The sequence below is a fragment of the Coffea arabica genome, chromosome 8e (assembly GCF_036785885.1).
Source record: "Coffea arabica cultivar ET-39 chromosome 8e, Coffea Arabica ET-39 HiFi, whole genome shotgun sequence".
NCBI lineage: Eukaryota > Viridiplantae > Streptophyta > Magnoliopsida > Gentianales > Rubiaceae > Coffea > Coffea arabica.
Genome location: NC_092324.1, coordinates 29,188,558 through 29,244,415, shown reverse-complemented (window position 1 = coordinate 29,244,415; position 55,858 = coordinate 29,188,558). Strand labels below are relative to the sequence as shown.

Below are 55,858 nucleotides of genomic sequence, written 5' to 3'. Positions count from 1 at the left end.
TTCTAGTTGACTTTTAACCCTCCAAAAAGCAAGCTTTCTTTTCAATTTCACATCACAACCAAAGCTTCATTTCTTCTTCCTTTTCCTCTCATTTGGCCGAACACTTGAAGCTCAAAAGAGGAGAAGAAAACTCAAAACTCCAACCACAAATCTTGTTCCAAGAATTCATCCAACACCTTCAAACTTTTGGAAGTTGATCTAGTTAGAAGAAAACTCCTGCCTTGTGGTGATTTCTTGATGGATTGGTGGTGAAAAGTTTGGCTCTAACTAGGGTTGAAGAAGCTTTGGAGACGTAACAAGCTTCAGTTTCCTTGATCTTTAGTTTATACAAGAGTTAGTATAGGTTTTGGGTTGATATGCAAGGGTATTTGAAACCCTAACCAAAGCTAGGGTAGATGACTTGAGAAAATCCTTGTTTTCTTGATTTATACTTAGGTAGATGCCTTGAGGTGGATGATTAGGTAGTGGAATTGAGAATTCTTGTTTGTTTGGTTGTTATTTTTGTGATTTCTAGTTTGATTTGGGCTTGAATGTTGGAGAGAAAATTTGAAGAGAAAGAGAGGAGGTGCTATCCAAATTTTACTGATTTATCTCCCTTGGTTTAATTTCAAAATTTGTTGTTCAAATGGCTGCAAAAATTTTTGTTATATTTTGGATTGTGTGTGTGAAAATTATCTCTCAAAAATCATTTCATTTGATTAGGTAAAAGTTGAGTTTAGAGAAGAGAAGTAAATCTGGAAAATTTTGCTCAGGACAGCCAACCAGAGCATATTCAACTACATATAATTTTTCGTCCAAGAGTCAAAATCAAGTGCCATTTATAGCATTTGAAACTAGACTCCGAGAGCTTTGCAACGGTATAAAATACCCCTGCTAATTCGTTTTCTATGAGCCGTAGTGAACCGGCAAAATTGACTGATTTGCTCCTACTGTTTTACCTAAGAGACCTGCACAGTTGCATCTTGTAGCTCATTTTCACTCCTTTTGTGAAATAAATTTGAAGATGGTTTCTTCTAATGATTTTTAGTACTTTGAATGTATTTTTCAACACCATAAACCACACTAAATTTGGACTTGTGTAGCTTTAGTTATGACATGATTTTGAAACTATGTTGATGCTCCAAGGCTGGAAATCTGTGAACTAGGTTTGAAAAATCAGCTTTCATGAAACTGTTGTATCTTGGTGTAAAAACATCCGAATTGAGTTCCGTTTATTGCATTTGAAACTAGGCTTGGAGTTCTTTCCTTTGTATAAATTTCAAGGGCTGATTCTATTTCTATAAATTTTGCCAAATTTCCAAACTTCACTGAAAATACAAGACTGTTTTGCCCTGTTTTAATGAAGCAGCAAGTTGGAGCTGAGATTTGAATGATTTCTGTTTGAATATGTGAAAAGTGTCTTCTAGAGAGTTTTAGCAAATTGAATCTAGTTTCCAACGTATAAAGTTTTCAATTTTTGGATTTACAGAACTCGAGATATAATTTTTTCAAGTGGTGTCTCACAAAGCTGAAATTTTCTGGTTTCAAACAAAAATGTTCTTTTAAGAACTTTCAACTTTCCTTTGAGATTGTTAGTCCATTTTAAGTTTGATTTCATGGATGGATACAATATCTCTTAGAACTTTAGACCTTCATTTTGAATCTTGGTTTTCAAATAATGCTGTCCAAAACTGACTTTTTCCTTATATAGAAGCGAAAATCTCAAAAGTGGTTTGGAAACATTTCCTAGGTATTAAACCTAGCTTACTTGATTATATGCACCTCATTTTATACTTGAGAAATGGATTTAACCCCTATTCTTATGCCTTTGGTTCCCATGACTAAAATATCTCTTGAGGAATTTCACTAGTTTTATATTCGAAACTTGGAACTTTTAACTTCAACATTTACTATGAAAATGAGTAGCGTTTTGATGGATTTTGACTCCATAAGATTTGAAAACATGAACGCTCCTTTATATTCCAAAACTTGGACATAAAATTAGAAGCTTTGAGATATGAAAACCATCTTCCTTTCCTCGATTTTCGTGCCAAAAATTGAGTAGGTACTTTCTTCTTGGAATCAAGATTTCTTGCCACGACTTGACTTGAAAACGACTTTTGAGTTCTCCTTGAGTGTTATTTCAATACTTAAGCGAAAAAGTCTCTTCTAACTCGACTTGAACTTGCGGCTTTGAATGTGGATTGCAAGAAATATTTTTCTCATTAGCTTTGGTCGAATACCTAGGTAATCATGATTGTACATGTCTTAGGTGATCACGTGGACGCCGAGGAGCTTGTTTGACCTCTTGCTTTTGCTCCCGTATTTGCTCTTGACTTTTGGTGAGTGTCAAATGCATGTTTCATGTACTATGATTGAAATGATATTTTTACAAATGTTATGTGAAATTGTTATGATTCATGAACTTGCCGAGGCGAGGGTGTACTTTATCGCCCTTGTCCTCTCCCTCTTGAATACTTGTTACTTGAAATATGAATTTGTGTGACTTGACCTTGTACTTGAACATGCTTGTAATCGTGAGTACTGAGCGGCAGCATGTACCATACCCTATTCGGGTGAGAGGTACCTCTCATCCTGATTCAGTACTATGACCGATTTTCAGTCGATTGGAACATTGTCTCATCGATCACTTATACTCGTAGGGACGCCCAAAACCCATTGGTTAGCCTCATAACTCGAGCCGGCAAGGGTTTGGTCAAGAAACTTGGTGAACCATGGGAAATTATAAATGTGATACCCCGACTTTTAGGATATTACGGTTTCTATATTTTATTTTTTGATTTAAGACATTGTTTTGTTTTAAAAATTAGAAACCCTAAATTCTAATCAAAAGAAAAAAAAATCTAGTTTACTTGTGACTAACCGGTTTTCTTAAATCTCTTATATTTTAATCGAAACCCTAATTGTAACCAATGAAATTGTAAAATTCCTCACATTTTTCTAAAAAATCCCCTTTTATTCGGAAATTATTACTTTATAATAGCCCTACTACTCAATCACCCCACAATAAGTGCAAATGAACCTAAAAAGTAGGGTTTCACTTTTCGTTTTTTAAGTTAACGTGAATTAGGGTTTTACGCCTATTCGTAGTACGACTATCCGGTGCGAAGTGTGGATCAAATTTGGTGATTAAAAGTGAGTTTTAGATGATATTAAGTGTGGGATTAGAGGTGATAATAATAAGTTGGTGAATTATAAGTTAAAACCCTAGTATACGCGATTTAAGGAAAATCGACTCGAACCGACGGGAATCGCTCACTACCGATTGACCACACCACTTGACTACCACTTCCTCACCATAAAATATCATTGATATTGGTGCAAAATATCTCCCTCATCCTCAGCCCTCTTAGACGAAATATTTGACCAAAAAATGCAAGGAAAAGAAAAAAATTGAGATGGATTTTGGTTGCAACAAGTGGCAACCATCCCTTAATTGTTGACCAACCAATTTTCCTCCATATTTATCATCAAAAAACACACAAATTACCCTCATTTTCTTCCTCCTAGCCGTGAATAAGAGAGAGAGAGAGAGAGAGCAAGAGAAAAACAACTTCACTTCATCTTGATTTGCACCATTTGAGAGAAAAAAAAAAGATTCTAAACCGATTAACTTGTAAATTGGAAGTTTGGGAAGCTTAGGGAACTAAAAATTTCGAGAAGTGGAGGATAACTCTAGCAAGCTTTGTTTTTGAGATAATATGGCTGACCACTCATTTCTTTTTCCCTTAATCATGTTGGAGTTGTTTAGTAACTTGTATTTGTGATTGTGATGTTTAAATCAAGAGATTTTGGATGATTGGAGTGATGCATTTGAGTTAGGGTTTGAATTATTCGCTTCTCATACTTGTTGTATGGATGGTTTATGATGTATGTAAGTTTGTATAAGAGGTTGTGGTAGTGATTTAAGCAAGAAATGAAGAGATTTCCCTTTTAAACCCCAAATTCCAGATTTCAGGAAATCTTGTTTTCAATTCTGCCCGTTTCTGTTTGCCTATGATAGAGGCCGAATTAGACTTAGTGTGAAACATGAAAGTTGTATAGAATGATGTTTTATAGTTTCTTACAAAATTTTAGCTCAATCGGAGCAACGTAACATGTGAAAAGACTGAAATACCCTGACTGCCCTAGGTGAATCCAGTGAACAATTTTGGATATTTCACCAATCTGGTCGTGCCTTTTCCCCATGATATGTACTGAAATAGTATTTATCCAAAACATGAAAGTTGTAATACTATGTCTTAGGTTTCCAACGCCCCTGAGAACGCCTTAATCGGACTTCAGTAGCTTGAGTTATGGTCATTTGAACGTAGTGCAGTTAACTAGCCTGTTGGTAGGAATCCGGTTCTGTAAATTGGGAATATGACTTGGATACACTAGAAACTGGACTGGGTGGTCTTCATCAAAATTGTAGCCCTCTGTCTTAGCTTCAAAATGGTATAAATTGCATCTCAATCCGATAAGCGTATCCTAGGTTGTGTCCGTTACGTAAAACAACGTCAAATCTGTCTTTTGTTTCTTGACTCAAACTTCATTTCCGCACATGTCCCTAGCTTGATTTTGTACTTGTATGACTTTGATCCTATGGAATGGCTATTGAAATGAGATGATTTTGTGTGTGACTTTGGGATTGATTGAGAAAAAGAATGAAGCCATAAATGGTTGGAAAATAGGTAAATACAAAAGGCGTGCTGTCCAAATTTACGATCGAAAACGAGGTAGATATTCTTACGACTTGAGTAAGGCTTGAGAGCGAATACCACGTGAACCATTTAGGATATTTGTGTCTTCTTTTATCGGGGTATATAAGTTAGAACTTGGTCGAACTTGTACCCTTGAGAAAATGGAAATAACAACTATTTGAAATATGTTTTCCTCATTCTTTCGACTTCAATGGGAGTTCTAAAGTTTTAACCGCTTCCTTACCAAAACTAAACGAGTGAGCATGAATTTTCTGGGATTTGATAAGTATCTTGAATACTACTTAAACGAGTTGCATTTACTTGATTTTCTTGAAGCGAAACTCCTATGTTTCGAATTCTAGAGAGTTTTACATTCATATATGATATTTTATTGCAAATTTGGACTCCAACCAAGGAGTTGGACCTGAACGTGACTTTTGAGAGGTACTAGACCTTTGGTGAGTGCTTCCAAATACCTGGTTGAACTGGACACTTGTTCACAATACTTGATCAATGTAAATAAATGATATGAGATTTGTTGATCGGGAGTGTACTTTATCACACTTGCCCTAACATGATATATACTTGTTTATTGTTGCAATTAACTTGATATACTTGTACTTGATTTGTAAGTGTGGAGCGGCAATATGTACCACACTCAATCCGAGTGGGAGGTGCCTCTCATTTCCGTCTCCATACTTTTATTTTAATTCCGTCGATTGGAGATGTTATCTCATCGACTTCTTGGGGACCCAAACCCCACTGACTAGTTAATCGAGTCGAGCCGGCAAGGATTTGCTCGATTAGATAACGAACCATGGGTAGTTAGTGATGTCGAGTGGAGTGTTATCTCCTCGACTAATCGGTATACTCGAGTATTACCACCAGTGTTTATCAAGGATTTTGGACCCAGTAGGGGGTGTGCATGGTGGACGGAGAGTAGTGTAAGTGGTGCTCTACTGGATTGGTTACTTACTTGAAGGTTGACGGAGTGTCAACTATTACTTGATCAAGCTCTGGTGACTTTTCCCTTTTTTTGGTAATTTGACCCTAGAATTTTAGGACTTTATAATTTGACCCCAGAACTTACATTAGGCATTTTCAATTAGGTTCCTAGAGAATATTTAGTTGACTTTTAGCTTTATTAACTTTTCAATTTGTCAATTGAGTTGTAATTAATTTCCATTTTTCTCTTTTAAATAAATAAAAAAAAACACTAACTTAAAACTGTCCAATCCGCCGAATTGCCAGGTCTATGGCTGTTGTCCAAGGTGCCTTCAAGGTCTAAACAGGCTCCTCCTCCATTAGTACCATGTCTCTGACCAATTTTTCACTTTCATTGCAAACCCACTTGCTCCATTGCATCGCTGCTCCCTTCTCCTCGTCCTACGAACCCTCCTTTTTCTTCCCCGCACCTTCTTCCTTTTAACTCTACTCTCCGCCACCACTGCTGCCGCCTTCTTATCCTCCTCCTCCTTCTCCTTTTTCTTATCCTCAAAATCTACTGGTGAGCTTCACTCAACCTTCTCTCACTGACACACTATAAAGCTGTCAATACTTTTTATTAGTTCCCGGTTCTTATTTTATATTGTTTAACATGGTTTGTCTGGCTTATGGTTTCACATTTTATTAGGCTTCTGGTTACACGTGGGGTTTTAGATTTTTTTAATTTATTGATTAATTTGATTAATCAGTATTTTCTGGAGTTTGAATTGAAGAGGTACTCGTGAAAAAATTTAAAGAGGTCTGCCATTTCCTTGATGTTGGCATTTGGGATTTTGCTATAGATTGATCTTTTGGTTCCTCTATTGTGTTTATCTACTTCTATATTATTTTGGCACTTGAATTTTTCTGTCTGTTCTTTTCAAAAGAAGCCTTTTGCACTGGAATGGCAATAGATTTGGTAGATATTACTTGATATTGTTTACTAAACTGAAACACTAATTTGATGTTCTTGATTGTATATGACAACTTCTTTTTTTTTTCTTTTTTGGTTTTGAAGATTTAGTCTTTCTAATCTGGTATTTTTGTATCTCTGTGCTTGATGACCCTTTAAATCATGAGTTTAGTATAGTATTTGTTGGTTTGTGAATCATTTGAATTCAGTTAAAAAGTTTGACCCTATTAAACATATACCTCATGCAGGGCATGAGGGCAAACACTAGCGTTTTTGTTTCCCTTAATGACACAGATTGCTTCCCAAATCCAAAAATACAATCTCTTAACAATTTAAGCTTTTGGAGGAGTTTATCAGTCATGTTGACCTCATATATTGTTGTTATTCTTGGTTCACTAGTGTAGAAGAGCTAGTCAGAGAAAAATGGGAGGAAAGAGAAAGGACTTCACCAGCACCACCGGTGTCCAGGGTACCGAGGACGGAGGCGAACAAAAGATAAAGAAGAAAAGGAGAAACTAGCGGTGGATGGATTGCTTCCGTCGACAATAAAGAATAAGGAGAAGAGGTCTGCCGTCCACGCCAAGCTTAAGCACCAGAAAAGGCTTGAGAAACGTAAGAGAGCCAAGTCTCGTGAAGCGGCCGAGCAGAGAGCTCTTGAGCTTGGCGAGGAGGTTTGCCTTTCATCTTTTTTTTAATTCATTTATTTAAAGACATTCTTTTTCCTTATCTTTCTCATCAAATGAATGCATTTGTTAATCTGGAGGCTTTAGTGTTTGGTATGTCCAATCCGATATGTCTAATATAATTTGCAATTATTAATTTTTGGTCCAATAAGTAAGCAATTGATTGAAACAAGATTTGACTATCTAATTGTATTCTGATGGACGTTTTTCTATCTACAAGCAGCCTCCTCCGAAGAAAATCCCTCGCACAATTGAAAATACCAGAGAGCTTGACGAGACTATTTGCAAGCCTGATGATGAAGAGGTATCCGGTTATCCATCTTGAATCTTCAATTTTTTCCCAAGTTGCATATTGGGAAAGAATACTTGGGAAATTTGATAAAGTGACAGATTATCCTGTATGTCTCATATGTGCTGCTCTCGCCTTCTTCATCTACAGCTATTTGCTACAAATGATGCAGATGAATTTAGTGCAATTCTGTAGCAGGACCGCCCTCCAAAGATACTCATAACAACTTGCCGCTTCAATTCAACTGTACGTGCTAATTCGAATATATGTACCTATTTGACTGTACAGTGTTGCCTTTAGTTTCAAATCATTATTATTTGTTTTTCCCTGTTGTTAAAGGCATGCTTTTTTTTGGGTAGATTTTATGTCTTATTTATTTCTTTCCCTACAGAGGGGACCTGCTTTTATATCAGATCTACTCTCTGTGATCCCAAATGCACACTATTTCAAGAGAGGAACCTATGATCTTAAAAAGGTTTTAATCTTAATTTCTGTTAATTCCTTTTTTTTTAAAAAAAAAAACTACAAAATAGTATTTATTTTGGCATACTTTTGCCTATGCAGATTGTGGAATATGCAAAAAATAAGGAATTCACTTCTGTTATTGTTGTCCACACTAATCGCCGGGAACCAGGTTAAATTATGCAGCCTTTATTGAGCATTTACACGCAACCATTGACTCTGGCTTTTTCTCTCTCCTGGTGAGTTAGTGTAGAAGACTAATGATGGAATCTTCTTTTAGATGCTCTATTGATAATTGCATTACCTGATGGACCTACTGCCCATTTCAAACTATCAAAGCTTCTTCTGCGCAAGGATATCAAGGTTTGTTGGTCCTCCGTCTTCTTTATCAGAATCTTGTCTAAGCTGCTAAGCTTTCTAATTGTAGACACCAAATTTTTAAATTTAGTTTTATTTTTTTTATTGGTTAAATGTTAATTATTGTTCATTTTTTAATTATTTTTTTTAAAGACATTTTTAGCATAAAATTTATTGGAAAAAGAAAAATCTCCACAAAAATATGTTTTAATTCTTCTAGATTCAGTTTAGAAAATTTTTTGATGTTTTGTTTACGTATTTAAAAAAAAAAAAAAAAGGGTCACGCTCGCGTGCATGGCACGCGCGCTATTTCTATGTTTGCAAATACACCAGCAGAAGCAAAGCAGATGCGTTTCTCTTAGCTTCGTATCATTTGGCTCAGTTTGATCATTTTTGTGTCAAGCCACTTGGCTTTTAACCCTACATTAAGAGGATCATGGTACCAAAGTTCATCCGATGGTTTACACTTCACCCTGGAAAAATGAATTCAGCAGCACCATTGATGCTAGGTTCTAGGGATATTCGGTGCATATAAAAGCTAAGAGAATAGAGAGAGCGAGGGGGAGGGAGGCAGAAAATAAGAGTGAGGCGGCTGGGCTAAGAGAAAAAGCGGAAGGAACCGGAAACCGAGGGAGAAGGGATGACGGCTGAGGTTGGAGGGATAGGAAAAATCAAGAGAGCATCGAGTGGCGGCTGGAAGCAAGGATAGAATGAGAAAGGGGGGTTTTAGCAGAGAGGTTTTAGAGTGATAAGGTCGGGGGCTGAGGAAAACTAGGGGCGGCTGGAAAAACCGAGCGAAAGAGGAAGGAAGCGAAGGAAAAAGCTTCGGGCAGCTAAGGAAGATCAGAATAAGAAAACCCGAAAGGGAACTGGAAAGGAGGAGGGAAGCAAGCTTCTGAAATTTCTGGGATTCATGGGTCATAGAAGCTGCTGCCGTAATGGACGTCGCGCTTGCTGATGGAGGGCGCCATAGTTCTCCTCCAGATCTGGAAGCGCCTGGCTAATGCAGTCATAACAAGCTTTTCCTCCGCCGCACAAAGCTGCCTCCACTTCATTCTGCCATCATCAGTTGTGAATCTCCAACGAAAGAGAGATCACTGTAAGCTATTCTTTCCTTTAAGCTCCAGTTTCTCTTTAGGCGTAGATCCTTTAAGCTTTCAAAGCATGTACTCCGTGACTCTGCTTGTGGAAATTTTACCGCTCTTTATTGTCCAATGCTAGTTGTGGTTCCCTTGTCCGAATTCTCACTAGTCCAATGCTAGTGAGGAAGTAGAAACATGGGCTAGTCTAATGCTAGACCCTTTAGGGACCTCCCTCGCTAGATCATGTTTGTATAATTACATTACATGTCATGCATATTTTTCTATTTTTAGGATCTTTATCATTTTTGCATAATATTTCCCCTAATGAGATATCCCTTACCCCTATGTATATGTAACATTTAGATTTGCATCTCATTTAGGGAAATTAGGGGGTAGATTAGTGCATTTTGCTTGATTAGACTAGGGAATACCCCTTTAGGTATGGGATATGGACGAGTTTGGCTTTCTAGCCTTAACACGCTCGTATTCCCTCTATTAAAGGGAAAATTGAGTCACGAACATTAGTCCCCCGTACCCGACATGATGCATTCCTTTAAGACATGTATATTTCTATAATTATTTTGTCCTTTTCTTTTTCTTAGAGTCTCATATTTTTGCATTATTCGTGACCTCTCCAAAGAGTCACAATTGGGCATCACAATTAATGTGATTGGCACCATTCAAGCTTTGAAGAGATATTTTGCCCCCCGATACCCTCCTAGGTCTAGGGTTTGCATTCATATAGTACATCCAAATGTGATAAATCTCTTGGTTAAAAAATAAGAAAATTCTTGACTAAATCACGCAACTAGCCTTGGTTAGGTCGAAGGGGTGCCTTGGATTTTTATCCTTGCCTTCCCCTTCGTCAAATGTGACTCCCGAACCTTTTTCGTTGGTTTACGTAGACAAGGAGTATTTAAAAGGGGTTTCTTCCTAGCTTTTTCCTTTAAAAAATTCATTTTTTAGGTGACTTGGTACACCTTAACTCTATACCAAGTGGCGACTCCATTTTTCATTCAATAAACCCTTTTTAAACTATATTTTTGGGTCAAATCGTCACATTTTTATGTCCCATTTAGACCCATATTTTTCTTCATTTTCTTTGTAAATCAAAAATTCATTTTCAAATCAAAATTTCACTTTTAAAACCATTTTATTCATTTTTCCTATAAAAAATGGGGCGCGACACTAATTAGGAATGATTTTCTTTTAAGAGAAGAAGCTATATTAGTTTGATAAGGGTGCTGAATGTTTTCATGGTTTTACTTTGCACTCTAGATGATTTTAGTATTGCAATTTCTGATAGTCCTTTAGTTAGACATACCTTTCCACAGACACAAAGTGTTCCTTTAACCGCTTTGTTTCAGGATCCTGCTATTCCTTCCTCAAAATTTTCCCTCGGTCTCGATAGTGTAGTTTTAATTATCATGTGCTTTCTTCTGAGTGTGTTTTCTTGAAATGGCTGTTGTTTTCATGGACATTTGGCTCTGTATACGTGTATGTGTATTCCTTACTTAGGTGTTGCTTTTCTTTATTTTGGATGTCTTGTAGTTCCAGATAGATGATGATGCTTTAATCTCCTTCACTTGCAGAATCATGGGAATCCAACTAGTCACAAACCTGAGCTAGTCTTGAATAACTTCACAACACGCTTGGGACACCGTATCGGGAGGTGACTTCTTGTTTTATATATTATTTTTTCAAGAGAATAACAGCAAATTGGATGTGTGTTTAAAACATTGATTATATTTAGTGTGGTGACACTTAGTTAATTTATGTTGTATTCTCTGAATTTGTACAGATCATCTCTCTTCACTTGTATGTGTTTGTGAATATTCAACACTGTGTACTCTTAAACCTGGAATATTGATGAAGTAGTTTGCTAGATAATTTCTATCTCTTGCACTTTAGGATTTATATTTTTTGTTTATGACTCTTTCTATGCATTGTTGTGGTTAATAGGTTGATACAATCGCTTTTCCCACAAGATCCCAATTTTCGTGGTCGTCGGGTTGTAACATTTCACAATCAACGTGATTTTGTATTCTTTCGCCATCACCGGTGTGTGTTCTTTCTTTTAAGGAGTTTGTTCTATTCCACATATTAATCTTAGACTTCTAACAAAGCTTTGTGATGGCAACCTTATTTTTTGAATGTGAAGTTACATTTTTGAAACCAAAGAAAGTAAGCAGGCTGCATCCAGTGGCGAAAAGAGCAAGGATAATAACAATGAAAAATGTGAGCAGAAAGTAATTGCGCGACTTCAGGTTTGTGTTTTTTATTTAGTTCATTCTTGTCTTGAGATATATGTTCTTTCTTTTGTAGCAAGTACTTCTAGCACATTTAGAGTTCAAGAGTAAGTTTCAGTTTTGTTAAAAATGCTATTTGTCCTAATCCCAAGATATGGGAATTAATTTCTTGCTATTTTAAGGAGACTAAGCCTTAAAATGGCAGTTAGTAATGTACTTGGATCTGCACAAATGTGCCTGCAAGGAACTCTATAGTAAGTTTGAATCTTCCCACAATGGTCTTGTCCTCATATTTGGTATCTGCAGTACCCTTAGTTTCGGTATATGAAGATGCACATCATATAGGCCATGTTTTGACTGGAATGTCTATTCTTAACTCGTAATTGAGTCAATACCAGTCATACATGTTCCTTTGGGTTAACTGGTTAAGGAATGGAGAAAACCCCTCTTGACACTTCTATAGCCCCTTATGATATTCCTGTCATATAGGTCTTTTATGCTTTAGCATTTTTCATCTCTTTTGTATTTCTGTTTATACTGATGGCCAATTCTTTTCATGCTTTACGACAGTTCTTTTTAAAGGTTTGGAATTGATTTAGTGGCCAGAAAAAAACTCACATTCATATTATCCACTTAAAAAATGTAGAGAAGGATAAGAAACAAGGGGTAAATAAATGCAACATGAGAAAGGAAATAGCTATCTAAGTCAGAATATGAATTAGAAACTTTACCTAGTAAAACTGGAATTACACCAAGAACTTGGCTTCTAGCTGGTCTGGCAAGGATACATGTTACAGTGCTCTGCAAATTTGTGAAAGATGCTTAAAATTTCCTTCCAGTTTGTTTTAACTGTTCATCAAAGAAATATTTATTACTACAAAATGACAACACATAAAAGTCTAAACAAAAGCAGAGAGAGACTAATGGACATCTGTTTGTTTGACTTTCAAAAGCTTTTTTTTTTCCACCTATTTATTTTCTTATTGCAAGCTAACACTCCTCGTGAAGTTGAATTCCTTAAAGATATGAAGTATATATAGTATGAAGATGGTAGAAAGCAATGTTTGAGTCTGTGTAATGATGCAAAACTGTCACTTCCCTTGCTGGGAGGGAGTTGACATTGAATTACATATGTGTTTTCAAATTGATCTAAGTTTCTTATGACATCAAAATGTTTTTAAGGAAATTTTCATGATTTCTTGGCTACGACTTTGAAAGCCTGTGGACAGTGATGAGTTTTTTCTTATTACCAAACAGAGAGAAACAAAAAAGTGTTGAGTTTTCCAACAAGATAAAGATGTTTGAATGATGCTAACGAAATTCTTTTAATGAGAGATAATAAGATGGAGCTACTTAAGTGATGCTATTGTCATCTTATTCAGATGTTGAACCTGCATTTGCCTCCAAATGATAGGTTTTTAGGGTAGTTAATTGGCAAACATTGCAAAAAACAAAAAGTTTGAGTTATTGTGCTTGACCATTTTAAGTTTATTATTATGTGTTTGCCATTGAAGTTTGTAGGTAAAATGTTTTACAGCTGCCAGATATTGTGTAATGTTGATAGTCCTCATCTAGTTCACTTAATATATCCTCTGCCTATGGTGCCTTTCGTAACATCAGATGGAAATCTTGCAGGAATGTGGTCCTCGTTTCACATTAAAGTTAATCAGTCTACAACATGGAACATTTGATTCAAAGGGTGGGGAATATGAGTGGGTTCACAAGGTGATTGCCCCTTATCTTTTGTTCTGCAATAATGCTTGATTTAGATATAGGTCTTCAGTACTTAAACAAATTTTTATCTTTTTTTCCTGCATCCAACTAATTCATTTTTTGTGCTCTGTTTTGTTTTTCTTTTGAATACCAGATGGAAATGGATACTAGTCGTAGAAGATTTTTCTTGTGAGAGAAATGTTGTACTACCGGGTGAATAGGTTTTAGTTTCAAGTTAAGAACAAGGTAAAGTGTAGCTTCCTGCGAGGAACTTAGGTTAGGTATGAGATGTTGAGTTTACAAATTGTGTATACACATTGGTTATTTATCAGGTTTAATGCAAGTTTTGGAGATTTCCAGTTTGGTGCTGGCAGTCCTTTTTGTCGTGTAGAAGTTTTTTTTTTATCTAATACTTCCTGAACCACCCCCCCTTCTTCCCAGCCCGCCTGCCAAACAACAAAAAAAGTCCCCCCTCTTGGGACAGATAGGGGAAGCGTTGTAAAAGGGCTTGTTTAGCCAAAACCACGAGAAGGTTGGCTATTACGACCTCGTCGATCTTTGAATGCGTCGAGTGTACTAATTGTATGTTAACTTCTATGTGTATCAGCTCCAACTCGAATGCTTGGAGGTTTTGAGTTGGTCCAGGCAGTCTTGTTTGTTTTGGGTGTCTTGTGATCTTAGGTGTAGAATTGTTTATTTATGTTTTTATATTGGACGGATAAGGGAATCTCATGCTGGGGACTTGGTACATGAAACCATGGGAAGGGTGGAGAATAGAAACGGGTAAATTGCAGTGAAAAATTTGTCGTATTTCAACGGCAAATGAATAGCTTTATGTGTTTTGAGTTGAAGTGCTGAAGATTTATCTGAAACTCTTATATGTGGTTTCTCAATTATTGGTTGAACCATCCATCATAAATTGTTGGTTTTGACTGTCTTGGTACTTTTTTTTTTCCACTTGATTAAAGGTTCTTCGCATGGAAACATAGATGGCCTTTGCAAAGAGATCCTGGATGAAAACCATACCAAATGTGGGAGGAATAAAAAGAGAAGATGCAAGCTCATATAATATTGAAAGCCACAAAATCTGCTTGAGCAATCTCAAGCAACCAAATTGGGAATTCTTGTTTCCATTCAATTACATCTTTGAGGTTTATAACAAATTTTGTTAGTTGATGGCTAACAGAGCTGTTTCCCTCTTAGTGAAGGAAGCACAACATTCATCAAATTCATACTTTACCATCCTGACATCCTTCAGAACAGTTGCAGTAAGCATATCCTCCCCCTTCTCATTCACCTTGTCAACCACTTTTTTTGCAATTTGATTCGAATTCTACTCTCTTCCAACCTCGTTGCTTTGCTCTTATCATGGCAGCTCTAAGTGCTAGTGCCTCTTCAAGCCTTGCATTTGAGCAGCTTTTAGAGGGATAAGCCCATATAGCAATCACTTTGCCTTGCCAGCTCCTTGCTGCAATACCCCAACCTGCTCTATTAACTTTGTTGTTTGAAACTGCATCTGTATTCACCTTAATCCATCCAGTTTGTGGTTCTTCCAATGCTTATCTTCTCTTTTTTCTTCTTGTTTTTGAATTCCCATCTCCATCTCCTACTACTGTGCTGCTTGATATTCATTCTATTCCAATATTGCTTTGTTCATTGCTACCATTGGATCTCTGTTAGTGTTGTTAAACTACTTTTCATTTCTTGACTCCAAATCTGCCAAAGTAAGTTTACTATTAGAATTATATGTTCGTTTCCATTTTCTCTGACTACAGCATCCTTTAATTCCTCCTACAAATGCCAGAAGTTATTTCTATAGTCGTCCAATCTATCCCAACTCAGAGATGCAGCTTTCCAGATTGTTCAAGTATTTCTAAAAAAAAATTAACGTATGTTCTAACGTTTCAGGACTTTCACCATAGCATTTACAGATACGGTCACCTTTGGATCATCTTTCCTTTACTATTGCATTAACTGGAAGAATTCCCTTCGAACATTTGCAAATAAAATGTTTTATGTTTCATGTTTAGTCCCCAGAGAAACTTCTAGTTTTCATCAGCTCCTTCTCTTTTGTTGATTGAACCTACTTCCCTATTTAGTTGATCTTTTCTTTTTCTCCTCTCCTTTGCTAGTTTCTATCCAAATTTAACTGTATACACTCCTGTATTAGACTTGACCTGTAGACCCTATCCTTCTCTTTCTGAATGCTCAAAGGAATTCTCAGTATAATCCTCCTGTCATTTGCATCAAACATTTCCTCTATTAACTCTTCATTCCATTTTCCCTCACTTATCAGTTCACCTACCTTGGTATTTCCACATTTTGGCTTTCTTTCAATTTTCACTTTTCCATCCTTAGCATCAAGTATCCACTTGTCCTCTTAGCTATCCCCTACCCTTGTCTTTATCCCTTCTTCCAGCAAGGTTCTTGCACTTAACAAACTTTTCCAACACCAAGAATCATAACTTCTTTCATTTTTTGTATAGAGCACCCCTTAAATTACCTTGCCTTCATCAGTTTTCGCATTAATAGATTTGGCTTAGTTATAATCCTCCATAGCTGCTTTGCCAACAATGCTTGATTGAATTCTATCAGATCTCTAAAGCCTAATCTAGCTTTAGACAATTTTCCACATTTGAGCCAATGAATCTTTTTTACCTCCTCCTTCTGGCCCCACTAGAATTTAGCCATCTTCGGACCTATCTTCCTACACAGTTCTTTTGGTAATCTGCAAGAGGACATCACTTAAGTAGGGAGTGCTAATATTACTAATTTTAGCAAAATCTCCTTTCCAGCTTGGCTTAGTAGCTTCTCCTCCCATCCTTTTAATTTGTTCATTATTTTCTCTCTAATGAAGTTAAATACTTGCTGCTTAGATCTGCCAATTACTAAAAGAAAACCTAAATATCTACTTTGCTTTACCTGCTTCATTCCTTTGAGCTTTGTTATCACTACTACTCTTTGCTTTTCTTTCACATTTTTGCTGAAAAATACTGATGACTTTTTTACGTTTATAGCTGGCCTGAGGTTTTTCCATATGTTTCCAGCACTTCCGTGAACTGAGCAGCTTCATCAGCTTTTGCCTTGCAGAAAATAATAGTCATCTGTAAAAAAGAGGTGAGAGAGACTACACGTGACGCCCCCACTTCTCCCTAAGGCGAACCAAAGAGTATCCGCGGGACGTCTGTCCAACTCTCGCCAGGACTCAGTACAATTCCAGTTCAAGCTTATTACCAATAATTACGAATAAGACAAGATGAAATAAGAAAGAGAAGTCGCTTCCATACATAAATATCCAATCTTACACCACAAGTTTGAAATACATCCACTTTTCAAAATATACAACTTTCCAAAAGATGTCTAGACAAAACATTTCAAAATTCTAGCCAAAAGTGCCATCAAGTAGGCTTCCCCAAAATTCCTTCCATCTCAACTCCTGTTAAGAAAAACAAATCTAACGGGGTGAGCGAATGCTCGTGAGGCCAAGAAAACATGCAAAACACGTAGTTCAAATAACAATATGATTTAAGCGAGAAAGAAAGCTGTAACATTCAAGCAATTCACAATTTTCAATTCAACACATTCAATGAGGATACAGGAGTTCTCAAGAGCTAATTTCTACTTGCTTTGCCAAATTTCAATCCAATACCTCCTCGTGATGACACTCTGTCACCCGGGCAGGTAATTAAGTCCGTAGAACTTCACTTACTCCATTTATGGTTCTGAGTCGACATAAGAGTTACATCCCACCCGAATCGATGTGGTACATGCTATCGCTCAGGGAATCGATTATACGTTTATGGTTCTGAGTCGACATGAGAGGTACCTCCCACTCGAATCGGTGTGGTACATAGTATCGCTCAGTGGTCGATGAGATATCGCTCCAATCGACTTATACTTTGTTTATGATCCTGAGTCGACATGAGAGGTACCTCCCACCCGAATCGGTGTGGTACATGCTATCACTTAGAGAACTGATTATTTGTTTAGGATTTTGACTTGACATGAGAGGTACCTCCCACCCGAATCAGTGTGATACATGCTATCGCTCTGAGAACCAATTATAGCACTGAGACGGTATGAGAGGTACCTCCCACCTAAATTGGTGTGGTACATGCTATCTGCTCAGAGCTCACGAGTTAAACATATTCATGTACAATTACCAATCATTATTTATGGTTCTGAGTCGATATGAGAGGTACCTCCCACCCGAATTGGTGTGGTACATGCTATCGCTTAGGGAATCAATTTTAGCACGAGACGGTATGAGAGGCACCTCCCACCCGAATCGGTGTGGTACATGCTTCCGCTTAGAACTCACAAGTTAAACGTGTTCATGTACAATTACCAATCATATGTATTCAGGTCTTAAGTACCACGTAGTTCAAAGAAAGAGACGACAAGGGCGTCCCCACGAGTAAAATATGATTTGTCGATAAGATTTACTTCGATCGACGTTGAGTCAACACAAATGTAATTTGTAATGGTAATACTTCACTTAATTCACATAACAATTCACTTCACACAATTCTAATATCAATTCACATAGCACAATTCAATTGTAGCATCACTTAAAGGAGAACGAGTGCGATAAAATACACACTCGTCTCAACAATTCCATAATACTCAATTAACAATTTAAAGCATTTATCAACAATTATGCACTTGACACTCAACAAATCACAACAAGGGAGTAAGTGCAAAAGATCTTTAATGATCCGTTTCGGGATACTCTTCAAGACCTTCTTGATCGCCTGAAAAAATGACCAACAATCACCATCACACATTTTCACAAATTCCTTGTTAAATAAGGAAGAATGCACACAATCTTTAAAATTCAAATCAATGTTCTTATAAGAGCTTCACTTTATCGAAAATCAATATTCAAAAGTGAGGATTTTAAAGTTACTAAAGAAACTCGTATTCCCTACGAAATCGGGTTTAAAACAATATAGCAATATCAAGATAAGAAATCAAGTTCCCAAAATTTCATTTTCTAAAAAATTGGTAAATTTTAGTTTTGCGCGTCAAATTTAGAAAAATCAGATCTTGTACTCAATAGGTCCAAAATTGGAAAACTCAGTACCGTTGGAAACTTGGTTTAAAGTACTAAAAATTCCTAGAAGATACTTTTCCAAGATTCTAAACAAAAGACATTCAAATTTCAGCTCAAAGTGGCTGATATAAGCAGACGAGACAGTTTTGATCATGTTTTTCGGCAAACTTTGGAAATTCGGCAAAATTCACAGAAAGTAAAATAGCCTCTGAAATTCGTAACACAATAAGAATTCCAATCAAGATTTTAAACACAATAAACAGAACCAGATTCGGAGTTTTGAGTATCAAGATATAGCAGTTCAAAGTTGGCCAAAATCGAAGACAGTTCAGTAAATTTTCCAGATTTGAAAACAAATTTTGGGATTTCAGTTGGGTATCGAAATGGTTTTAGAATAACACCAAATTTGATACATTTTGACTTCCATATGAGGACTGCTCTTTTACTAAATTTCACATAAAACTCGTACGGGAAGGTAGCTAACAAAACTACCAAAATTCAAGAAATTTCCAAGACAAATCTGTCTTCTTGCTTTTTTTTCCTTTTTCAAACATTTTGCACCATGAAATCGGTCCCATTTTGGTTCATTTGTGAAACCAAGGTCCAAGAAACATTTCAAAAACAATTGATAGTTGGTTGACATCAAAATTTTCAAAGCAAAGCATCTAACAAACAACCAAATCAGTTGGCCAGCAAAAAGTAGGGTTTTCCAGCTCTGCTGCAATTTACAAATTGTACCATATCTCACTCAATACAACTTGGAATTGAGAATGGTCAGTGGCGTTGAAAACTAGAATCATAAAGCTACATTTCATCACAATAAGTCATTGGGAAAATCAGTTCATAGGTAGTTCGAATTCAAGCGACAAAACGCAGCTTACCACTGTCATTCGAACAGAACAGCAGAACAGAACAGGAAACTTTGGTGAATCACTACGGATAACTCAGTTCAAACTAGATGGTACATTCTATACCATTGGAAAGCTACAAATGTCTAGTTTTAAATGCCGCAAATGACACTAGATTTTGACGTCTGTACAAAAAGATATGTTCGATCAAAGGGACACTGTTCAAGCTGTCTGAACACGGTTTCCAGATTTGATTAAATTTCAAAATTTCATGCTTTACTCAACCAATTCAAATGATTTTTCGTAGAAACTTTCTACACACAATATACCACAGATATACATCCGTTTCACAGTTATTTGAGCATCAAAAATTCAAAATAAAGGCACGGCAAAAACAAGACAGATTCGGCCATCACCCAAATGCAATCTTCCTTCGATTTTTCCGTCGTTTCTAACCATAATCTTGTCATCTACACACATAGCAACCACAATCAAGCATTTATACCTCAAACCCGCTACCTAGAGGTCACCACAAGACCGCTAGCCTAACATTTAAATCAATAAAAATAGATTCCTCAAGTCATCTACCTAATCCATTCTCAGGGTAGCAAACCCTTACAAATAAAGCTCCAATCTTTGAAGAAAATGGAAAGTTTCATGGATGGATGAAGACTACCTCTTAGCTTGTGATGAAACCCGAAATTTGGACCGAAATTCTCCCAAGAAAACCGCAAGAAGGTGTCTTCCTCAAAGGTTAAGTTACTCTCCAAGTGATGTGGAAGTTGTGTGATGATTTGTGGAGGATTTGGAACAAGAATGGTGAAAATGAAGAGAGCTCTTTTTTTCTTCTTCTTTTGCTGTTTTCAGCCGAGCTTCAAGAGAGAGAATAGAGATGTTTGTGTATTGTGAAGCTTCTTGGTGAAGCTTGGGTGATTTGTGGCCAAGATTCCTCCGAAAGTCAACTAGGAATAGTGCTCGCACGCGCGCGTTTCGTATCCGTTTTTCTCGGGTTTATTACACTTGTGCACTAAACCTCCAATGTAATTCCTTTAACACGATAATTATTCACTCTTAGTAGTCTAGTATTAATTTCTTAAATCTCCACTTAGCCGCTCCGGCTCGATTTACGCGAACTTCCAATTCGCGCGCGATAAAGCGAAACTTAAAAGAAATTCTTGTAACGATAAGATAATTAACTAACTCTAGGGTAAATAATTATAAAAATAACTATTTTAAGAATAAAACATGAGTCCTCAAATCTCCAAGACTATTGCACTCTCGAATCGAATATTGTCTCGAAAAACGTGTATTCGCTATTTCTCGCTAAACGAGCCATAGAAAAATTAAATTTGCAAACGGGATGTTTTAAAAATGTAAGCGAGACATTGTTTCATGTAAATGGATTTAAAATGGTTGAAATAAATTATTCAGAGAAAATGGGTAAATAAATATTTAAATAAACCAGTGAAATAGAATTAAAGTAAGTAAAAATTTGGGTTCTCATATCCTCCCTTCCTTAAAAAGAATTTCGCCCTCGAAATTCACACTTAGGATAATATCATACCCCTTATTTGCTAGGTCCACTAGATCTGCCAAAATTCACACTTTGTATAATTTGCACCAACAATTAAATACTGATTCTGCATAGGAGTCCAACCTCCAAATCATAGGGCAAGCAATCACACTTTACTTATATCATTCATGAAACTAGGGTTTGCACAAGAATAATTATTAAAATCCCACAGGGGGGGAAAACTCACTAGGTACCCAACAAGGTCGATCCATTATAACACTGGTAGGTCTAATCTTCTTGTTCATTTCCGACTCATATCCAACACTAGAATCCCATTGAATTACATAAGACCATCCATCAATCTTTCCTTCCATGATCTCTCATCTTTCTCAGGAGTGCGGGGTTGCCTAAACCCACGCTCACGATCCTTTTCTCGTCCTCGCTGAACCATACTTAATATAAGTCTATGGACGTAAGAAAAAGAATAATTAGGCATAAAAGAACTCAATGCATATACAAGTTGCCAAAAAAATTTAGAATTAAAGCACGATTCTTTACATACACCAAAAGTCATAGTGGGAGTGGGGAGATCACAAAACAAGTCAACTATGTCAAATGCAGGACATAGGCAACTAAGTGCCACAAAACATAGGGGTACATGCAGGCAAAATACAAAAGACCTCACGGCGTGCACCACCCCTACTAGCCTAGGCAGGATCGAAAGAAGTAAAATCATAAGCCTAGTTAGGGACAAAACTAGAAGAATTCACGATACCAAACCACATCATTCGAATAATTACAACTTCCAAATTTCATCCGAAGCCTAAGCTACTTTCTAAGTTCCTAACTTAAAATTTCCAATGAATACAAGTTTCCTCACTAAATTCAAAATAAAAGTTCTTATACAGGTTAGGGTAATAGGTCAAACCAAAAGCAGTACAAAAGATGTCTCATTTTCAAGTTCAAAGTGGAGTCCAAAATTGTTCAAATGGTTCAACTTTTCTCCCGGAATTTCGGCAAGCAAAATAGTGGAGGAAGCATTAGATGGCCATTTAAAATCCATAATCTTGACTCACTTCCAACCTAACTTGAAGTTTAAAGTCTTATAGTGTTGTGTGAGTAAAATGGTGCTACAACACCAAGAAACTTTTGAAATCAAAGTCGCTTTAAGTTCTCAACTTAAGAACAACTTAAAGAGATGGAATCACCTTTTGAGTAGAGTCCCCAAGATAATAAATCATAAACGTTTAAGGATTTAACTCCAATAAAAATAAAACACTAGTATTCAACATCACTCTAATTAGGCATAAACACTTCAATATTGCTCCCTAAAATATCAAGCACCAAGGTCACACTGCACTTAATACACCATCAAATCCCACAATTCGGCATTCTAAACTTTTAAGTCTAGGATACACTACAAAGATCTGAAGTCTAAGCTCTGATACCAACTGTGACGCCCCCACTTCTCCCTAAGGCGAACCAAAAAGTATCCGCGGGACGCCTGCCCAACTCTCGCCAGGACTCAGTACAATTCCAGTTCAAGCTTATTACCAATAATAACTAATAACACAAGACGAAGTAAGAAAGAGAAGTCGCTTCCATACATAAATATCCAATCTTACACCACAAGTTTGAAATACATCCACTTTTCAAAATATACAACTTTCCAAAAGATGTCTAGACAAAACATTTCAAAATTCTAGCCAAAAGTGCCATCAAGTAGGCTTCCCCAAAATTCCTTCCATCTCAACTCCTGTTAAGAAAAATAAATCTAACGGGGTGAGCGAATGCTCGTGAGGCCAAGAAAACATGCAAAACACGTAGTTCAAATAACAATATGATTTAACCGAGAAAGAAAGCTGTAACATTCAAGCAATTCACAATTTTCAATTCAACACATTCAATGAGGATACAGGAGTTCTCAAGAGCTAATTTCTACTTGCTTTGCCAAATTTCAATCCAATACCTCCTCGTGATGACACTCTGTCACCCGGGCAGGTAATTAAGTCCGTAGAACTTCACTTACTCCATTTATGGTTCTGAGTCGACATGAGAGGTACCTCCCACCCGAATAGGTGCGGTACATGCTATCGCTTAGGGAATCGATTATACATTTATGGTTCTGAGTCGACATGAGAGGTACATCCCACTCGAATCGGTGTGGTACATATTATCGCTCAGTGGTCGATGAGACATCGCTCCAATCGACTTATACTTCGTTTATGATCCGGAGTCGACATGAGAGGTAACTCCCACCCGAATCAGTGTGGTACATGCTACCACTCCGAGAACCAATTATAGCACTAAGACGGTGTGAGAGGTACCTCCTACCCAAATTGGTGTGGTACATGCTATCCGCTCAGAACTCACGAGTTAAACATATTCATGTACAATTACCAATCATTGTTTATGGTTTTGAGACGACATGAGAGGTACCTCTCACCCGAATCGTGTGGTATATGCTATCGCTCAGGGAAATGATTTTAGCACTGAGACGGTATGAGAAGCACCTCCCACCCGAATCGGTGTGGTACATGCTTCCGCTCAGAACTCACGAGTTAAACGTGTTCATGTACAATTACCAATCATATGTATTCAGATCTTAAGTACCACGTAGTTCAAAGAGAGAGAGGACAAGGGCGTCCTCACGAGTAAAATATGATTTGTCGATAAGATTTATTTCGATCGACGTCGAGTTAACACAAATGTAATTTGCAATGGCAACACTTCACTTAATTCACATAGCAATTCACTTCACACAATTCGAATATCAATTCATAGAGCACAATTTAATTATAGCATCACTTAAGGGAGAACGAGTGCGATAAAGTACGCACTCGTCTCAACAATTCCATAATACTCAATTAACAATTTAAAGCATTTATCGACAATTCATGCACTTGACACTCACCAAATCACAACAAGGGAGTAAGTGCAAAAGATCTTTAATAATCCGTTTCGGGATTTTCTTCAAAACCTTCTTGATCGCCTAAAGAAAACGACCAACAATCACCCTCACACATTTTCACAAATTCCTTGTTAAATAAGGAAAAATGCACACAATCTTTAAAATTCAAGTCAATGTCCTTATAAGAGCTTCACTTTATTGAAAATCAAGATTCAAAAGTGAGGATTTTAAAGTTACTAAAGAAACTCTTTTTCCCCACGAAATCGGGTTCAAAACAATATACCAATATCAAGATAAGAAGTCAAGTTCCCAAAATTTCATTTTCTAAGAAATCGGCAAATTTCAGTTTTACGCGTCAAAGGTAGAAAAATCAGATCTTGTACTCAATAGGTCCAAAATTGGAAAACTTAGTACCATTGGAAACTTGGTTCAAAGTACTAAAAATTCTTAGAGGAAACTTTTCCAAGATTCTAAATGGAAGACATTCAAATTTCAGCTCAAAGTAGCTGATATAAGCATACAAGACAGTTTCTATCATGTTTTTCGACAAACTTTGGAAATTTGGCAAAATTTACAGAAAGTGAAATAGCCTCTGAAATTCGTAACACAACTTGGTTTTAAACACAACAAATGGAACTAGATCCGGAGTTTTGAGCATCAAGATATAACAGCTCAAAGTTGGCCAAAATCGAAAACAGTTCAGTAAATTTTCCAGATTTGAAAACAAACTTTGGGATTTCAGTTGGGTATTGAAATAGTCTTAGAATAACACCAAATTTGGTACATTTCGAATTCCATATGAGGACTGATCCTTTACTAAATTGCACGTAAAACCTCGTACGGGAAGGTAGTTAACAAAACTACTAAAGTTCAAGAAATTTCGAAGACAAATCTATCTTCTTGTTTTCTTTTCCTTTTTCAAACATTTTGCACCATGGAATCGGTCCCATTTTGGTTCATTTGTGAAACCAAGGTCCAAAAAACATTTCAAAAACAATTGATAGTTGGTTGACATCAAAATTTTCAAAGCAAAGCGTCTAACAAACAACCAAATCAGTTGGCCAGCAAAAAGTAGGGTTTTCTAGCTCTGCTGTAGTTTTTAAATTGTACCATATCTCACTCAATACAACTTGGAATTGAGAATGGTCAGTGGCATTGAAAACTAGAATCATAAGGCTACATTTCATCAGAACAAGTCGTTCTGAAAATCAGTTCATAGGTAGTTCGAATTCAAGCGACAAGACGCAGCTTACCACTGTCATTCGAACAGAATAGCAGAATAGAACAATCACTACGGATCACTCACTTCGAACTAGATCATGTATTTTATACCGTTGGAAAGAAAAAAATGTCTAGTTTCAAATTCCACAAACGGCATTCGATTTCGACATCTGTACAAAAAGATATGTTCAATCAAAGGGACACTGTTCAAACTGTCCGAACACAGTTTTCAGATTTGATTAAATTTCAAAATTTCATGTTTTGCTCAACCAATTCAAATGATTTTTGGTAGAAAATTTCTACACACAATATACCACATATATACATCAGTTTCATAGTCATTTGAGCATCAAAAATTCGAAATAAAGGCACAGTAAAAACAGGACAGATTCGGCCATCACCCAAATGCAATCTTCCTTCGATTTTTCCGTCATTTCTAACCATAATCTTTTCATCTACACACATAGCAACCACAATCAAGCATTTACACCTCAAGCCTGCAACCTAGAGGTCACCACAAGACCGCTAGCCTAACATTTAAAGCAATAATAATAGATTCCTCAAGTCATCTACCTAATCCATGCTTAGGGTAGCAAACCCTTACAAATAAAGCTTCAATCTTTGAAGAAAATGGAAAGTTTCATGGATGGATGAAGACTACCTCTTAGCTTGTGATGAAACCAGGAATTTGGACCGAAATTCTCCCAAGAAAACTGCAAGAAGGTGTCTTCCTCAAAGCTTAAGTTGCTCTCCAAGTGATGTGGAAGTTATGTGATGATTTGTGGAGGATTTGGAACAAGAATGGTGTAAATGAAGAGAGCTCTTTTTCTTCTTCTTCCTTTGCTGTTTTCAGCCGAGCTTCAAGAGAGAGAAGAGAGATGTTTGTGTATTGTGAAGGTTCTTGGAGAAGCTTGGGTGATTTGTGGCCAAGATTCCTCCAAAAGTCAACTAAAAGTAGTGCTCGCGCGCGTTTCGTATCCGTTTTCTCTCGGGTTTATTATACTTATGCACTAAACCTCCAATGTAATTCCTTTAATACTATAATTATTCATTCTTAGTAGTCTAGTATTAATTTCTTAAATCTCCACTTAGCCGCTCCGGCGCGATTTACGCGAACTTCCAATTCGCGCGCGATAAAGCGAAACTTAAAAGAAATTCTTGTAACGATAATATAATTAACTAACTCTAGGGTAAATAATTATAAAAATAACTATTTTAAGAATAAAACACGAGTCCTCAAATCTCCAAGACTATTGCACTCTCGAATCGAATATTGTCTCAAAAAATGTGTATTTGTTATTTCTCGCTAAATGAGCCGTAGAAAAATTAAATTTGCTAACGGGACGTTTTGAAAATGTAAGCGAGACATTGTTTCATGTAAATGGATTTAAAATGGTTGAAATAAATTATTCGCAGAAAATGGGTGAATAAATATTTAAATAACCCAGTGAAATAGAATTAAAGTAAGTAAAAATTTGGGTCCTCACACTACAAGCACTTGGAGTAATTTTGATAGCTTGTTTTATTAAGGTAGAGAATCCCTCAACACAAATGAGAAAAAGGTAGGGAGATAAAGGATCTCAATGCTTAAGTCCTCTAGTAGGTTTAATGATTTTCCCCCATTAATGTTAATCGAATAGGTAACACTAGTGATACACACCATGATCCAGTGAATCCACCTATTACAAAATCCCATTTTTTCCATAACTTTTGCTAAAAAGATCCACTCAACCCTGTCATAAGCCTTAAACATATCTAATTTGATATCCATATAACCATCTTTCCCAGTTCTCTTATTCTTTAGGAATTGAATGCTTTTATGTGGAATCAGTATATTATCTAGAAACTATCTTCCAGGAGCAAAAGCAGATTGGAAGGGCTAATGTAGAGATGAAGCACTTATTTGAATCTGTTGATCAAAACTTTGGATATGATTTTCTAAAGGACATTACAGAGACTTATAGGTCTGAATTCAATAATCATGGAAGGGGATTCAACTTTGGGAATTAAGCTTATCAGTCTCTCATTAACAGATTTGAGTAAATGACAAGAATGGAAGAAGCTCTGAACAGCACTAATTACATCTACTTTAATCACAGACCAGAATTTTTTAAAAATATAAGTGACATACCGTCTGGTCCCAAAGACTTGTTGAGATGCATTGAGAAGACTGCCTAATTGATTTCTTGCTTTGTCATTAGTTTAGTCAAATTGCTATTCATCTCAGAAGTTATAGTCTGTGGGATTGCATCCAAAATCTCGTTAAAGCTTTGAGCATCATCGTAGTGAAGATTTGCTAAAAGTAATTCACAATTTCTTATTTTGTCTCCTCCTCATCACAACACCATTCCCCATCTCTCTTCCTCAAAATGCTGATTCTATTCTTCCTTCTTTTGCTGGCCACACTTGCATGAAAGAAGCTGGTGTTTTTGCCTCCTTCTTTGAGCCATTTGACCCAAGCTTTTTGGCTCCATTAGATCTCCTCTTGTTTATAAGCTTCACTTAGCCTTTTAGTTAACCCTACCACATGAATCCTTTTCCCTCTAATATTACTCTCCTTTATCGCTTTAATTTCTCTTTTAATCTGGCTTATCAGTTTCGTGGCATTGTTATTCAGCGTTTTGTTCCAGTTAAGAAGGGCCATTTTTCACTTTCTGATCTTGCTTTGGACTGTGAATAGTCTGGATCCTCTCTGTTCCCCTTCCCAAGCTTCCCTCACAATTTCTCCTATGTCCTTGTGCTGTAGCCATCTTCTATCAACCATAGACCTCTTTTTCCATTTGTTTCCCTAAGGTTTAGCATCCATGATCAAAATACAATGGTTAGAAGCTTCATTTTCAATATGTATACATTTAGCCTAATGGATAATTTCAGAAACCTGCCATGAGGTTTCTGACAATTTCACTAGCCTCCCCTAAAGTTCATAAAATTACATAAACCTCCCCTGAGGTTAAGGTTTGATAACAAAATTAGTCCAGTTAGAAAAGTAACATAAGGAGAGAGATAAAACTTTTATTCCTTAAATACCCCTTATGCATGTATATAAGTTGTATTAGTAAAAGAACAAAAATAATTAAAATTTAGAAACAATTAATACACACATTTCACCACTTAAAAAGTTCACATTTAATAAATTAGATAACACAAATAAGTAACAAAACTATAAATGATCACAAGATTCAACAAAATAGAATATTTATCTCTTTCGACATGATGTTTGCTATAATTCTTGTAATAGAATAAATTTTCGAATTTTGCCTTTCTTTTCCCTTCTTTCTCCATTAGGTATATCAATTGATGTTATTTTGTAAATACAAGTCATCGTTCATTATTAAAAAAATTTTAATAGTTATTTTCATTAATTACTTACTAATAGTTAATTGGCACTCTAATTACTTAATCATTAGATATTTAGTAAAAGAGAATGGAGGGAAAAGAAAGGTAAAATTCAAAAAAAATTTCTGTTCAAAATCACAAGAATCATAGCAAATATCATGTCAAAAGAGATGACTAGTATGTTTTGTTGAATCTTGCGATCATTAGTGCAGTTTTGTTACTTATTTGTGTTGTTTAATTTATTATATGTGATCTTTTTGAATGGTGAAATGTACGTATTAATAGTTTTAACTTTTAATTATTTTTATTCTTTTACTAATACAACTTATATACATGCATAAGGGGTATTTATGGAATAAAAGTTTCATTTCTCTCCTTAAAGTACTTTTTTAATGTTACTTTTTCATCTCTCTCCTTAAAATACTTTTTTTTTAAAGTTTCATCTCTCTCCTTAATTGGACTAATTTGTTATCAAAACCTTAACCTCATGGGAGGTTTGTGTAATTTTACAAACATCAAAGGAGAGTAGTGAAATTATCCCTGAAATTTTACAAACTCTGAGGTTTTTGAAATTATCCCTTAGCCTTATCCACCTTATCAAGCCATTTCTTAGTTCCAAGAATTCTATCAATTCTCTCTTTTATCTCTCCCTCTGTCCCAATTATTACATCATGTCCAAGGCACCCCTTTAAACCCAACATCAATGAAATCATTAGTGCTTATGAAAAATTTAAAATCCTTAAAGCTTATATCAGGCCTAATTCTTCCTCTCCTCTTATATATAAGAAGTTGCACCCGTTTTATGATTAGTTGTACTAGCAACCAAAGTTTGGTTAATAGTGCAAAAAAAATAAGCATTCGTACAAATCATGTTTTGGTAACAAAAGAGTGGTAAAATGATTTTTAAGCGATCTAAAAGAAATTGCTTAACAGGTTTAATAGTGTGTGGATCATAAAAAACAAATAGATGAAGTGGTGAACAAATACTTGAATTCCATTTCGTTCAAAATTCTTTCCAGCTAGACAAAGAGATTGAAGTGCAAGTTATTTATTTCTTTTATGTAGAAGACCTTTTAATTTTTGAGATGTTTATAATTTCGATACCAATTTGTTTAATCAATACAAATGAAATATTTAGTCAACTAGTAACATCTTACATGCCCTGAAAACTTTCCAACGTGTAAAATTTGTTCAACAGAACAGAAGTGATGTTTACATTATAGAGGTATAAAAAAATACAAATGTTAATCATATTTTAAATGTAAACAATTTTCAAAGAATTATCAACATCTTAACTGTCCTATCCTATCTTTTACCCTGCCATCTAAATTTCTACTAAGAAACTGAGATGGCTTGTAAAAAGAAACAAAATAATTCTTCATAAAAGTGAGGAACGGATAGTGTTTACCATCTTAAAGTCGGAACTGCTCTAAGAACGCGCAACAATTAACCTGCAATTAAAATAAATTGTTTGAATTTGAGAAAAAAAATGCAATTCTTTCTTTCTGCTTAGCGTTGGCTCACTTAATCTAGTAATTAATTGAAGGCATGATAGTCATGATGACAATGGCGAACTTGCTTTACATATTACTAGGAGAAGTTCACCGTGCTTTCGCGCTATAGATAAATGCCCAATTATACCCATTTAATTTGCAAATTATTATATTGCGAATATGAATGATAAACAAAATATTTAGAGTCATGTTCTTAGAAAGCATATAATTAGTTTTAAATTGTAAAAATATGAAATTCAAAAGATGAAAGTTATAATGCAATGCCTTTAAAAAATGTAATAAGACATAAGAAAAACATGATTAAAACATATAAAACTTAGCCATTGATCCAATATACAAATTATGTTACGCTGTCCACAATATTTACAAATGAAATCTCATTCTTAAAAAAGCATCTACATAGACATATTTGCATTAGTTAACATAATTGAAAACTCTTTCTCATCATATCTCGTCTTTTGAGTTTTTGAGGAAAGCAACCTCACAATTTTTGCACAGTTTTGGTGCTAGAGGTTTTAAAGCATTGTGGAATAAGACAAATCAAAAGAAAAATAAAATCATCCAAAAAGCACCAAGGATATGCATTATAAAGGAACCTCTTTTTTTTTTCCTTTTTGTTTTTTAGGTACATTGAAAGAGGTCATAACCTCTTAAATAGAAACAAAATGAGGATATGCAACAACTAACACATAAGCTTCCAACAAATCTCACATCTCTACGAGAATGTCATCAAGAACTTGTAACTCTAATGGACCATAGATGCTGCGCTTGGCCAACCAATTTGCATATTGATTGCATTCCCTTCAAATACGACTCAGTTAGCAGTCCCAGCTCCTTTGCTTTAACTCTCATATCTGAATAAGAAGATTGTGATCTGGTGAGTTAAACTTTTTACTAAAATTGCTACTACTACCCTAGCTAGAACAACTAAAGGAAGGAAGGAATTTGTTGGGCATGCAAGAAAAAGACCAATCAAATGGACCTACATATACTGTGCAACAGTAAGGGCATAGATGACTGGAAACATATCTTTCACATCATGCAAGTCAATCTCACAACTATCATTTGAAGCAGTCCCATGACCACCATGCACCGCTTAGTTCTTTCAAAAGAAGCAAGCTAAATTACTAAATGAAAATAAGAGGTTTACCACATGCAAAAAACTCGCAATGGTTTCCAAACAATATTTGCTTTCAGTTTCGACACTAAAAACTAATTAAATTTAAGTGCAAACATCTGTTCCAAATTCCAACTTGGCACGTTTTCTGTATAGGAGAGCAAAAGAATCAAGAAGATTTCTCAATAAAGCAAGGATAAAAGAAAGTTTCTGAAAATTTTCAACTTAACTTTGATGCTCTTAGCCAAAGGACAACAACACATCAGAAAAATCCACTGAAATAAAATATAGAAGAAATTTTTTCATGAAAGGGAGAGGAAGGAGAGAATATGATTGACCTTTAGAAGAGGAAGGAAGAGAAGAAGATAGCAACAAAGGAAGAATGAAGTAGAAGGCAAGACAACATTGAAAAAGAAAAAAAAGAGAAGAAAAGATCTGTCTAGAGCTAGTTATAACCTCGTAAGCAACTCATAAACAAAGATAGGATATGAAGTAATTTTCTTTTATACTGCACGTTGGCTAATATTTACAGCCTCAAAACCAGCCAGAATTCCTCAAATTTAAACAAGTCGGTATCTTATTATTTTCTTCATTAGTAAAAAGAAAACATATAATAACATACTTTTCCATTCCAATCAAATTAATGCAAGGCAGACCATAAAGCAGTCAAGTAATCTGAATTTTCATTATAAACTAAGCAGCCAATATTGAATAGTAAAGCTACATGTTAGGTTGACACAACTACATAAGCAAATGCCATAATGAGCTTCAGGAGAAACAGAAAAAGACTTGCATGAGAAATTTATGAAGCACTGACAATTATTAGGTTGATACAATTATGGAGAAAGTCAGGGAATGAAATCTATGAAATCCTTGCTATCAATACATTTTTAAGGAATTCAATCAGACACTCATAATATTATGCAGTAATAATCAGCCTTTGAATTGCTTTTAAGGGAAAACATGACTAACAATTAGCCTTTGAATTGCAGTAATAATTATAATAGTAATAACTATTCTATGCTCAATCAAAAATGCATTTTAAGCATCCAATCAAACTGTTAGTCCTCTTTTACATCATTCATTTAGTAAAATATTTGATCTAAAAGCCTAGAGAATCAGCACAAACTACAAGGTGAGAAAACAGATATATGTTTGGAAAAAAATGAAGCAATATCGATTGATCTCTTTCAACTATTTCTTCATTTTGATAATTATTTGCCTTATCTTTAACATCCACAGCTTCTAGAGGAATAGCCTACATTGTTTAAAAAAAACCTCAATATATGGCTATCAAGGACTATATTAGAATGATGGGCAAAAAACCTCAGCGGTCATTAAACTATTGGCGGGATCATGTTTTGGCCATCGAACTATTTTTTGTCAATAATTGGCCACTAAACAATTTAATCCGTAAACCCGTGACCATTTCGTCGTTAATTGCTCTTAAGTTCTGAAATTAGCATTACACGTGGCAATGCCCGAGGGCAATTTTGTCCAGCAACTATGCGACCTCCTTCTCCCCTGAATTTCTTTCCTCAAACAATCACCGAATGGAACATTATGTGGAGTAAAAAATATGGACTCAATTGGGAGCCCCAAATCTTCAACCACAAATCAAAGATATTAGGAAGGCCATATTTTTCCACAAGGATCTGAGCACTATTTTTCCATTTCCAAAAGTAATGTTCCGCTAATAACAGTATGCATATTAAGAAGAGCCGTACCAGTCCAAGATTATCAGTTAATGCATCCAGCACTTGCTCAGCTCCGTCGCATCCGGCTGCTATATGCAGAGGAGTCAAGCCCCCAGGGCCTTTGACATCGGTCTAAATACATGGCAGATTGGACTTACCTAGGGCAGGGACAAGGCTATAAGCGGGACTGTGACCCGATGCGAGAGGCAGAAAGAGTAGCCCCTCATTCAGGTGATCCGGCCACGCGACAGTCCGGCCACACGAAAAGCATCCAAAACAATTCTCCAGTCTGGGAACTGGGCAGAAGAAAGAATACCAGCCTTCCCCGACCTATGACCATGACCACTCATTTCATGTGGGTAAGCTCAGCGCGCCCCCCGATCCGAGCTGACTCTCTCCTTCTAGTTCCCCTCCCGCATTCTGGTATCTTAGGAGGACTTCAACCATGGACCTACAATTTTGTCGAACAGCTCTATGGAGCAACCCATTTTCCAGCAGTGCATCTTCAATTGAAGAGTGTTTTTCTTCACCCATGAGTTTGTTGACCAGAACATTCAAAAGCATCTTGACCACTACACACCAGTCATGTTCGACTGAGAACTCTATAAGCCATCTGAAACGCTGGAAGGGAAATGTATCCAAGTTGGGATCTTGAAGACCCAATCTAAACTTCAACTTACTTCTACGGAGGAGCCAACCAATTTCATGTATGAAGTCTAGAGCTTGTTTGAGGAAAGAAATTCAGGGGAGAAGAAGGTCGCATAGTTGTTGGACAAAATTGTCCTCCCATTTTGCCACGTGTATAGCTAATTTCATAGATTAAAAGCAATTATCGATCAAATGGTGACGAATTTATTGATTAAGTTGTTTAGTGGCCAATTATTGACAAAAATAGTTCGATGACCAAAACATGATCCCGCCAATAGTTTAATGGCCGCTGAGGTTTTTTGCCCTAGAATGATTGATAAATTGAGCATGGAAAATGATAGAACATGAATATAACGCATAACAATTATGAGAAAAGATATCCACCCCAAGAATAATTCAAACTGAACCTCCCAACTTCCATATGATTTAGATGCATAACAATTTGTGTTGAGAAGGCAATAGTAAAAAAATAAAAGAAATTGGTAAAATTAACAATTTCAACACCCACCAGAAACTTCGTGGAAACCACTAAATAGCACATAAATCAGAAATTTGAAATTCAAAGTTAAGGTAATCTAGAAACATGACTGCAAAAAAAAAAAAAAAAGACAATAACCTGAAAAGCTAAATCTTTCTCCTCCTTTGAGTATTTCCTTGTGATTTTCCTCAACCTATCAAATAGGCAGCAATCTAAGATTATGAGGAGCAGCAAAACTAAAGAAGCAAGCCAGAAATTAAAAGGTTAAGAAATGAAAAGGAAGCAGAAACTTGAAGGTCCAATCTAATGTAAAATTGGAAAAATGACAGGGAAATAAATCAAAAAAAATTCACAACCTGAAAAGTTAAAATTTTTTCTCCTTTCAGTAGATATTCCTTTCATTTTTTCAAACTGTTTACACATTTGAATACTATAACGTTGAGATACCAAGAACCATACACTACATACACTAAAAAAAAATGACTTCACCAATAATGACTAACCATAGAAAAAAGGGCTTTAAAAATCTCATTTGGCAAATTCACATACAAAGGAAATAAAAGCACAAGTAAGATATTGTCAATAATATTAAAAAACCCTAAAAAAGTATAAACAAACAATTATTATCAGATCAAACTTGGCTGTTTTATCTTACAATTACTACAGGCAGAATCGACTACTATTGTAGGCAATGCACCACATAGTTCAATTGTCAACTCTGTTTTACCCAACTTGCTCACAAACACTTCTAGAACAAAGGCCGTGTAATTAAATGATAATGCTCAAAATGTAAAAGCATTTGTTAAAAAATTGATCTTCTAGTTTTTAAAACATTAATGAGATGTTATCAAGATTAAGATGCAAAGAAGAAAAGTAAGTTTGTAAAATCTACCCATTAAATTGGTGAAACAAAATGTGCAACCTAACCATGCTATGATAATAACCAAAGTAATAGGCTCTTTGAAGAGCTAAGAGAACTGGAAAAAAAAAAGGAAGAACAGGCCAGAAAAGAAATTGCCCCAGTCCAAATCATCATTCAAGAGTAGAAAGGCAAAAAAAATTATTAGGCACAACTATTCAATATGTTATTTTTAACTTTCACAAGCAAATGTACATGTATCAACCCCGTGGGAGTTTCTCTTCTAACTTCCTAACCTTCAACTAGCACCTTCTTGTTGAGGAAAACAATCTCTTCATAGAATCAAATAAACAAAAGAATGCAATTAGGAGATAATCTAAATATGTTAATTTTCCTATCAACAAATAAATTTAAGATTTTAGGGAAGGGGAAAAAATTCTGTTATTCAGGGAAAAAAAACCCCGAAGAATACAATATCAGTCTGTTTACCACCATGTATGCATTATCTTCAACGAATGTCGCACTGGGAGTTATTAAGTGGTGATTTTTTTTTTATGGCATTCATTGTAAAGAAATTGCACATGAGCCACTGTAAATGAATCATTCTTTTTCGTAGGACCAATAATTACAATAAGAAAGTAAACTATCAACCAAAAGACAAATACATCAATAGATTGAAACTGCATATAAGCAAGCTAACAAATGTATTTCAAATCAAATATTAAATAATCCACAATAAATGAAAATTTCTTATTAAAAAATTCAGAGACTACAAAATTACAAGAATCTCATGGTAAAAGAAACATTAAGTAAACAACAGTACATCAAAAGACTAAACATACCTAATTAAGGTGAAAAAGGCTAAACATAGAACAAGCTTAAGTAGCCTTAAAGCTAGTGAGCAGCTTCCCTCCTATCACTACCAGCAATAAGCTTAACACAAAATACCTATTAAAAGCACCAGATCAGTTTTGGATACTCAAAAAAACCCAAAAAGAAAAAAGAAAAAAAAATTGCAATCATGGGCTCTGAACCAAGCATAAGCCCTGCATACATAAAAATCTTTCCTTCTTGTATAGGATGATGGCACATAAACATTAAGAAACAATATCATTTTCCATTGAATGCATTCTGCACAGAATATTTGAGACAAAGAAATGGAGGAAGAAGTGAAAATCTGAAACCCAGACAACAAATTGAACAAAAGGTGAGATGGCTAAAAAAAAATAAATTCACAGTTAAGAGTTTGGCCAAATATACACGGTTTTGGCAGTCACTTTTTCCTCACTGTGTCACAGAATTTCTTGCACTGTACAAATGTAATTTGGGAGCAAGGACTTTTTGGAATTTGATACACCAGACATGGTAAGCTCAACAAAAAAACTCAATATTGCACTGAAGCAAATTACAGCATAAAAATTTTTGGTTCCCCTGCAAAACTCAGACACCCATAAACCATTTTAGCAGTAAGTGTTAACCGCACTTGTAAATGCAAGTACACCACTCTATGCATACTCTAAATACAAAGTCACAACTACTGCAATGGAAAAGTAATGACAAAGGACATCTATTCCAAGCACAATTCAAACAGGATCTCCCAGTACCATATACAACTTGGCTGCATAACCATCCGTGTTAAGAAGGCAATAGTAAAGATAAAAGGCAAAACTAAGAAATAATACCTATAGCTACTTTATGAAAACCAATGAATAGAATATAACTTGAAAGCTGAATTTCAGGTGATCTGCAAAGATACTTGGGGAAAAAAAAGATCACAACCTAAAAAAGTTAAATCTATCTCTTCTTGTGGATTTTTCTGGCGTTTTTCCTCAATCTACTAAACAGAAATCAAAATATGACATAAATGCAAAGTAAGACTATTAGCAGCAGCAAAACTAAATAACTAAACAAGAAATTAAAACATTTAATCTTCAATGGAAAAGCCGAAAAAAAACAGAAGGAAGCAGAAACTTGAAGGTCCAGTTTCGCGTAAAATTAGAAAAGAGGCTGGAAAATAAACTACAGAAAAATTCAAACCTTGAAAAGTTAAATCATTTTTTCTTCTTCCCTTCGACTTTTCTTCCATTTTTCCCTCAATCTATTTGAAGAAAAACGAGATCCCTATCTGCCCAATAGATAGCAGAAATGAGATCATTAACAGCAGCAAAACTAAAGCACTAAACAAGAGATCAGAAATCAGAAACTTTTCTTACAAAAAAAAAAAAAACAAAAACAAAAATTTGAAGGCTAGAGTAAAATTGGAAAATGTCTGAAAACTAAATTAAAGAAAATCGCACAACCTGGAAAGTTGATTCTTTTTCTCCTCCTCGTGGACTGAGTGAACTTTCAATCCATTGTCCTCAATCTATGAGAAGCAAAATGTGATTGTGAGTAACTGCAAATTGAAGAAAACAAAGAAGGAAACAAAAACTAAACAAAAAAACATCTAAGTGCCTTCTTTGTTTTCTTCTTATTGTTGATTAACAAAGAAAACAAGAAAGAAAACATGTAGATGACTGACAGACCTGGTCATCGTTTCAGAGAGAGGGAGAGCGGGAGAGGAAGAGTCTTCGTCTGAGGTTTGAGGGAGACCGAGATAGAGAAAGCGAGATGGGAAGCGGTGGTAAACATCCGTCATAGTACCTTCTTTTTTTTTTGAAGGCACAATGGAATCCAAAGTAAACTCACGTGCACAGACTTTTGGACGAACACTCTCTAGCCAATAACCATAGGCCACATCACCAACACAAGTACCTCTTTTGAGCCATGGCATTCGCTCTTTTATATATATGTTAATGACAATATCATTTTAACCAACACGTTATGAAACACCTATACTTTATTACACAATCATTAAACGAGTCTTTGATATCTCTATGAGCTTTGATACTTCAGCACCAGGTCTATCATATTTTAACAATATCACCACCCAATTAACCATTTTAGATCACACGTGTCCTTAGTATAAACACCAAATCGCTTAGATATTGAAGCAGATGAGCTAAAATTTTATTGAAAAGAAAAATCTAGAATTCGTTACAGAGCCAATGACCTGTAGTTATTGCTTACTAAACTGAATGTAGCGAAGAAGTATTAATATCAGAAGAAAAAAAAATGAGAAAAAGGAGGAGGTGCAAAAGCATGACCAGACTGTAATCTGTACATGGGTATGCTATTTAGCGTCCTTATACTGTTTGGCACTTGAGCCTGCCTAGGACGACAAAGAAGACTGGGATGTTGCAGCTGAAGCCTTGCAAATGGGACACCAATTCTTCAACCGCAACCACTGCTGTATACATGCCACGTGATAACCATGTTCACATCCCAGTTTCCCAATTTCATCTCCAACCGCATACTCTTCCTGCAAAGTAGATGCTTTTCATCAATGTTTTTGAGTGTGCATGGAAAGAATTCAAGTATAACCAATAGATGGGAAACAATTCTAGCAAATCAAGAAAATCATCCACCATAGGAAAACATAGATGAGGCATCAGATATTCTGCAGGCATTCAAATAGGCCTAATTCTAAACCAGGAAACTTGTAGCATTATCAAATTTGTTGTGAGCTATTTATGCGTCATTGTTGGAACAATCAAGAATAATGCATCACAGAGAACTGGTTTCACCCAGTGCCAATCTCAATAAATTATACATAATATGCACAACCAAATTGATGCAGCTGAAACAGAAGGCTCATCGTCATCATCAGCTAAGTTGAATTTGAAGCAAATTTACTGAGGTTCACCCAGAAGAGACACAGGCAAGCATGCACACACATTTAAGTCTTCACAATAAACATTCTCTTTATTCATCTTTGGCCTTCCTTTCTTTTCTTCCTTTTTTTCTTTTTTTGGGGGGGGGGAGAGGTGGAGTACCGCATTTGTCCGATTTATATTCTGGTCCGTTTCTTAGGGAATTCATTTTTTCAAAAAAAAAAAAACCTACTTCCACTAGAGCTCTTTTTAGAAATACTGGCCAACATTACCAACTTAATCCAAGCTTACCTTAAAATCTCTCATCTAGGATGAGCACTGATGGTAATTCTATGCTAAAGTTAGGCTGCTTCCATTTTGAGGGCCAACAACTTTTTTAACGGTAACTATAATTCCAATCAAAGCACATCCAAACCAAAAGCATAATTTCTAAAGCATATATTTGGTAATGAGGACACCACCTGGCAAATACTGCATTTAATATCAGCTTCATCCTCACTACATCCAGAGGCCTCAACATCTACCGTAGCAGTCTGGTACATGCTTTTCGTGATGCATTTAGCAAATGCCTCTTCCGAGAGTGCTGTGCTCACAGTACCCATCCTCTCCTCTAAAGCAAGTAATTCCTATCAAAAAGGAGTACAAAAATAGTCGAGAAGTACGAAAAGAGGGCATTGTACATCAGCGGCACCAATTTTATAGCCAAGAAACAAATGAGAAAACTTTCATGAGTAACAAAAAAATGCTGATTTAAAAGACAATTGTTATAAATTCAAGTTCGTACGATCTGGTTAGCCAGAAAAGGAATAAAAAGTAGTTAGAACAATATTGTACTTAGTGATTCCAATCTATTGCATCTTATGATAGCCTACCTCATATGACATGTTATCAATATCTAATCTCATATCTCTATGCTGGTCGTAGAAGCTAAGGTGGCCAAGAAATAAATCGTTCTCCAAAGCAAGTAATTGCTGAGTCAAATGGATAAGAAGTAAAGTCAACATACAAATGCCAATCTGCATAAATCATAAAGTTACCAAAGATTGAGTACCTCATAGTTCAGCTCTTCATCCTGCCCAATTCTCTCAAGAGCTAATTGTACCTGCTCCAACAAAATAATACAAGTTACACAAAATTGCCAAGGCAAGATCAAGAAAACAGAATTGAAGTATTGAGTTCTCTGTTAATCACATAAGTGAGAAAGGAGTGTAGTTCTTCAGATGAACCAGAGAAGTACCTCAGCAACTCCATTCAGGTTATGTCGCCGGAAAGCATGAGTAATACCATGCTCTGTGGGCATCAAGGACATTATACCAGTTCCATTGCCACCAGTTCTCACAGATAGTCCACAAGAGCTTGAAGCATTTGAAGAACCTTCTATGGAAGATTGATGTGATAAACTATGTAAATTAGCACTATTAGGAGTTTCAGGTCTAGATAATTGTGCAATACCGCTACTGGATTCACTGGTTAATAAAGCATTTCTGTTGTCAATATTTGAAAGCCCGATCCTAGTATTTGAGTTCAATGCCCTCCGAGTCCTCAGAGATGCAGTGCGAGAATCAGTATTTGAAACCCAGCTTCTACCATGTCTTGAGCCAGTGACAGAAATTCCTGTATTGGAGGCGGCGACATGTCCATCTTCAGAACAAGCCATGTTACCTCTTTTTCCGGAAGAAGATGCACCAATTTGTCCTTCAGGACTTCTTTTTCTTAAAACATCCCTCTTAACCTTAGATTCTGAGGCTGAACCACCTTGTGGGATAACATCAGATATGGAGTTGCATCTTAAATTTCTCAAACCATACCAACCCCCATTGTACTTCCTAGTCCCTGAAGCTATACTATTTGATGTAGAAACAACAGATGTAACAGAGGGACCAGGAAGAGGCTTTTGACAGCCAGATGGAGGCTTGTGACGAATTATTCTATGAGATTTATTATTTGATCCTGTGGTCAAACTCCCTACTTTTGTCAGTGTGACTTTACCAGCACTTGAATCTTGTAAATCAGGCTGATGTACTGTGTGATTCCTACTTACTAAAGGGATGTGTTCTGTAACAGCTGGCTCATAACGAACACCACAAGATTCTGCAGAATCATTGTCTAAGTTAGACGAAGATTTCCTATAAGAATCAGAATCATGTCGTGATTTTCTTCCATTAGTAATTGGAAAACAAGTCCTTGAGGAGCTCCCAGTGATCTGCTTGCCACTGGAAGAATGACAGGAAGGCCTTGAATTTTTGTATTTCTCAGCACAATTACTTTGATTACTCTTTCCATATTTAAGTCTTCCATTGCATCCAATACGATTGCAAAATTCAGCATTTTGTTCTCTTTTATCAATGGCATCCCTGGAAACAAGACTAGATCCTTTTTTGGGGACAACCACCCCAACTCTGTGTCTCCTACCAGAAAACTCATCCATCTTACTTTACTATCTACCCTTATTCCTGTATGAGCAATAACATATTGAAGAAGTCAAGACCTTCATATAGGTTTGACATCTAAATTAACATAAAACCTGCTCCCTTACAAGCGAAAAGAGATTATTTTAAAAAAAAAAATTGTAGTTGAACAGCATTTAGACAAGTATTAAAACAATGAATTGTGGTTAACCAGTTTACCAATGACAAAGATAGCAGCAATTAATTCCAGCAAAGTTAAGCTTCAAATTATCGAGTAACAAAAACTAATGTACTCTATGAGTAGATTCCAGATTAAGTTCAGGAAGCAAGCATCTCATATAAGAAACTGGAAGTAATTATGTACACTCAGAGAAATTCCTGTTATAATAAACATGAGAAGCCATATTCAATAGAAGGGAAAACATAATGATAAGCATCGCTCATCTTCAAGAGAGGAGCAACATTGAAACAAAAAAGACAGGCAGAAATGCCAATGGAGGGAAAAATTCACATAGTATTTTTGCTCAAGAAATCAGTTTAGCCAATGATATATTGTGGTTCACAAGACATTCTGGGGTATTCATAGGCACCTAGAGGAAAGTTCTGGATAAAGACCCCAATCAGACATAAAACGATAATTATCATTAATTAGCTAAATTCTTTTCCTACATTAGTAACAGCCAAATTACCATAAAGGAGCAGGAAAACTCAACTCATAAATTGCATCCTAGTTGTGGTTTTACTGCCTAATAACTGTGGGGAGGGAAGGCGATTCCACATCACTAGAATAAGATAGGAGGGCTGAGCATGTAAATGAGGTACATAAACAACAAGGGAATCCATCTTCCATTAAGGTAAGCCAGAGTTCAGGTAACATAAAGGCTCACTGGAGATCTATTCTTACTATAGCAACAGCACAGATTAAAGCAACACGGCAACTAACAGTACTTATATATACAAAAGGCAAGATCTCCTCCAAACGAATTGAAGAGCTTAAACACAAGAAATTCCTGTAGAACACACAGATATGGAAATCATACAGCAACCTTCATTTTCCTCAAACAAGTAGATAGATGCAGTTTCCGGAAAAAGAAAGTTGCAGACAAATATCACGTAATACACAAACAAAAGTGGCTTATTAGAGAACACCTCCATTACGATTAGTAATCATATGATTATAGATACTCAAATACAAAAGCAAGTCATATAACAATCAGCATACTGCAAATACTGTTCAATTGAATGACGAAACCTGTAAAGGACAGAAAAAAAGAAACGAAAAGAAAAAAAAGAAAAAAAAGGATGGTCAAAGGACAAACTTTCCACAAAATATGGCATCAAAAGCTCTTGATTATAAACAGAAAAAGGTTCCCACCAATTTACTCTTTAACTAAAGCAAATAAAGTTGGCTTCTCTAAAATCATCCTATTACCAACTTATTCAACAGAAAACCAAGAAACCCACATATGTTGCATAAAAACATCAACCATCAAATAACAATCAAGACAAAAACCAAACAAAAAAAATCAAACAAACGAAAAATTCGTATCTTCATAGGCCAATCTTCAAGTAAACATTACTTAAGAAATCAATTAACAGAACTAACTCATAACGATCAATCCATTCCAACTTTATTTGATGGAAAAGAATAATTTAACAATACAGACTAAGGACTAGATTCTTTTCCCGTTTTGCTCATCAGGAACCCCAATACAAAACAAAATTTCACATACGAACGAAGACAAACAGAGCAAACCCATATCAGAACACCCAATAAAAACCCAATTGTAGCTGCCAAAATTGGTACCGGGTCTTTACTGGTTAATCATCTGAAAAAAAAATAACAAACTTTTCGTTCTCTACCTTTCTTGTTATGAACTTATGATCACTGAACACTATGGCAAGAGGAGAAGGCCTTTTTTTAGCGTTTTATTAGAGAGAAAGAAAGGGAATAAAAGATAGGAAAGAAACGTGTTGAGTATGCAACGATCCGTCCTCCAAGGCTAGAGGACGGCTACTACTCTTTTAAAAGGAGAACCAGAAGAAAGAAGTCGTAGTTATAGCTAGGTATATAATCGAACCGAACAATACTCGAGCTCGACTCGATCTATAAATAATTTTGCTCGAGTTCGATCGAGTCAAAAAATCTCAAACTCGAACTTGACTCGAGGAAATCTTTAAAAGCTCGAGACTCGAGTCGAGTAATCAAGCTTTTTGACTCGATACTTTACTTGTAAATTCAGTATAAATTATACCCATAACGGTCATTTTATAATTATAATATATATATTATTTAAATTATATGCTCGTCGAGCCACGAGTTGCAAAATTCTGACTCGAACTCGACTCGAATATGTACTCGAGAAGCTCGAGACTCGGCTCGAACTCAGTTTGACCGAGTTCAAGCCAAGTCATTGACCAAGCTCACGAGTAGCTCGACTCGCTTACATCCCTAGTTATAGCCCGAGTTAATTGTAATATACCCCTTGAAATATCACAGGTTTGTATTTTATGCCATGAAATATTAACTCTATACGCATTATGTAAAAACAATGTGCCACTTGGTTCAACTGGCAAGGTTAGTAGAAGCTCGGATTCAATTTTACGTCCAACAACCGCTTATCAATATATATAGAATAAGAGCCAAGGATTGGTTTAGGTCTGAAGTTTTCGTCGGCCCTCGTGTTGGTCACGTGCTCTTTAGCTGAGTTTCGTGGTACGATGGCATTTTGTATTATGGCTGCTGAATATGTTCTTCTAACCCTTAGTCACACTCAAGCTTTGAGGCGCCGTCTCTCATCTCCCCCTTTCCTTTTCCTCTCTATTTTCTTTCTCCATTCCTCTGGGGTTAGATACACATCTTCTCCTCAAACTCTCTCCGTTCCCTTCCTCTTCCTCTCTTTCTCTCTCCTGCTCTTGCTCGTATTTATTCTGCATCTCCCAACCTCTGAAACTTTTCTCTTCGGAATCTCTTCAAGCTTCTAAACAACCTCTAGACGATCGAAGATCCACACAAGTGTAGATTAGTAGTTCATTTTGGAATATTATTACTTGATTCAATGCCACCCCTGATTTTGTTTCTCTTAACTTTTGCCAGTGATTTTCCTTTTTTCGTTTGATTTTACTTTTCTTGTTGGCTTGTGAAGGCCACCAAATTTCTCATTTTCTCTTAAATGTGCTTTGATTGAGGTTTTCAGTGAAACATATAGGTCTTAGCAGAACAGAAACATTAACATGATGATTTTATCATGGCTATAACAGATCCTGGAATCGTCTTGCAAAAGCAGAATTTGTTGTTCATGGGATTGATTACGAAGGCCGTGGAAGGTCGTTGGCTTATCATGATGTATTTGGCATTTCTTTATTTGATTGAGCTTTTCTTTTTGTAGAATCTTCTAGCAATTTAGTAAGAAATATAAATCTGGTTGTTCTTTTAGCTTTTGGATGGAAAGATATGGCCTCTGAAGTATCTTTTGTGTGTACACCCAAAATGTGTCATATAATTTCTTTAACTGATTGGTGAAGTCTAAATTTTGATTGGGATTTTTTTTTGGGTTGATTTATGCTATTTTTCTCGCCTCCAAGATTTCTGGCCTATGACTAGATTCTTTTCAAATTACAAATGTGCAAGTAATGCCCTGTTTTGCTAAAGTTGGGTAAGAATTGAAGAATACCACAGTAATAATGGTGGAGTAGAGTGAAGTTTTCAATACTCTAGGGGCAGAGAAGCAGACAAAAAAAAAAGAGCTTTTTGATGCCCTTCGATAAGAACTTGAGTAAGCTTTCAAGTTTACTTTTTGTTTTGTATGCCTTTTTATGCTTTTAAGACTCAAATTCGATTAAAATTTGATCCAGTAGTTTGAGTTGCTTATTGTTGTTACATGTACCTAAGGTTTATTAGAGCTTCAAAAGCTGTGGTATTGTTGCTCCTTTGGATTTTGAGTAATTATGGTCTTCAATTTTATAACACTAATTTTTCATGGCTCGATTTGAAAGTCGCTTAAAACCCGTTAAAGATACCACTTTGCAGACGTTGTTCATAGGATTAGAATACATTTGAAGTATTTATCAAGATGTGAAAGAATTCATTTATCTTTTTCTATGAAGTGTGCTTGATTTTCTATAACTCTGTATGTTTGTGTCTGCCTATGCATTGGAAAAAAAAGGAAATATATGGTACTTTGGTTGTTCTAAGTATGTCTTCAACTGCGGTGAATTAAATGCTGTAGGTTCTTAGGGGTACGAGCTTGGGTTTTGGTTGTCTTAGTAGCAGAGTATATTAGCCTCTATATTTCACTCCAGGCAGAGAGTAGAATGGAATCATATCAGATTGATATAGGGTACAAGAGAAGTATTCTTTACTTGACATCATGGTGCTTCCTATAAACAAATATGAGATACTGTCAGGAGAGAAAACGTCTCAAAGAAGGCAAAAGCAATCAATTATGGAGAAAGATGTTGGAATGATTTTAAGTTGTTTTCTTTGTGCTACTCATGTTTGAGGTTGGAAAGGAAAACTTTCATGGTGGGACAGAGGATGTTAAATGGGTTTGTACTTGCATTCGACTTTATAGTGGCGAATAATGTTAGGAAGCATGAAGTATGTTTTTTGTCGCGCCCCGTTTTTCGCAATGGAAAAATAAAATGTATTATAAAAGATGTAATTTTATTTTAAAATAAGTGAAAAGGGACCTAAAATGGGACTTTAAAAATGCGACAATTTGGGTCCAAAATTTAGTCTAAAAGGGTTTTTAAGAAAAATTAAGAGTCGCCACTTGGTATTGAGTTTGGGTGTATCAAGTCACCCAAAAAGTGTTTTTAAATAAAATAAAATAAAATAAAACCCTTTTCGACAACTCCAGGTCTTTGAAAATAGAAAAAATGAGTTCAGGAGTCACGGTTGAAGAAAGGGAAGGCAAATGTTCGATTAACTCAAACTTAAGGCACCCTTTCAACCTAGTCTAAACTAATTGTGTGGTTTAGTCAAAATTTTCTTAATCTAACCCTTAAATTTATCACATTTGGATGTTTCCTACATGGATACAAATCTAAATTTATAAAATATCGAAAGGGACAAAATATCCATTTAAGGGTTTAATTGATACCAATCGTATTAATTTCAAAAGCCAAAATAATTCCTTGAAGGGGTCACGAATATGCGAATGATGAAATCAAAAGAAAAGAAAAGAAAATTAAATTATATACATAAGGTATAAGTGATCAAAGAAAAAGGAATGCAACATAATGGGCACGGGAGGCGAAAACTCGTGACATAATTTTCTTATACAAGGATTAATAAGGTATTTAAACTAAAGAGTTAGAATCACCCATATCCATGTTCAAAGAATAATTCTCCTAATATAAACAAGCAAATGAACTCACTTATTCCATAATTTCTTAAATGAAATACAATTCTAAATGATATGATTAACACATATAGAGGATAGGGTAAAATAATATAATAGGAAATATCATGCAAATGAGAAAAATTCTAAAAAATAAAATATGCATGGAAATGTAATGAATATCACACAAAAGATGAATCTAATGCATGAACGATCTATAGGTCTAGCGTTGGACTAGCCCATTTCTAAAAATTCTTACTAGTATTGGACTAGCAAATAAACGGAAGGAGAAGCCACAACTAGCGTTGGACTAGTGTGGTGACGTCATGCATTAACAATACATAGTAAAATAAATAATACATAAATTAAAACAAATCAACATATAAGAGCACGTGGCACATAACACGTGAGCATAATATCTAGATGCAAATATCCTAAAGAAGCGAGTAAACACGTAATCACACAAGCATGCAAGCACACAAATAAATAAAAACAAATAGAGACTTAACTATTACATTCGGGGCCCTAACTACAATCTAAAGGGGTAAAGAATAAAAAAAATAATCTAACTATTACAATTTGGCATTTAAATGCCTCTCAAATAATCAAAAATTAAATTAAATAAATTAAATTAAATTAAAAATGAATAATAATAATAAAAGAAAAGAATAATAATAAATAAAAGAAAAACACTCAAAACATGTAATTGCACATAAAACACGTTGGAGCACATAAAAGAAATTTAAAATAACAAAAGATGTTACCTCTCTTGAAGTGGTGACTAAGTGGGGGTGAAATTGGCTCTCAATGAAGATTGTAGTCTCTTGACTAAAATTTGATGAGATTATGAGCCTTCAACCGTTTTTATTGGCCTTGCCTTGTCCAAGAGAAAACCTGAGAGTGAGTGTTTTATTTGCTAAAAAATGAGAGGGAGAATCTGAGAGAGAGAGCCGAGAGATTTTTCTTCTTCTTCCCTTCTGCTTCCTTTAGAATCAGTGAGGGAGAGAGAGAGAGAGAGGAGTCGAGACGAGTCCTCTGCCCATTGAACCTAGCCGAGAAAATTGAGAGAGTTGAGACCGAGAGGAGCCAGGGACTTCTTGAGCAAGTTTTCCTTCTGCCCCCTTAATCTGTCCGTTGCATCTTCCTTGGTCAAAAGTGTCATCATGATGGCTAGAGACATCATGATGGCCTCTTTTTTTTATATTTTATATTTTATATTTTTTTGATTTTTTGATTTTTTTTAATCTAAAAAAAAAAGTAAAAACATATATTAAAATGTAAGAAAATAAATGACTTATCAAATAGAAAATAATCAAGAAAACATTAAAATTTGACAAAATTTTGATATTTACAACTTGCCCCTCTTTGTCTAGAGTTTCGAAGAAATTCCAAACAAAGACGTAGACACCAAATTACTTACCTGTTGTTTCTAACTGCGCCTGAGTTAAAATAACAAGCCAACATTTGACTAAAATTATTAAACAAAATGATGCAATAATGTTACAGAAAACGTGACCGAACTCATGTAGAGTTGCTTACGTATCCGCCATGCGAATCAGGTCAAACGTAGTTCGAATACAAGTGAACTCTAATGAAACAAGTACATTAACCATCTGTGATCTTTACAAAAATCGAAAAAGTTTGAACTCTCAGAACTTCTAAACATGAAATACAAAATGAATGATAAAGCACAATTTTTAATCAAATAATTAAGAAAACGGTCAGTGGGTACGACCCGAACCTGCCGAGATTGGTAGGATAAAATCCAAATCCAACAACATAAAAACGGTCAGTGGGATAAAACCCGAGCCTGCCGAGCTTGGTGGGATAAAATTCGAATCCAACAACATAAAAAACGGTCAGTGGGATAAAATCCAAGCCTGCCATAAAATCGATCAGTGGGATACAACCCAAGCATGCCGTAAAATTGGTCAATGGGATAAAACCCAAACCTGCCATAAAATCGGTCAGTGGGATACAACCCAAACCTGCCGTAAAATCGGTCAGTGGGATACAACTCAAGAAAATCGGTCAGTGGGATAAAACCCAAACCTGCCATAAAATAGATCAGTGGGATACAACTCAAGAAAATCGGTCAGTGGGATAAAATCCAAACCTGCCAAGGGTTTTATCCCATTGACCGATTTTACGGCAGGCTTGGGTTGTATCCCACTAACCGATTTTATGGCAGATTTGGATTTTATTCCACTGACCAATTTTATTGCAGGCTTGAGTTGTATCCCACTGACCGATTTTATGGCAGGTTTGGGTTTTATCCCACTGACCGATTTTCTTGAGTTGTATCCCACTGACTGATTTTACGGCAGGTTTGGGTTGTATCCCACTGACCGATTTTACGGCAGGTTTGGGTTGTATCCCACTGACCGATTTTATGGCAGGTTTGGGTTTTATCCCACTTACCAATTTTACGGCATGCTTGGATTGTATCCCACTAACCGATTTTATGGTAGACTTGGATTTTATCCCATTGACCAATTTTACGGCAGGTTTGAGTTGTATCCCACTGACCGATTATATGGCAGGTTTGGGTTTTATCCCACCAATCTCGGCAGATTTGAATTTTATCCCACTGACCGTTTTTTATGTTGTTGGACTTGGATTTTATCCCACCAAACTCGGTCAGTGAGATACAACTCAAGAAAATCGGTCAGTGGGATACAACCCAAGCCTGCCGCAAAATCGGTCAATGGGATAAAATCCAAACCTGTCATAAAAATCAGTTAGTGGGATACAACCCAAGTCTGCAGTAAAATCGGTCAGTGGTATAAAACCCAATCCTGCCGTAAAATCGGTCAGTGGGATATAACCCAAGTCTGCCGTAAAATTGATCAATGGGAAAAACTCAAACCTATCATAAAATTCGTAAAATTGATCAGTGGGATAAAATCCAAACCTGCCATAAAATCAGTCAGTAGGATATAACCCAAGCCTGCCATAAAAACGGTCAGTGGGATAAAACTCGAGCCTGCCGAGATTGGTGAGATAAAATCCAAGTCCAACGAAATAAAACGGTCTTGAAATAACTTTTGAAATCACAAGTTTTCAAAATTTGCCCCGGTGTAGGACTCTCTTTTTTTTATACTTTTTTTTTCAAAGTCGATTTGGAATGCATTACCAAAATTGGAGCTCATTTCTTTTGATATTTGCCCCAGTGTAAATCATGTTTAACGAAAACCACATTTTTCATACTTTCGAAAAAGCAAAAAGAGTGATCATATATGATACCAATACCATGTGATTCCTTGTGCTCCTTTTGGCCCTGAGAACCATGCAAGCATGATCTTTCAATGTCAAAACTGTTCATCAAGAGTTGTGCTACAACTTGTTTTGAATCTTCTCAATTTTCTGGCATCAGTTAGCCATACTCCATTTTGTATTACAAATCAACTTTTTCTAATGACCAGATTTGAATGAATGGCCTTTGAAAAAGAATATGTCACATTTGGCCCCTTTTGATGTCTTCCATTTTGATAACTTTAACCTTTCGGATTTTCACTGAGGTCACCCCTCCCTTTTCTTTTTCTTTTCCTTTTTTCCTTTTGTATTTTTTCTTTTTTTCTTTTTTTGTTGGTTTTTTTTTGTTGTTCCTTTTTTTTGGTATTTTTTTCTCATTTTTGTCTTTCTTTTTTTTTTTGGTATTTTTTATTTTTTTTGAAAAGACGCCCTTTCGGATTTTCACCTAATGAACAAATATTATCGACAACCCTCATCAACTCAAAAATGTGTTTAAAGAAAAGATGGCATTAGAACGACAACCCTTCCCATGTAAAAATGGTGAAGGTGTATTGACATCATTTGCCATTTGATTAAGTGATTTTTATTAGAAATACCACTAAGGCGGAGGTCGGGACTTTATGATTTTTATAATGGGGTCAGGTGGGGTGTAGAAGAAGTGTTAAGGTTTCAAAGCAAAATCTTCAAAGAGATTTCAAAAACTCTAAGACCGCATTCTATCAATATTTGTCCTAGTATAAGGGTATTAAAACTGAAAAAAATTTCCACTTTGGCTTTTGACTCTTTTTTTTCTTTTTTTTTATAATAAATTGGAGATAAAATTTGCTCCAGTGTGGGGTTTGCAATCTTTAGGGAGAGCTATCAAATGAATGATTAAATTATTCTGGAGGTTCAAAGGGAGAGACTAGGGGTACGATATTTAAAGAGAAAAGAAGAAGACCCGCCTTTAATCCACCTTAGATGGTATTTCAAACAGAAAAGTCACATAATCAGATAAAGAATTTTTTTACACATATCTGAATTGATTGGTTGAGGAAAAACCTGTCCATTCATTTCTGTGAGAGTGAGTGCTCCTTCAGGTAACATTTTCTTGGCAATGAAAGGCTCTTGCCAATTTAGAGCAAATTTTCCTTTGGCTTTATCTTGAATGGAAAGAATTCGTTTCAAAATTGTATCTCCTTCCTCAAACAAGCGAGATTTCTCTTTCTTGTCATAAACAATGAACCATCCTTTGCTGACAGCATTGTCCATGGCAGGTAACATTCAACCCTTTTTTTTTTATCCATCGGATTTAGCAACTCATTGTGCTCCTTGATCCATTTAATTTCTTCTACCTGAAGTTTCGTCCAAATGTGCAAGGACGGGATCTCAATTTTGGTGGGTATTATCACTTCCATTCGAAGCATAAGATGTTGCCCCAACTTAGAAATATAATCTCCAGGTGAAATGCGCCCCAAGTTCAATAGCAAAAATTTGCAAAATTAAAGAAAAAATTCTCTTCTTTTTCTTTTTCTTTTTTCATTTTTTCTCTTTTTCTCTTTTTTTTTCGTTTCATTCCCCCTTTTTCTTTTCTCTTTTTTTTTTCTTTTTTTCATTCCCTTTTTTTTCTCTTTTTTTCTTTTTTTCTCCTTTTTTTTAATTCCCCCCTTTTTCTTTTCTCTCTCTCTCTCTCTCTCTCTCTCTCTTTTTAAGAGTTGGCTGCCGAAGTATGTACTCCTTTTGAACGAATAGCCGATCCTCCACTTTGCAAGGTAGTATTATCGCCCCCCCTTTTATTCATGATTGCTCTCCAAATTTGCAAGATTTTCACTTGCGTCATTTCCTCGATCTTAACCATAAACACCTGCACAAAGGGGGGATTTTTCGAAACAACTGAATTTTTCAGAATTCTTTTTCTTTTCTTGTGTTTTTTTTTCTTTCCTTTTTTTTGAGCAATGAAATAACAATTAAGATTCATGCAAAGTGGTGACTTATCAAGATTTGAAAAATATATACTTGATCTTGGACATATCCAACGAATGTATTATAACATTTTGCTTCAATTTGAACTTATTTGGTGAAATCTCGCAAATATATTACAAAAAATTTGCCCAGTTTGGGCTTATTTGAGTTGCGAAATAATCACATACAATGTGAATAGAAACTACATTTTTCAAATGAAGAAATTTAAATGTCATATACAAACTCATATAGAAGATTTCATGATAAATTTCTTAAAACAAAACCAAATTGCAAAAGATCTCTTCCTCATTTTGGGATCGGTGTTGAGGGAAAGGGCTCCCCTTCTTGTTAGCTCATCTTTTAGAACCAATCAAATGGATATTTTTCAGGATTTTGAGGTGGCTCAGGGAGATGGTATATCAAGATCTGTCTTGTTTTTGTGCCCAAATTGTATCTAACACATTCAACATCACATCTTAGTGAAAACAAATAGTTTATCACTCTTATTTCTTGAGAAAACTTAGTCAACATATAAGCTTTATAGGCTTGTAATATATGGGTAGAAACGATAGCTAAATATATGAAACAGGTTATGACCTTATGATCATGAGTGATTGGTAGATTTCTTATAGACATGATTCTTTCTTTCAAATTGTCATGAAAAATAAGTCAGCAATGGATTTTATGAGTTTGTAATGTAGCTTGACAATGATAGCTAAAAGAAATAAGAATTTCAAGGACAACGCACTTAAGATCGCCTTCCTTCCCAAAAAATTGCCCTAGTTTTGGACTTAAAATCCGGAATCCCATTTTGACTCCCTTTTTTTTTATCAATTCTCTCTTTTTTTTTTCAATCACCAGAGGGAACTCAGCATTGTATGTCTTTGCATTTTTCTTTTTTTTTTCTTTCATCATTTTTCATTTTTACACATTTTTCTTTTCTCTCTTTTTCTTTTTTTTTTTATTTTTTTTACCAATACTGATATCCTAATGTCAATGATAGAATTGAAAACTCCCTAATTTGGAGTATAGATGGCCCCTCTTTATTTCCAATATTGAAGACCAAATATCAATGGTAGAATCAAATTCCCTCAACTTGTAGCTTTTTCTCCTTTCTTCCTTTTTTTTAATCTTCTTCCCCAGTGTGGGGGTGCGATCATAAGTACTTTTGAAACGAACCACCAATTTAGGCTCAAATAAGGATGCAAAGGATAAAAAGTGTTTAGATAGTAGAAACGATGGCCAAAACATCATTCTTATTTTTCATGACAAGCAAAGTAAAGAATAGCCCGTTGAGAATCCATTTCCTTTTGACATTTGAAAATTTTTTCATGTAGGGTCATGATCATTGAGGCTTTTATTTGAAACGAAATTCTATTTTTTGAAGTCTCAAATGGGAAAATAAATGATAGAATCTGTATAGATAGAGAAACGAAGGCATAAAGTATCATTCCAAATTTTCAAAACAAATAAGAAGTAATGTACATTTTTGCTTTCACTCAGATGTGGATTGAATCTGGTTAGACACACTGGACTTTTTCACGGTAAAAATTGTCTCACTTTGAAACTAGTCAATCAATGCGACTGACTTTGGAGGTTCAATAGAAGTGGACAAAAAATGAAAAAGAAAAGTGTCAGGGTTAATATTTTATGACAAACTATCAAATTTGAATGACCCCTCTTTATTTTCAACTACTCTCATTGAATAGTTTAGACCACAAATTTAGTGTATACAACAATTTTTGGGAATTGGACATACACTCATGAATTTTCGAACAAGAGGTTCAAAAATCTCAATTTAGCCTTATTTCTTAAAATCTATCATGAAATCTTTCAATGAGCAAATAAAGAATGAATATATACAAAACAATAGTTGTCTAAATAAAAACTTTATTATTCAAATGTTTGAAAATTTTTTTCTCAAATATAATAAAAATCTCTAAAGAATACACTTTGAAATATATACACACTTTTTCTTTCTATCTTTTGAGACAAAATGTATCAAGAGATTTTTGAGATACTTTAGACTGGCATTTTCAAATGAATTTTCTTTTTTTCTTTTTTTTGTTGTTTTTTTTTACATTGTAGGATTTGCCCAAGAATCAAGTAACACTTGTAATTTTCAAAATTTATAGACCAAAAATATTATCTGATATAGGAAAAATATTTTTACTCTATTAAAACATCTTTTATAAATATGGAGGAAGGGAAAAATAAGAGAAAAATACCCAAAATTAGTAAGCAAAACTGCAAAATTGGTATGCATGTCCTATGGGGGAGCCCTTTTATACAAAGGGTTGGCCTATTATGAAAAATGCAATCCTCTGAGGTAGGCACCATACAATACCTGATGGATCCGATCTACTTATTGAGATTTGACAATTTTAAAAAAAATTGGCTAATTGGAGTGACAAGAGACAATTTGTCCTAACAAAATGAGGACAAAGTCCGAATGGATTAATTGTTTTGATTGACACATAAAGTAATGTTAAAAATCAATTTAGTGTGAAAAACTTATTTTTGAAAGGATTGAAATGTCTCAACTAGTTTCTCGGTGAACCATAGATCGAAACTTTAAAAGAGAATAAACGGCTTAAATGGATCGAATGAAATTGATGGTTAGTTCAAAAAATTGATTGGATTATCCTAAAAGTGAATAAAACTGATCAAATGGATTGGATGAAATTGAGAATTTATTAAAAAAATGACTAAATGAATAATGAATTGAATGGAATTGATGATTTATTCAAAATTGATTGTATTGTCCTAAAAATGAATAAATTGATCAAATGGATTGGATGAAATTGATAATTTATTCAAAATTGAATGGATCACCCTTAAAATGGGTAAATGGGTCAAATGAATTGAATGAAGTTGATGATTTATTCAAAATTGATCAGATTATCTTAAAAATGGGTCAACTGGTCAAATGAATTTGAATGAAGTGGATAAATTGACTCACTCATCCTAAATGTTAATAAACTTGCAAGAATGGGATAGACGGAATTGATGATTTATTTAAAAATCGATGGATTTGTCTGTCCATTGGTAGTTTTAAAACTCACAAAATTTGTTGTAATGCATTAGTCTATGAGCTTTTTAAAATTAAGATTTGACCTTGATATATTTATCATCTCAACAATGAAGAATTATTTGTAAATTTCTTCAATTTAATGTCCTTTATGCAAGGGATTTTTACCAGCCTTGACAAAATGGCCAAAAAAATGATTATTAAAGGCTCATATTCTAATGTGCAAAAACTGTTCTATCATTCTCAAAGTCATTATCGCGGAAAGGATCGAATCCTACCTTACCTTGTGCACTACCCCTTTGGATGATAAAAAATATATAAACGTGCAAGTCTCATTGGATTACATATCCGAGACACAAGGTGGCTTATTCCTAATGTGAGATTCCCTAAATGGCATTCCCTCTATGGTTGATGCATGATGCCAGTTTATTAAAGCGTATGAAATAATTGAAATATGACCTAAAAGTGCCCCATTTAAATGTCGGGGTAAGCCTAAAATAATGTGCAATACATATGCCTATGCAATTAACTAAAATTTAAACGTGCTTGATATAAAAGGCAGTCTTGTCCTAAACGAGTACCATGGCAGAACTCTTATTTCTAAGGTTTGTATATGCAGAAAAGAGAAAACAAGCAGTAGTTAGTTCAATAACACATAATACGCTGGGACAATAAATGATACAAGAATAGAAAGTAAAGAAAGAGGGGTGAAATCCCTCCCCTCGTGTCTAGTGTTCCTAATTGGGTAAGGCTTGACTTTATCCTAAGTAATTTCTAATATGGATGCATGAGATTTGGTTTACTAATGCATCTAGACTCGATAAGATTTCAGGTTCCCAAGCCTTCAGACAAGAGGCGAAGGGTCATCAATCCCAAGACCTTCGATCGGTGGCTTGAGTGATCTCTTAGATACCACTATGGGCGCAGCGCACACCATCCGCATACCTAAGGAAATCGATTCTAATCCTACAAGGAGATGTGGGAAGGCGCCCACGACAAAAATAAAAATAGGGTGAAAAACAATGCATGCACGTATGAGGTACTTCCTTTTGAGGGGAGAGATTAAATACTATTAAAATATATGTGAAGGCTCTAGGGTAACTACACCCTCAACCCAAATGCAAGCGCGATACAAGTATATATAAATAAGTGAAAATAAATAAACAAATCATCGCATACGCGGATATCGAGAGATGGTCGCGTGTGTGAAATGCAATAATCCTAAAAATAAGGAAAAAGAAAAAGTAAAAGAAATATGCAACCTAAACATCCAAATATGATAAATAAAAGGGTTAGAAAGAGAAAAGACAACTAAACCAAGTGCTTGGACTCTCTAGGGTCCCCAGTAGAGTCGCCAATCTGTCACGCCCCGTTTTTCGCGATGGAAAAATAAAAGGTGTTATAAAAGATGTGATTTTATTTTAAAATAAGTGAAAAGGGACCTAAAATGGGACTTTAAAAATGCGACAATTTGGGTCCAAAATTTAATTTAAAGGGTTTTTAAGAAAAATTAGAAGTCGCCACTTGGTATTGAGTTTGGGTATACCAAGTCA

General features: G+C 35.4%; 1 protein-coding gene, 1 long non-coding RNA gene and 1 pseudogene across 3 annotated transcripts; 1 reads left to right on the top strand and 2 right to left on the bottom strand.

Annotated features, from left to right (window-relative positions):
* Positions 1 to 6,997: 6,997 nt before the first annotated feature.
* On the top strand, positions 6,998 to 13,607 carry LOC113704605 (uncharacterized; annotated as a pseudogene).
* Positions 13,608 to 30,370: 16,763 nt separating this feature from the next.
* On the bottom strand, positions 30,371 to 37,266 carry LOC113702831 (uncharacterized). Its single transcript, XR_011819796.1, has 5 exons — positions 37,138 to 37,266; positions 36,913 to 36,977; positions 36,650 to 36,737; positions 33,892 to 33,946; positions 30,371 to 30,667 (listed from the first exon to the last, which is right to left on the bottom strand). It is a non-coding gene; the product is annotated as an uncharacterized lncRNA (long non-coding RNA).
* Positions 37,267 to 37,592: 326 nt separating this feature from the next.
* LOC113704604 (uncharacterized) lies at positions 37,593 to 42,750 on the bottom strand. 2 transcript variants are annotated; one of them, XM_072060610.1, is made up of 6 exons: positions 42,597 to 42,750; positions 39,563 to 40,778; positions 39,377 to 39,427; positions 39,198 to 39,296; positions 38,787 to 38,951; positions 37,593 to 37,973 (listed from the first exon to the last, which is right to left on the bottom strand). In XM_072060610.1, exons 2-6 carry the CDS (start codon positions 40,751 to 40,753, stop codon positions 37,824 to 37,826), a joined length of 1,656 nt encoding a protein of 551 aa, XP_071916711.1. In that variant the 5' UTR covers positions 40,754 to 40,778; positions 42,597 to 42,750; the 3' UTR covers positions 37,593 to 37,823. The 2 variants fall into 2 exon arrangements, with proteins under 2 accessions (XP_071916711.1, XP_071916712.1); XM_072060611.1 differs by lacking the exon at positions 39,198 to 39,296.
* Positions 42,751 to 55,858: the final 13,108 nt, after the last annotated feature.

Excerpts from the sequence above, each read along its gene's own strand:
- LOC113704604 (XM_072060610.1), bottom strand. The coding sequence starts at position 40,753 with ATGGATGAGTTTTCTGGTAGGAGACACAGAGTTGGGGTGGTTGTCCCC. Across the intron at positions 39,428-39,562 it reads ACCTGAATGGAGTTGCTGAG|GTACAATTAGCTCTTGAGAG; the intron begins GTACTTCTCTGG and ends TTGTTGGAGCAG. Across the intron at positions 37,974-38,786 it reads TTAAATGCAGTATTTGCCAG|GAAGAGTATGCGGTTGGAGA; the intron begins GTGGTGTCCTCA and ends TCTACTTTGCAG.